The sequence below is a fragment of the Athene cunicularia genome (assembly GCF_003259725.1).
Source record: "Athene cunicularia isolate RWA chromosome 3 unlocalized genomic scaffold, athCun1 chr3_part1, whole genome shotgun sequence".
Classification (NCBI taxonomy): Eukaryota; Metazoa; Chordata; class Aves; order Strigiformes; family Strigidae; genus Athene; species Athene cunicularia.
In genome coordinates this window covers 68,079,165-68,151,253 of record NW_020799097.1, presented here as the reverse complement: position 1 = coordinate 68,151,253, position 72,089 = coordinate 68,079,165, and the positions used below count along the sequence as shown (strand labels likewise).

The 72,089-nt window shown below is 38.8% G+C and overlaps 1 protein-coding gene across 1 annotated transcript; it reads right to left on the bottom strand.

Moving 5' to 3' along the window:
- Window positions 1–12,024: 12,024 nt before the first annotated feature.
- On the bottom strand, window positions 12,025–52,403 carry NOX3 (NADPH oxidase 3). Its single transcript, XM_026845479.1, has 13 exons — window positions 52,353–52,403; window positions 51,591–51,686; window positions 51,283–51,393; window positions 49,382–49,466; window positions 40,177–40,322; window positions 36,220–36,401; window positions 33,298–33,427; window positions 30,081–30,173; window positions 28,702–28,955; window positions 24,938–25,100; window positions 17,543–17,689; window positions 14,275–14,399; window positions 12,025–12,151 (listed from the first exon to the last, which is right to left on the bottom strand). The coding sequence occupies exons 1-13, from the start codon at window positions 52,395–52,397 to the stop codon at window positions 12,025–12,027; spliced, it is 1,704 nt and encodes a 567-aa protein (XP_026701280.1). The 5' UTR covers window positions 52,398–52,403.
- Window positions 52,404–72,089: the final 19,686 nt, after the last annotated feature.

Sequence of the window (72,089 nt, the reverse complement as noted above, 5' to 3'; positions counted from 1 at the left end):
CTTTAATGTACCTTTAAGCAGGGCAATAACAAAATACCATTAGTCTGGATTACTAAGGAGCAATAACAGAGGTGATAAAGAGTCAGGATGAAGACTTCATATCTGGTTCTCTTAGAATTTATTTTAAGCTGCTAATGGAAGATAGACATAAGAAATAAATAGGTCCACCTTTGCAATCTTAGAAAATTCTCTAAGTACAAGCAAGGTGGCAGAAATCAGAAAGCAAACAAATGCAGTGCAGCCTCAAATGGTCATAAAGGGGACAAGTGCGTCCCAGGAAACCAAAGCAGAATGTTATTTATTTACCAAGCTTTATTATTTGTTATTTTATATTCTTCGCGTGAAATATTTAAAGAGGAGCTTTAATACGCTTGAAAATTTTCTGACTTGTCCTACATGAAAATGAAATCTTGGCTTTCCTATCAGCATATTTTGCTGTGCTATGTGGCATTTTCCTGTGCTCTTTACTCAGAGTAGGATCAGGCTTGAGTCCAGCATCAAAATCTGTACTCACATATTTGGATAATACTGATTAGTAGAAAACTCCAAATCTTGTTTCTTTTCTGATACATCTTGTTGGTGTTGATGTTGTTTTAAAACCTCTTATTTTATTGTGGAAATCACTCATTGTATGTGAGATAACCTACTTTTCATGTAAATACTTTATATCATACACATAATACTAAGAGTGAGCAAGCATGTATCATGCTGGTCCTAAGAATCAAAATACTTGCCTTTCAGACCATGCTGCCTAATAACAATATTAACCATTGCCACTAAAAAGAATATAATTCAATTCAATTTTATGTTCATTCAGAAAGCTCATAGATATTTTTAAGGGCCATGTCAAATATGTGTAATACAGTTTATGGGAGAGGAAGATTGCTGTAGCAGTTCAAGCAATAGTTCTGGTCCTAAAATGCTGTGGTTTAATCCTTGTTCTGCTATTCCTTTGAGAGCTTGAGGCAAACCACTTAGCATTTCTATGTCTCAGTTCCCATCTAAAACTGGAAGTAATAAATTTTCTACCTGTCAAGGATATTATGAGAAAACATACATTCAGAGAAGTTTGAACCCCAAAGGGACCACTATACCTTTACCCTTGATGCTTAAGTAGCAGCAGCCAATAATTTGAACCCAGTTACTGAGTTGCACCAATAACTTCCACTTAACTAGGCCTAATGTGTCTGGCTAGTGTGGACCTGGACAGGCTGGAGTGATGGGCTGAGGCCAACTGCATGAGCTTCAATAAGGCCAAATGCCGGGGGCTGTCCTTGGGCCACAACAACCCCCAGCAGTGCTACAGGCTTGGGGAGGAGTGGCTGGAGAGCTGCCAGTCAGAGAGGGACCTGGGGGGGTTGACTGATAGCTGGCTGAACAGGAGCCAGCAGTGTGCCCAGGTGGCCAAGAAGGCCAATGGCATCCTGGCTTGTGTCAACAATAGTGTGGCCAGCAGGGACAGGGAAGGGATCTTACCCCTGTACTTGGCGCTGGTGAGGCTGCACCTCGATTCCTGTGTTCAGTTTGGGCCCCTCACTACAAAAAGGACATTGAATGACTCGAGCATGTTCAGAGAAGGGCTACAAAGCTGGTCAAGGGTCTGGAACACATGTCCTATGAGGAGTGGCTGAGGGAATTGGGATTGTTTAGTCTGGAGAAGAGGAGGCTGAGGGGAGACCTCATCGCCCTCTACAGCTCCCTGAAAGGAAGCTGCAGAGAGCTGGGTTTGAGCCTCTTTAGCCTAGTAGAAAGTGACAGGACAAGAGGGAATGGCCTCAAGTTGCGCCAAGGAAAGTTCAGACTAGATATTAGGAAGCATTTCTTTACAGAATGGGTTGTTAGGCTTTGGAATGGGCTGCCCAGGGAGGTGGTGGAGTCCCCATCCCTGGGGGTGTTCAAGAGCAGAGTCTATTTAGAGCTTAAGGACATGCTGTAGGTGGGAACTGTGATAGGCGAATGGTTTGACTAGATGATCTCCAGGGTCCTTTCCAACCTAGATGATTCTGTGATTCTGTGATCTTCCAGAGTAGCACCCAGGCTTGACTGGATAACAGCAAGAGATACAGGTTTTACCATTTTAAATGGGGCTTTCTAGTAGCTAATCACCTCCTCTGTTAAAAGTGAGAGCCTTATTTCCTATTTGAAATGGTTCTTGTTATACTTTAATATGCTAGATTAAAGAGCCTGCTAGTGCCTAGATTTTCTCCACATGAAGGTACTTGTATGCTATTATAGAGTCATCTCTTAATCTAATTTTTGATATGCTAAGCTGATTGAGCCCTTTAATTGCAAGGTATTTTGTGAAGTCCTTGAATACGTTTGTGGCTCTTTCCTCTACTCTGATTTCTTAACATCCTAAGATGTGCAACAGAACAATTTTCAATATACCAGTATTAGTCTCATCCCTCCCATGTACAAAGGAGCAGTTATCTCTTTTGCTGCATTATTTTACTGAGTGTGTGTGATGAGATGTTTGTCTAGTAAAGCCTCAATTTCTTCTTCATCCTCACTAATTTCCAAGGTCCATCAGTATGCTTCTGAGTCTGGCATGCCTCCCATGCTGAGATGTGCAGCTTCTCAGTTGCCTGTGTACAGAGAGTTTTTGTCTGAGTGGCTGCCTAGTGATATTGCCCACTTGTTAAAGCTTTTGAAGTATTCAGTTATTTTTTGGTGATATGGGCTATATGAGTTTAGAATAAGATTATCTCCCTTAAATCTTGGTTGAGATTGGTTGGCAAATTAAGCAATATTTTCTGAGGGTAGAATGGCAGAAAAGGAAACCAGTAGACAGACACACACATAATTCCATAAGTCTTTTTTTCTTTAGGGAACCACATTACAGCCAGTTATGCCAAATGCAAATCTAAGAATTGAGATTATTCTTACCTGGCTCCCAGGAAAAGAGGACAACAAGTTTCATACCCCTGTATAAGACAAGATTTATGGAGAGCAAAGGCAAGATGATTCCCAGTTTCTTCACCATCTGTGAGAAAAGTATTTTCTAATTTAGGAAGAACTTCCCTGTGGAGGCATTTGATGTCTCACTTGACCAGAGCTCTCAAGATATGGACTGAGCCTTGAGCATGTGTCTGACCCTCTTGAAACAAAACCCCATCTTATATGCTCTCAACTAATCATAAGCACCAATGCTGTGCTGAACTGGACTCTGGTGTAGTAACATCAATAATATATATTATATATATGGATATAATTGTATCTGTCCCTAAAAAGGTGTCTCTCCACTTACAGACTTCATTATTGATGGCATGTATAGCAATAAGACAATCAGCATGTTGTAAAGAGCTATTTCACGATAAGTCAGACAATTTGAAGTGAATTAAATTTTTCCTTTAAAGTTCAGTGTTCAATATTTGCAATATATCATTCTGCACTGACATGGACTAACTGAGCCAAATGCTACTGTCCTCATTTTGGAAAAACTCCAGTTAATTTTGTTGCCTGGACTCCAAAGATCTGGTTCTGCAGAATGCAGTTTCTTTTGGTTTCACTAAAAGCTCTTTCAGCTCAGCACCTCCCAGCATCAGACTATTTTAAAAGTGTTTTCAAGCTCCTTGTCTTAGAAGGCAAAGGCAGGGAGTGGGAGAATGAAGAACTTCTCACTGGAAGAGAAGATCATGCTGAAGACCATCTAAGAAACATGAAGGTGCACGAGTCCATGGGCACTGATAAGATTCATCTGCAGGTCTTGAACCAACTGATGGATGAAGTGGCTAAGCCACTATCCATCATATTTGAGAAGTCATGGCAGTCATGGAAAGTTCCTGCTGACTGGAAAAGGGGAAACATAGACCCCATTTTTAAAAGGGAAATAAAGGAAGACCCGAGGAGCTACATGCCAGTCAGTCTCACCTCTGTGCCCATCAAGATCATGGAATGGCTCTTTCTGAATACTGTACTATGGCACATGAAAAATAAGGAGGTGATTGGTGACAGCCAACATTCCTTCACTAAGGGCAGATCGTGCCTGACAAATTTGGTGGCCTTCTCTGATGGAGTTACAGCATTGGTGAATAAGGGAAGAGCAACTGACATCATCTACCTGGACTTATGCAAAGTATTTGACACTGTCCTGCACAACATCCTTGTCTCTAAATTGGAGAGACGTGGATTTGATGGATGGACCACTCTGTGGATAAAGAATTGGCTGTATGGTCGCACTCAAAGAGTTGAATGGCTCAGTGTCCAAGTGGAGAGCAGTCACCAGTGGCACTCCTCAGGAAACAGTTTTGGGACTGGTGCTGTTTAACATCTTTGTTAGTGGGCTGCATCAAGAGAAGTATGACAAGCAGATGAAGTGATTCTCTCTCTCTGTTCCACTCCCATGAAACCCCACCTGTGTTCAGCTCTGGAGCCCCCAACATAAGAAGGACATAGACCCGCTGTATTGGGTCCAGAGAAGTTCCAGGAAGATGGAGCACCTCCCCTATGAGGACAGGCTGAGAGATTTGGGGCTGTTCAGCCTGGAGAAGAAGGCTCTGGGGAGACCTTATGGCGACCCTCCAGTACTTAAAGGGGGCTACAGGAAAGATAGGGAGGGACTTTATCAGGGAGTGTAGGGATAGAACCAGGGGTAATATTTTAAAATGAAAGAGGGTAGATTTATATTAAATATACGCAAGAAATTCTTTACTGAGGGTGGTGAGGCACTGGAACAGGTTGCCCAGAGAAGCTGTGGCTGCCCCCTCCCTGGCAGTGTTCCAGGCCAGGCTGGACAGGGATTTGGTCTAGCGGGAGGTGTCCCTGCCCATGGCAGGGGGGTTGGAACTAGATGATCTTTAAGGTCCTTTCCAACCCAAACTGTTCTATGATTCTGTGATACTTTATGAATGCACAGTGTTATGGAAGGATGATGTACTTGCTATAATAGACATAGGGTGGCCAGTGTTTGCAATTATGCTTGATGTCTTTTAGTATAGATACATCTTTGTAATGGTGACCACAGCTTCCATTAGATAATAAAATAGTTTATGTACATACCTGTCAGAGAAATTGTACTTGGGCATGTTTGTATTACACAAGGTCCATTTCAGTCAAATCTAGCTGTTCTCCACATGATTTATATTTGAGGTAAGTTCTGTGTTGTCCAGTATCACAGTGTACATTTGTTTGTTTCATCTTCAGACCTTTGATATTACATTCAAAGTTGTCCAACTGTGTCTCTTAACTATCTTCCTCTTGCCAGCATGGCAAGGAATCTAAAAAAGAGGGATCTAAAAAACAGCTAACTGCATTGGTATGCATTCTGCATAACTCTCTGAATTTACTTAGCAGAACACAAACTCAGAAAATTGCATGGATATTTTACTAATATTGATGAGCAAATGGTGGGCATTCTTAAATCTAAACATTTTTATCTAAATGTAATGTAATTGTATAGTAATGTATAATTAATGAATGTGATGTGTTGCAGGTTGATTAGGTCCCTGTGACGTTTTGAATTAAAAGTTTGTCTTTCGTTTTTTTTAACCTTGATCAGTTCCTGGAAACATGAGAATAAATACATTGTACTTGTTACAATGAAGGAATAGTGGACATCAGCTTCTGTGAGATCTAAAACAGATAGGTTTCTGCAAATTTCCTGTGCGCATTCAAGCCACAACTACTATGTGTTAATTTGGGTATGTGCATGCTTCCTTATCTTTTCTGACAAAGTCACACTTAGTTCAGGTTTTTTGACAGTAATGATTTCTGTGAGGGTTTTACAGCCTTGAACAGCAGCAGGAGGAAAGATACTGCTTTTGTGCATAGAACCCCTGTCTCAAGCAAAGGCACAGGTCTTTGTGTGGGACAGGAGACAACATTCAAGGCAGTGATGCTGGGAAATGATCAGCAGTAGGCTGGAAACCAGGACTTCTGTCTCAGAGGGCAGTGTTGTATCTGCCCTCTCTCCTGCTTATTTGTGTGTATCCGTGGAATAAAATGTTCAGATCTGCATATTCATCATTTGGCCAAAATAAAAAAAAGATAAAAGCTCTCCCCAAACCCACGTATTTTGCTGAATAGAAGCTGTAAGACCACTGAAACCAGGCCTTTTATTGAAGTGCATAAGTGCAATCTTATCTGTATACCTTAAGGCAAGCGTGACTGTAAATTGTCTTTCATATTCAGAATTACTGTACCAAAGAAACAGTCTGTAGACAAGAATCAAGACAATCCAGTAGTTTAATAGCTGAATAATACAGATCAGCCTTCAGGACCCAACCTTGAGCCTGACATCAGTCTTCTGTGCATGAGCTTCAAAGAAACCATATTTAGTCCTCTAGGACAGTAAAAAGATTGTTTGAAGTTAGAAAAGCACATGTGTAAGTATTGGCAGGCTCAGGGCTTTTATCCTCAATGAATACAAATGTCTTACCATGTTAGAAGTCATTATTGTTTAGAAATAATAGTTGCAAATATTTGAAGCAGATAGCCTTTGAAATATGCTGGTTTGAGTGGTTCATTATACTATACAACTTTTGTTTGTTTCTATGTATTCTGAAACGATATTAATGTATCTTTTAAGCCTTTTCATCCTTTCTTGCTTTTGAAAGTGGAAAAAGAGTGTTTCCATGTCAACTAACACATTTGTTCACATATATTAAGACCATTGTGTAATTGTGATATTTTTCACTGTAAGATGTGATTTGTTGAAGGTCAAGAAGACTTCTGTTAAATAGACTTAACTGGTTAGAGTTTTAAAATGCAAATCATCTGTCCACTCTCATTTGAACATGTTCAGTAACATGTAAGTAGAACAGCTTCAGTGAAATGGACACCTGATTTTATTCCACAGTAAGGCAGAACTTGTGAGACCATTAAGTGATCCCATATGAGGAGCTGGAGTTTCTGCTGCAGTGTACATAACCTGACTGAGATGCAAAAGCCTGAGCTCAGCTGGTTTCCAGCACTAGGAAGGTTTAGGCCAGCCATTCCTTAGAAGAATGTCCTCCACCCTGTACGAGGTCACAGAGGTGAGTTCATGCCTAGTATTTGTTTGCCTGAGAAGTGTCAGGAGAAGAGAAGAAGGCATAGGGACAATTCGCCTCTGCCATATGCAGTATTGCACCTCCCAGTCCATCACCTGCTATGCTGCTTTCACCATCATGGGTTTGCATTCCTCATTACTTGACTGACTATGCATGTTTCATTTAAGCTTTTATATTCACAGGGCAAGCTAGGTGGAAGCACTGTCACATTTTGCTTTTCCTTTTCTCTGTTCCTGAAAAAATTTAGGTGATTTTCCCTAATAAAAAATAAAAAATAAAAAAAAAAATCACTGAAACTGTTGACCTGTTGAGATTATAAACCTACCATGTAATTTAGTTTATTACTTTTCCAGAGTGGCTGAGCTGCCTTTAAGGCAGTTGTTATAAAATCTCCTGCTAATCAGAAGTACTCAAACCTATGAAAAGTTTGTTACTTTTTTTCAGTTAACAGTATTTCCTCTTAACCATTTAATTATATCTAAGAGCAGGAAAGAAGCAGGAGAGTCCTTATAATGATGATGATATGGTACAGTCACTGTATGATGGACTTTCTGTTAAGAATGGCAGTTTCTGTTTAATCTTTCTGTGTAAACTAAGGAGCAAATCTACTTAAATAATTTCTGCTACATACATAACTTGGTGGGGAGGAAACCCAGAACGTATAAACCCATGTATTTCAATTTACACTTACTAGTGAATAAACTTAAATTATCATAACACAACTTCAATCATTATAATGCCACTCTTTTTATTGTAAGAGCCAAAGTAATTAATCAGTATATTTACGATCCTTGTCTATGATTAGTTTGCTGTCGTAGGATATGGTGAGTCTGTACTGTTATGACTATATTTTATTTAATAATATTTTCCTACATCGTGCTGAACACTTCCTGCTGAAGAAGCTGAATGGACAAATCCATGAAGATATCTTTCATTATCCCTGACAGTGAATGATGTTTCCATATATAAACATAATAATAGAGTCATTACATATGCACTCACATTATCATAGCTGCTGTGTGCTCAGTGTTATTCAAAACAAGGCAGGAAGCCAAATCTTCCTAGTTCCCATTTTGATTTAAATTGTATTTGTAATAAAGGGATTTTCATTCAACTTTTTTTTTTTTTTTTTTTTTTTTTTATTATTATTATTTTTCTTTTATTCTAGGTCACTCATTCCTGTTACAAGTGAAATTCTCCTCTGGTGGTGATAACAGCAGTGCTACTCAATGAACTATAACAAGGGCTCTAAATGCATCTCCTGTAGCATACCACAGTGATTTGCAAAAGTGGGAATAAATCAAAGCAGTGAAGAGATGCCATGTTGAGCCAGAAGCTAAATGTTACATCTTGTTGCATGAGGCTAGAGGGAGAACAGATCCTGTTTTTCTGGCAGCACAATATCTTTGTGCTTGTTACCTCCGATCCAACCCCATTAAAACAATCATTCAGAATCTGCAGGAAATTGTCACCTCTTTCTTTCATGCAATGGCAGCTGGTATTGGTGCCTACACACATTTCTCATTTCCTTCAAGATTTTCAACACACATAAAAAAAGAAGCTTAATTTATATTAAAAATGTGTCAGCTTACCCTGAGGCTCAGCACGGGCACCAGGGAAAAAAATAAAAGATAAATGCCTCTAGGTGAACTGGCAGAGGCTCTAATTCTCTACTCACTCTACTGCTACACAGTATGCACCACATTAATCATTTCGCATAGGCAGACATTTAAAAAAACTTCAGCAATTTTAAAACAAAGATGCATTGCCCTAAACTTAATAATAATACAACTGTATCTTGTAGATCAATCTCAGTTCACACATACTATCCCCTAATAAAAGAGGTATGAAATAATATTGGAGTCTTCTGTGACATAGTTTTTATTATTCTGTTTCTTTTGTCTATACAGTTATGTCCCTTCTACTAGGTATTTTTGTGTGTATGTATAAGTATACATATATAATGTTGTAATTTGTCTTATTCGAGTGCTGACATATACAGGATGTTTTCTGCCCCCCCCTTTTTATTGCATGGCTGGGTCAATGCGTTATGTGATCCTAGTGAACTCTTTTATGCCTCAGTCCATCTCGAATATAGTTTTTCTTTAACTTTCTGTGCTAGGAATAGGGAAATATTCTCCTCAATTTTCTACTTTAAGTGAATGTTACAACATTCCCATATTTTTTATTTAGTTTCCCCCTCATTCTGGAATTATCCTGTGCTCTATGTTCTCAAAAGTGCTAAAGTCACAAAGCTAAGTACAAATAATACTTGAAGGTGAAAGACAACATGAGGTCTAGGAATCAGGTCTGGCAATGATATATACTCAGCCATCAAAGATGAGAAGTACGAAGTGGTGAGAGAAGGACTGCTTTAGGAGATAGTACCTATAGCCATGGCAGCTCTAGTGCCAGTGAGCTACAAGCAGATGAGTAAAGATTTGGGTCACATGAAGGCCACTGTTTCATTGCTTTGATATACAAGGTGCTTCAAGTCTGGCTGACCTAACCAGCTGGAGATATTCCTCTCTTGGAGAAAGCAATAGTGGTTGTACAGGTGGCATGCATAGCTTTAACTTAGTCCCAGCATTTTAGAAGATGTGGCTCCAGAGAACATTCTATGGGCCATGGATGGGTTGTTTGAAAGACAGTTGTTGGACCACAGCGTTTCCAGTGGCTTTGTAGCTGTCCTCAGTTGTGTTTCAGGACTCTCAGCAGCTGCCTCAGAAGGTTTGCAGAGGTGTAAAGATGACTTACTGTGTTGTACCTCCCTCTCAGTGATATATGAGTATATCAGAGAACAGATAACTAGTCTGAGTAACATAGTCTGTGACCTATAAGGAAAGGCTGGATCAGTTACAAGGCAGATTTAAAAAACAAGAAATGCAGCTATGAATTAGAATTTGTTAAAAATGCTAAGCAGGAATATATGTATGGGTGGACTTTACACCCATACACCATTCTTGAGGCTGTCAGCTTGGCACAAAACGATGGGCAAACATGGTTCCTTACACATCATCAGAGATTAATGAACAATCAACCCAACAAAAGGCTTTTCAGTATGATGGGGAACTTGGTGGTCATGGATCTTGCAAGTCAACAACAGGTTTTGCATCTGGTTTTGACAACAGGGATCTGGATTTTACAGCCATGAGACCCGCTCTGACAATCAAGGGCTATTAGGAAGAGATGGGGTGGGGCAAAGTCTGGCCAGCATGGCAAGGGCTTTAAATTAGGAAAGATGGGGAGGGAGTGGATGACCAACAATCGAGTGAGGAAGTGGTGGACGGGGGGACAAGCAAAGTGTGCAGGATGATGTTAACAGGAGAGATGTCACAATCAATAAAATAGAGCAGAACGGGTCCCAACCCAAGGATATCCACACAATCAAGTGCCTACAGGACAGCTCTAATGCCTTTTCTGGAAAACCTACATGAGTGAATGCCTCTCTGAAGTGCCTGTACACTAACACAGGTGTCATGGAGAGGACACAGGAGGAATTCCATTCTTGGAAGGATCCCATGCAATATGGTCCTAGAGAGAAGAGGGGTCCAGGAGAACTGGATGAATATTCAAGAATCGCATCCTCCAAGTTAAAAAATTATCCCTCTTGCTGTGGAGTAAGTCAAGACAAGGCAGTAGGAGGCCTGCATGGATGAACAAATCCCTCCTGACAAAATTTAGGCACAAATGGAGGTTTAAAAGAGGTGGAAGAAAGGACAGGTAACAAGGGAGGAATATAGAGATGTTTGAGTGTGCAGGAATGGGGTTAGGTTAGCCAAAGCCCATTCGTAGTTGAACCTGGTGAGAGAAGTGAAGGGCAAGAAGAAGGGCTGCTACGCATGCATGAATAGCAAAAGGAAGACTAGGAAAATAGTGGTCTGCTGCTGAATGGGATGGGGGACCTGGTGCCCAAGGCCATGGAGAAGGTAGAGGTACTCAGGGCCTTTTTCACCTCAGTCTTTGCAGGTAAGACTGACCTTCAGAGATCCCAGGCTGCTGAGGCAAGTGGGAAAATCTGAAGCAATTCAGACTTACCCTCAGTGAAGGAGGATTGAGTTAGGGAACTTTTAAACAAGTCCATGGGAACTGATGGGATGCACCTACAAGTGCTGAGGGAGCTGGCCATTCTGCATTATATTTGAATAGTCATGGTGATGAGAGGAGGTTCCTGAGGACTGGAAGAATGTAAATGTCACTCCTGTCTTCATGGAATCAGCTCTGAGCAAGGGGTTTGGAGTAGATGACCTCCAGGAGCGCATTCCTACCTCAGTCACTCTGTCATATATCTGTGATTCTGTATCTTATTCTTCAGTGCCCATGAAGCTGTGTGACATTTAAAACATTATCTGAAACTTTTTTCCACAGTTTCAGTTGCTTGTCTCAGGAGATCCATTTGCTGAGTGCAAAATTTTCTGGAGTCTCCTTAACATATTAAACCTCAGAACATACTAAATTATGCAAGCACAGCCACCATCACTGTGGAAATGGCAGATTTCAGTGGTGCATAGAAAAGGAATTTGTTGGACGATGTGTGTGTATATAAACAGTATTGCTATGGCACAAAAGGTGATGTGGATCTATTTGCAGTGGGAGGCTATAAGAAGTGCAAAATCAGAACACCAGGAAGGAAAATGCTTTGAATGTCTGGGCACAATTTAAACAGGAAGAATGTGAGTATAGCCTGCAGTAGTAGTTTGATCATACACAACAGTGAGATACAGTTCTAAATGTCCATTTTACTCATGAATTTTTATTCAAAGGTTGTGCTTGTTTTCACACAGATGTAGAAGGATTCGCAGCATCATTAAGTAAGCAATGGAGAATCATCACTTCGGTTGTCTGAAGGAAAGGCTAGGGATGGGGTCCAAATATTTAGTTGGTATGGGATGGCATTTTTCTTCTGCAGTCAATGCACCTACTTCAATTTACTCCTCCTAATATCTGTCCTGAATGCTGCAGAATGAGTAGAGGACAGGAGAAAGAGAAGAAAAAATACACTATTTGGTAATACCAATTATATACTTAAGAAGTCTTAGAAACTTTCTTTGTTATAGTGAAATTGAACTCCTCTTGGATCAACTGATGAATATGAGTTGCATGTCTTTTGAAGGGTCTTAGAGAGAGTCTTGGGTCCACAGAAGAATACTCCAATACTGTTGCTGTAATTACAATAACAACAAAAACATAAGAGTCGCGGATAAACTGTACCTTTTGGCTGTCTCCAGATTTGCATCTTTTGACATGACTTTTTGAGAAATACATTTGAAAACATCTGTGTTACTGTCACAAAGTATTAAAGTATAATTATTTTATTATTTTAATGTTTATTATATCTTACTGCATTATTTATTTGAATTGCTGTATTAGAGGTCACAAACTACTTTAAATGGTAGTTCTTTGGGTTTGATCTTCATAGCTTTTTTTAATCAGAGAAGCAAACACATTGCTTGTGCTGAAAATTTTTAATTATTTTTCTCCATCTGAGTTGATTTTTTTTTTTTTTCCTAAAAAAGACCAAAAATTCTCAGTTATTTCTGAGTTTTCTTCTTTTCTGCCTATGGACAATATTTAAATGGCTGATTTAAGAACAACATTTTTAAATAGGTAGTACTTATAAAATAAGAACATGGCCAATTTTGTTCGTAAGTGCACAAGTCTTAAAAGGGTTTAAAGGGTTTGCTTCTAAGTACATGGCACATATTGCTTTAAAACATATATGTACACACAGATAAACACACGTGCTGTGCTACTGAGGAAAGCTCAATCTACATAAATGCAATGCAAGTGACAGGTGACAGCATGAGTTTCAAAAAGTTTGCTTCTGCAAAGGATGGACTGTAGATATGATTTTGGTGCCCAAGCCACAGTCCCCAGAAGCAGTGCCCATATTGCTCTGGTGCTCTATTGCACTAGGTTTAACATGCATCAGTATATTCCTGTTAATCCACTAAAAGGCACTGTTGCAGCTAAGGGAAACTCTGTGGACCTAGGTGCAGGGACCCAAAATGTAGTCAGTGCATAAAAGCCTATTGTTACATCACACAATAGAAATGCTTCAGTTTCTTTGCCTCTTGAACTTTCTGTAACTCAGAGCAAGAATATGTTGGGTTTTTTGGTTTTTTTTTTTTTTTTCTCTCATAAGAAATCCTTAATTCATTCAAGGTTTTTTTTTAAAAGGTTCAACATTAACCATAACCATGGGCATCTAGGTTCAGAAGCAATACAGCTTTTTCTGTCACTTTAGCTGCCCTTTTAAGGAACTAGCACAAGATCCAGTACAGAAAGTTAATGCCCATCTGCCTCACTGAGCATCATATTTTTTCTCAGTTGTACTCAAGAAAAGTAACAAAAAGTTATGCTTTACCTATAACTTTAAAAGCTCTGTTTATGCAGTAGAATCCCTATAAAAGGCTTTTCAAAAATTGTATTTTCTACTCTTGGCCTTTTTTCTATTTTTAATCTTTCATATTTCCTGATTGTATTTATTTTGACCTCCATCAAGTGGTTTCTCTATTACTGTTATTTTTGCAATTTTATGGTATTCTTGTAGCTTACTGTATTCTCTTTGATCTCCTCCCTTTCAGCTTTTTCTTGGGTCTTTTTCATCTTTTAATAAAAAGTTTTCATCTTTTTCTTTTTGTATCTCTGTCTCCCAAGTGCAAGCCTTTATTTTGCATTAGCAGGTAAATGTTTGGAAATCATAAAGAGTCACAAAGATTCTGGAATTTTCTACTACTGAACACAAAATATTTCAAATTCTTGCTTCAAAGGCTTTCAGGAACAAAGAAGCTTTTCTCAGACCACTAGCGAATCCAGCAAGTTCAAATGAACTGTCTTTGCCAGCAGAGATGAACTAATAACAGAACAGCATAGTCTTGCAAGAGTAGCCAAATATGTTAAGGGAACAAGCATATCCTTGACATCATAAGAAAAAAATCACAGTTTATCTCTTTAATAACCATCTTCAAGGGAAATTAATGCTACTTTGTCCTTTGTGCAGAACAGTAATTGGATTGTGTGTTTCAATTATATCTGGACAAAGGCCAGGATATTGAAATACTTCTAAATATTAGATTTTCTTGTTCAAAAATTAGATTTTATTGGCATTCTCTTTCCGAGATTTCTTCATTAAAAGCTTCATTAAGCATAAATCTTCTTTCCACACAGAAAAAAAACCTAAATTATTTTAAAAGGGTCATTTAGAAAGGTTTGCCTCCTCTTCTGCCTCTGTTTATGGTGAGAGAAGAGTTACCTAACAAGGTTAGAAGCCAACCTGCCTTACCTAGGATGTTTTTTGGCTAGTTGCTTGAACTCATTGTCCCAGTTTGGCCTTCCATAGCAGGTCTTCTGTCTCAAACCGGTAATTACATCCATCTTGTCATCATAATGTAGGGCTATGTGAGTAGCCTAAAGGCAAATTTATAAGATAATAAATTTAGAGTACACAACATACACTCCAAGTAGGAGGAGAAAGCTGCTTTGCTGTGAAACACGGAACTATTAATGAGGGACGGGAAACTGTAATTATCAAATGGGAGGAGAGGAGAGGAGAGGAGAGGAATATTACTAGAATTGTAATTTGGCACTTCCAAAAATGCCCAGTACCTCAGATAAGTTCAGTTTCTTCAGATGTAATGTTTGAAAATGGTTGGGAATAAATAACAGTCTTTACTGGCCTGGGCTTAAGTGCCTCAGTCACTTTTACAGGCAGGTCTTGGATTCCTAAACCTCTCTGCAGCCATTAAATATCTCACCCTACACTTCCTTCTTGCAGATCCTGAAGTGACAGTCACCATTTTAAGACTGCATTGGAGTTTAGGAAGGGGAGCAAAGTGTACTGTAACAGAGTTTGACAATAAATATTAGCAATTACATGCACCTTAAGCAAGTCCAGAGCATTCTACTGCTGATGGAAAAGACAGCGGATGTACCAGCTCAGCAGGGGTAAAACTGAGTGTTTTGACTCTTCTGCTCAGGTGGAGGCAGGTGCAGAAAGTGGATCAGCGCAGGTGAAGCACTGAACTAAGTGAGCTGCACAGCTCTCAGTGCCAAGAAAACAAATCCTGATTTCCTGATTTTCGTGGGCATTTACTGTCTCTCAGCTCCTATACTACACCCATTACCATGCTGAGTACTTCCCAGATGCATTTAAAAACAAAACCACCATCTCTCTTAATTGTGCTGTTATTGTGTAGGAGTAATATGCTTGTTTTCACTACAGACTATCATCGTTACTATCACTGTCAAGAAATTACCAGAGGAAAGCTAAGTTTAAAAATGGGCTTTGCATTTAGTTCAAGCCCTAGCATGAACTAGGCATCATTATCATCTCTTGCAGAAGGGGTCGCTGAAAATTAGATCCATTTTCTGGAATATTGTATATTTCTAGTGATAATGAGTCTTCCATGTTGCTTAACAACTCAGTTATTCTGGTCAATCACAGTTGTCACAAGAGGTCATGTTTCTTAAGGGTTCTTCTTGTTACTTTGGGGCCAATGTTGTGGAAGACTTGAAATAGTCTAAGAAAGAATAAGGTGTTTGGTAGGACTGGGAGGTGGAGAGCTGCAGGATTTTTTAATTGTTTATAGAAAAAATGTGCTACTGAGCAGATGGGTAATTTCTGTTAACATTAAGTGGAACGTTTCAAGGATTTTTGGTGTTAGCCCTTGCTATAGCTCACAGCATTAAGTTGCCTGGAATGTCAGGGGCATTGCAACAAGCAATTGGCTGAAACATGATTTCTTGTCCAAGCAGAGGCAGACATATGCCATATCTGACCATTTGTTGCCAATATGGAATCTACAAAGAGTTTGAAGCATTGAACAAACATTATGTCTGAGGAGTAAACACCTGCCAGTAGTGGAGGGTGCACAAAAAGGTGTAAATTGCTCATCCTACTTGGATTCATCTTCACCCAACTACTGGTCATCTGTATGGTCAGACAGGGAGAGAATGGGGAGAATGTAGGTTTTGCTAAAAGGGAGAAGTAAAGCATCATCCAAATATTACTGGTGCTGAAGCTCAGATTTTGAGGAATAATGAACTGGAATTTGCTAAAGATAAGTAAGACCTATAAGATGAGGGAGCTTTGTGGATGTTTGAAGAAAGTGGAGTTGTGACCTAGAACAGTTCACTGGGCTTGGTCAGAGTAGAAGCAGCCACTGAAGGGCACTCCTCTTCCCCCACAGCCCTTTAGAGGTGGGATGCTGGGGGAGTCTGCGAACAAGAGCAGTACCAGTGTAAGCAGGGAGGCAGCACAGCTTCAGGGATGCTCCTAAATCAACTAACCAGCAACACAGGATAACAAGGCAGTGCTGACAGGAGGCTGGGATGATGGGACTTGAAGAGAAGAAGGAAGCACTTCAGAAAAGTGCAGGACATACAAGTGAAGAGAGTCAGACATCCCAGCAAGAGTATTTGTCTCCCTGCCTGATTTCTGGCCTGATGTTTGCCCAAGAGGGAAGTGGGATGATGACAGCTGAGAGATGAGGGCAACTTTGTCTTTTGTTAGGTTTCTCAACAGCTTCTTTCAAAGCAGGTTTTAGGTAATACCCTGTGATACTGCTAATGCAGAGTGGTAGTTTCTATGACTCCCTTTTACTTCACAATAGGAGTGGATTTTTCTGAACACAACTTTATGCACGTACCTCATTACTTGACAGAAGCCCTAAGGAAAGCAGAAAGAAACAATTTTTTTTTTTAATTTTTTTTTTTTTTTTGTGGCAGCAGAGGCAGGAAAGGAAAAGCTCTATGAAATCTATTTTTTTAATCTCTACTAGACAGTCCTTCATTCTACACAGACAGCAGGAAATAAAATAGTAGAGCAAAGACTTTCCTCTGAGAGCTTTTCTGGCAGGTGCCTAAGTCTGATCACAGTGTGATCTGAGTGATCTATTAAGAAAAAAAAAAAAAAGAGAGAAAAAATAAACTAATTTGGGTATAGGTAAAGACTAAAGAATTTGAATAAAATCCACCCAGTGTAAGGAGTGCCTCAAGGTGGGATGATCCAAAGAATTATGAGATGGCAAATTTAAGGTCAATCACAGAAAATGCCTTTTCAAACAACATGAATCAGACCATAGAATTTGTTGCCAAAATGTTCTGAGTGCAGCAGGTTTCAAAAGTGCACTGGACATATATGTGAACAACAGAAATGATAGTAAATAATAAGAGTAAACAAACCCAACACTTTTTATACAACTCTCCATGTTTCAGTACAAAAATGCCAGAATCTATTTAAAGACAATTCCAAAGACATGGACAAAATGTCCCTTCACAAGTTCCTGAAAGGCTCTCTGCACTTTTCTGTGAGACATCTGGTAATCAGCGCTGCCCAAGACAAGATATAGGACTGGAAGGATCACTGGCTTGATTTCTCCATTTCTGTTTTCCTAAATGTGAGATGGAAACAGACGGCTTGGTGTCTTTATATTTACAGCTCTTTGTCTCTCTGCTTCATCCATCATTTATTCAGCTGTTCCTGTTCCATATGTTACCATACTGGAAAAGCAAGGTACATTAACTCAGACTCGTAACAGTTTAATTATTACCTGACTTTCATCCCAGCCAGTAAGAAATATATGATAACTTAGAAAATCATTTTTCCCCTTTTCAGCCATTTTTGTTTCCAAGTGGAACAGAAGATCAGCAAACCACTCAAATGCTGATGGGTCTCGACAAATCCAGTAAAAATAAACCTGTCAGATAAAAGTAAAGAGATTTAACAAGAAGCAAACCATCAATAAAACTTCCTAATGATTGGTTCAACTCATTAACCGCATAGTGTGTGACTCTTCTCCACTGTAACTTTAAACATAATTACACATTTGATGATGTAGTTTCTATCTTTTAAAAATTTCATTTTCATCTTAAAGATTCAGTGAAGATAGGCAATGTACAAGTTTCCCATAGCTCCCTGCCAGTGCATCTCAGCTTTGACTTATAATACCTAGCCCTGCATTTCATGCAAATAACTTGATTATTCCTTGAAATTTTCGATTTATTTTCAGTTATGTTTAAAATGGGATTTTGATTTCATTCAACAATAAAGCAAGGGATTCCTGTTTCTCAAGACTTTATGCCATAGGTTAACAGCTGATCTGGTTGAAAGATACAAGTATGTTCTTCAAGTCAGATACCCTGTATAAAACAGGCTACAGAATGCCTCTACTTCTTTTTTAATGTATTTCTTGTTTAAATTGGAGCATATAATTTCTAGAGAAACATGAAACTAATTTTAAAGTTGCCAAAGGGGCAAAATGAACCACTATCCCATCATGGGTTTTCTATTGGTTGAAAACCTTCTCTCTATGAAAATTTTGCAGTTTTTCTCATCCAGATTTCTCTAGCTTCATCATCCACATGCTGGATCTTGTTTTAGTTTTCCATCAGATTAAAGAGCCTGTTATTAAAGTTTTGTTCCTTGGGTAGAATCAGAGGCTGGGATCAAGTCATCCTATAATCCTCTATATGGTAAATGGAACATTCCTGGGATCTGTCACTGAGAAGCTAATTTTCCATCCTGTAATCATTCCTATGGCTTATTTCTGTCTATTCCTTCTTTACTGCTGTCAGTCACAAACAGAACAGAGAGTCTGTTTTTAAAAAAAGGAAAAAAAAAAGCTAATTTATTAGGATCTTGGCAAAGGGTAATGCTTGCATAGGGAATAAAATCTTTCAAACAAGATGGTTAGTCACTGTCCATATGATGTTGAGAGTTTCTATTTCAAGAATCCTTGCTGTGGCATCTTTAGCTGGATCAGGCGAGACTCTCCAAACCCCTTTTTCTGCTCAGTTCTTAAAGCCAGTTGGTTCAGGGACCATTGTGACCACCCCAGCATGTGCATGATCTATTGTGATCTATTGTCTTAACTACATACAAAGCATCTTCTAGCTAATTAACTATGTATCAAAGAGTGTCCTGTGTGACCACTTCTGCACGAACAGTTTCTGCTGACTATTTGCAAATGTCTTATCCGTGTACAGATTAATCATTTTTGCAGCAGGAACTTCCTGTGGAGTCTCAGAACTGGTGAGATTGCCCTCTCAGGATCTTAAGCAACACACTGAGACATACAGTTGTCCTAGGCTGAGCAGGAGCTACCTTAGGGAGTCTTCAGGACAGTCAGAATTTCCCACGTGGAAATCTCCTCCACCAGTGCTGTGCTGTGAAGAGGATTGGGAGTACAGCGCATCCCCTGGTTTCAGCTCAGTCCCCTGTCTCGACCCAGGCCAGCTGTGTAGATGACTAGACTGGGAGTTCCTGCACCACCCAGAGGTTGAATGTCTGACATTCGCTGGGTGTCTGCCCAAGCAATACCCTGATGCCCAGCTGAACCACAATTATAAGCCAAATCTGATTGCAATTCTGATAACTTGAATTCTGTAGCACTTGCCACACAATCCGTCATTTCTTTTGAACAGAGGTCACTAGACCTCGAATGAGCATCTGTGGGCAATGTAATTTTGAGTGTAATTATTTTTATAGTGCCTCCAAAGAAATAAATCACAAGCATGGAGGAAGCCTAAAAATACACAATTTCAGATGAAAAAGGAATGGCATGGTGTACAATGTATAAGCTTATAACAAAAAGATGGTCAGAAATTGTTTTATTGTGACTGTGATTATTATTTTGTTGCAAAATCCCCTAATTTCCTCGAATCCATCTGTCTTTGTGCTCACCAGCCCCTCTGTCTTTTATTATACCTCAGTATCAAAGGTAATCTGGAAGATGTCTCCTCAAGGCAATTGTGGGAGCTCTGATGATTTGGAAATTGTAGCCCTTTTCCATAGCGTCAATGAAATATGGGTGCATATTAAACACTTCTGAAGTGAAAAATCAGAGGAGGAAACAGAATTCTGTAAAGAGATTTCCTGAAGATTTAATATAGTATGTTGCCAGACTTCTGGTAAGGTGGTGGGAGAAAAATATGGTAACACCATATTTCACTGGAGATTTGGTGAAAGAGACTACCAGTAATTTCAGATATTTCCTAGATCTGAGTGTACTGTAAGGGACCATCTGTGGTTTCTGTAAGAAATATAAATGAAGTATGATCCCAGGAAACAGAGATAAAGCATTCAGGGTTAAGCAGGGTATTTTTACAGTCCAGGAATAGGACTGTCTGCAGAACTTTAGTACCAACCATTTTGGCTGTTTGCTTTTTCCCCTTCTGTTTCAACGTTTTGCTTTAAATATAACCTCATTTCTTTACAGGGGGGTTGCTGCTGATTTACACTGGCATAAGTTATGAGGAAAAAGCGAGCCCATTGACTTTATAGCATTTAATTTTTTGACCAACAGAAGCACTATTTTAAATCACAAAAACTCGATACGATTTAAATTCTTAACCTTTATGTATTTTTTTTGTGTCTGAATTCTGAGATGCCCACTTGTTCCACATCCTCAGCGTCTCAAAAATGAACCCGCTGAGTGCTGTCAGTCTGTATCACGTCATGTCTGTTGATTTGTAGTGAGAAATTTCTTCCCCCAGCCTCTACTTGATCTTATTTCTCAGGTCTTTTCAGTAGTTCATTTCATGGATATGTATATTTAGTACACGTGTGTGGAGAGGAGGAATGTGTTTCTAGAATAATGAATTGTTCATGGGGTAGCAACTGGGAGCATGTGGGCAGCTTATTTAGGGAAGTAAGAAGAAAAGCCAGACCATGAGTTGAGATGATGTGGTCGCTGAAATGAGGGACTGGTTTCCAGAATATCAGGCTATAGAACTTGAAGGAGTGCTTTTAGCTGATTTCAGACCCGGCTGTCACAGTAACACAGTCCAACCAAATTGGGTCAAGTTGCCTCTGGCACAGTCCTCTTGAGAAAGGATGTAGCTTTCTGAAGCTGCAGACATTCCTGAAACTCATTGCTGATGTGGTTCTGCTGAAGCGATACCCATTGCACTGTCTCTAGTTTTCACATGTTAGAGGTGGAAAGCATTTGGTAATGAAGAAAGATGGCCATTATAAGAAGTATTTTTGGCTGTGATTATAATCTTGGAAAGAAAGGAGGTAGTGAAGAAGGATGGCCTACAGGTAAAAGGTCTCCATTTCTCTTAGATCAAAGAGGACTTCTAATATAATATGTTAAAATAAATTGTGTTTACAAAGAAGTCTTTCTTTCTTTACACTGACTGCCCATAGCATAGCACAACATATTACATGTATAATTAAAATACAATAAATGTACAATAAAATTAATCCTTATAAAAACTGTACAATAAAGCCAGCATCAGTGCATTTATATAATTAAACAATTATTCTGAATCCTATTTTTATTTCTTGTAAGCCTCATACTATTAACTGACAGCAATTATTTAGGACTCTTAAAAATCTGGTTTAGATTTATGTTTCATTAGTCTCCACCCACCCTACCCCCATCAACTACATTCATCAGCTTGATGGCTTGCCCAAGTAAACTGTCTTAAATTTTCCAAGTGCTCTTTTTGCAAATTGAGTTAGATGCAGTATTGCTATTAATCAGATCTGTAATGCAGGGTTTTGAGTAGTCGCTTGTTTCTGTAATACTCTGCTCCCTTGCAATGCATGCGTATTTATCATTGTTTCCTACATCCTGAATTTTGTACAACAGACAAGAGCATACTCTGATACTTCCTTTCTCTAAGAAAGAACCTACTTCATAAATGAGTTTCCATCATGTGGAAAGTCATTAATAATTATCTGTGATGACTATCCGTCTGTTTCTCCCTCCTCCCTGAAGACAGAGGTGGAGCTGCAATCTCTGGGCAAAGCCAGTTTGTCACCAAAGGGGTGTTAAAGATGGTGAAGCAGGGGATGCCCAGGGAGGCACCTTCATCCCTGACTCTTCTTGCTCCTTCTTAGACATGACTAGTCTCTGAAAAACCCTTGTACACCTGCAGCTGGACATGTCTCTGCAAAACCCCAGTCCTTCCTGCTCCTGAGTGTACCACATCACCCATGGGCTGTAGAGTACCAAAAAAGATCAGAGATCTTCCCCAGCCTAACTAATTGATCCAGTGGGCTGCTACAGGTAAGGCACAGCAATGCCTGCAGCCCAGGGTATGCAGGGCACAGGGGTTTGGCAGCCTGCATCAGGCACTGACTTAGAGCTAGGGTGGCAGCAAGCAGCCTTTCATATAAATGCAGGACAAGGCTCGAATTAATACCCCCAAATTTGAATCAGGAGTCCTAAACTGTTCTCAGTCAGAGTTCAGAAAGGTGGTTACGTTTGACAGCAACAACAGCCCAGGTTTTTAGGTCTTTGGAAGAAGATATTTTGTGGAGAAGGATGTGGGCTGGGGTAGAGCTTGAAGCAGAAGGTTACTTCAGGCAGGGACGGTCAGTCTCAAAGCAATGGAAGAAGCTGTTTTTGTCTTCCTCACAGTATGTAGCTGAACTTACTGCCACAGCTGCTCTGGTTGTTTAAGGTCTATATGGGTTCAAAAAGCAATTAGACAAATTCATGGAAGAAAAATCTACTAAGGGATATTAAACACAGAGATGCAGCTCTTGTATCAAGACATTACTGAACTGCAGGTTGCTCAAAGGCAAGAAAGTGTCCATGCTTATCACTGTTCGATTTTCTGGTCTGTATACTTTTCCCTAGACATTCATGAAAAGCCACTGTTGGAGACAGGATATTGGGCTAGATGGATCTTCAGTGACACTCAGTAGGACCTTTCTTATGTCCTTATGTAGGGTAGAAGAGGAAGTGGATATTTGCTGATATTAGCATCTGATGGATCAGTACAATTTTATCAATTTCAGCAGCAATTGATCTGAAAAATGAGACCACTAATGTGAAAAAAAAGATCATTTTATGCATAACTAAAGCCAGTAGAAACTTTCCAGCCCTGACTAGTAGTAGTGCCCTTCCTCATCACAAAAAATGATAGGGAAATGAAGGCTCTAAGGCTATTTAATTGTGAAGAATCAATTAGATAAATGTGTACTCCTTTTGATTTGCTGGGTTTTTTAAATTATACAGCTGCAGACATTATGGAAGCTATGAGTATTTATATCTCAACCGTATGTGGGCAACACTAAGAAATATTAGTTCAATAAGCGTAATGATAGCTGTACTCAAATCAAAATGAAGTTGTTAAAAAAAGAAAAACCTCTTATTTATTTCCTTAATAGACATTTCTATGGTACTCATCATGGCAGAAAGAGAGTGCTGAATACTTTGAGGAAGATTAAATTATTTGTAATTATACCACAAGTGGAAGCTTTTAACCAATGGAATAAAATTGTGGAGCTACCCTGAGATTAATCGTTCTCACTAAGATGACTGCTAAATTTTTTAAGTAATGCTGTGAACTTCCCCAGGACCTTTCATCCAGGCTTTCAAAATATTTTACAAGCACCGATGAAGTCTAGCCTCATAACACCTGTGAAAAATAAGCATCACTGTTCCCACTGCACCAATAAGGAAGCCAAGATATAGAGAAAGGACATATAGAAATCATGATACTTTTGTATTTTTGCAGGAATTCAGAAAAACTGAGTTTATAGCAAAAAAACATGGCAGAATGAACCGTGCATTTATCTTTGCAGGCAACTTACCCAATATTCTTCCTAAGCTATAGGTGAACACCCTGAGTATACTGTACTCTGAGTGCATAGTTAAATTCTTTTATTTTCCCCTTAAGATAATAATAGCAATGACAATAATAAATTTGCCTGTATACGTATAGAATATACATAATGTACATATGTAATGTGTATATACATATATAACTCTCCTTCCAGTGAATAAGATCTTTCTGGTACAGTCATAGTGTTTGCAAATACACTTCTTTTCACATCTAGCACATATTTTCGTTTTTATTTTCTTCCCTTCTCAGTGCTTTTTCTGCCTCAAAGATCCCCCCTGGCATTTTGAACCTGTCCTCAACTCCTCAGTTACTAAAATCCCAGATGCTTTTTCGTGGCAGATTGTCATTAAGATGCCAGTTTTAACTCTTTCATTTAAAAAGATCAGCCCCTTGGTTCTGCAATCAGCTCCATATGTACTGACCTTCTCAGAGATCTGTCCACTCCAATGCAGTTTCAGCATTTGTCCCTAAATGAACAGTTCCTGATTCAGCTTTTACATTGGAAAATGATCTAAAAGAAGCTGTTAGGTCCACAAACTACCATTTGCCATGGTGGATAGGGAAGAGAATGTTTAAAGCTGATTTTTTTCTCTATTACCTTTTTATCCCTCACTCGACTTCATCCGTTATGTCTTCTTCACCTATCCTCCTCTAGTGCTGCCTCACATATCCTCAGCAGAAGATGTATAACAGGTTAGCAAATCAAGAGTATGTTAACTTAATTGGTGCCATCCATGCCTTACAGACCCCAACATATTTTTTCAACAAAATAGTTAAAGTGGTTTGAGGCAGTAACATGCATCTTAATACATGCATCTCATGCAGAGCTTAAATGCCTTTTTTTATTCCTTCTATGCTGGATAATATCCTGACTTTGCAAGGTGAGAAAAGCATCTAATGGTTGCTGAATGCAGCATTCTGGACCAGGACACTAAGTCAAAGGGCCCTTACAAAACCTGCAGCTGTACAAGGAGAAAGTGCTGCCCTTCACTTCTGTCTAAGATGACCTTGCAGGATTTATTTTTGGTAGGAAAGAGGACAAATTCCTCTTCTAGATCTCTAACTACCTGTCTAGCTAAGAAAGACAGTCCACGTTTATCTCCATTTGCTATTGAAAATCTAATTCTTCACCTTTTGCTAAAACCACTGCAGCTAGGGCTACCTTCTTCCTCAGGGAGTAACAATGAATTCAGGACACCCTGCCCCACAACAGCTCCTGAGGCAGCTAGAAAGTGAGTGACTGCTTCTGAGAGCGAGTTAAAGCACTCATGTGAGTCTCTAGCTCTGAATTGCTTCTCTCAGCTGGCAAAATAGGCTCATTTGTAGAACTATTTGATGGAGCAATAAACTTTCCCACCTACCTTCTGCAGCACCAGTACTGAATTAGGGTCGCAGTATTTGTACCAAATGGATTTTAAAACAGAGGCAAATGGCGTCACGCCGATTCCTGCTGCAATGCACACACTCACTTGGTAGTGGAAGACGTCTGTGGTTGCAGATCCGTATGGTCCATCCACAGACAATCTACAGCAGCAAGACATTTAGTCAATGGTCAGCAACATATAAAATGACAGAAAGGTTAAAATATGTTGGGCTACATATTTTCAAAACTCAACTTCTGTTAAAATAAAAGAGAGAAGACATGTCTAAGCTCGCACACAAATTATCCCTACAAACACATTTAATTTTCAGTGGGTGACATTTAATAGCAAAGCAACTGTTTTTTTTCTGAAGTGAGAGAACAAGAGTACCCATGTGGGTTTGGGGCCTGGCCATCTATTTAAGCATGCAATTGCAATTTTCTGGCTTTCTGAAATGTGATTAGTCATATAATTGCATGTCCAAATTTAGCTGGGGAATTTGCATATTTGATTACAAATTACTGAAAAGCATCCTGTTTTAGAGCTTTATTTTCTGTATTGTATATATCAAAGTAAAGAGGAACAGATTATATTAATAATTTTGAAAAGTTCTCTATATGTGTTAGTGATAAAAGAGAAAGCAAGAGAGAGGGCATCGTATGCAAGTAAACTACTATTTTCTCAGCTCTTTCTGAAAAACCAATATTTCAGAAATATATTTTTGGCAATAATACTGTACTTAGTATCTGACATAAAGGCAAAATGTGTAAGGAGAAACGCTTGTTTATGTTGCTACCTCCCATAATCAATATTGCTGATGCTAAGGCATTCATTTTGGTCAAAATTAGAGATGAAAAAAATTATTAAATAATCAGGTTAATTCCTCTAGCGACATGGAATGTAAATACATACAGTACTTTGGAGTGCTCTGTCCAGTCTGTCTTTAAATAATGCAAATGCTCTGGAAGACGGCTTCACTAACACCAAATCTTCAGAAAAAAAAATAATTTTTTTACTTCTTTAAGTTTTTCTGTTGTTTTGTGCTCTTTATTGAACAAATAATTGTTGAAATTCAGCTTAAAAACTACAGAACAATACGCAGATGTAGGAAGAATTAAATGTTTTAATAGGAATCGAAAGGGGGATCACCAAGCAATGGTGCACACAAATATAGGGACATAATGTGCCTGAAAACCTATTGTTGCTTTATTAAAGTGTACCTGAAGTCCTAACAAATATTTTCCCTTTCATTTGTACTTGTCACTTGTCACATATTTCAATATTCCAAATGTTCTGCAAGTGTGATAGCAAATGAAACGGCTAGTCAAGGATAACTTTTGGAAATCTGGCTTCAGGTATAAACAAAATAATCTTTTTTAAAATATGTGTTGTTATTTAGATTACTGTCCAAGCCTGTACTCTTTGAGCACTCGAAATTTCCTCTAAAATACAGTTAATTTATAGTATGTATGTAAAGTTCCTAAGAACTGCTTTCAGGTCAGCTTTCTATGTAGTTCAATGTGGGCTTGGGAGCAATTCTCATTACTGTTAGTAGATTGAGAAAAAAATGATCTGGAAGGAATTTCAAGAGATTCTTTAATCTGTCTCTGTGCTGCAAGACAGGATCAATTATTTCTGAACCATTCCTTGCAGAGATTTGTCTTGTCAGTCTGCTCCTAAATCCTCAGTTGACAGAGATCCCATCATTGGTTTGGATGCCTTGCTCAGCCGTAGCTAGAGAGCTTAGCCAAATACAGAGACTCAGAGAAGTAGGGAGGAGAAAGTGGAGAAAGAGAAACTGAGATATACAACCCATTCATTCGATCTAGAGAGAGTGGAGGAAGATAGGAAGATAGTAAACAGAGTGACAAAAAATATTACATTGCATTTGCCAAGGGAGGAGTAGAAAATAGGGCTATAGACTGTTTCTAGCTGTGATTTGGATTCTCCATATTCTTTGTGTCCATCTACACAATTTCATTAGAAAGAAACATTATACTTTGGGCAAAGACAGGGCAAATATTTAGTTCTTGAAAACTAACATTAATGGATTCTTGTATTATTTTTAGAATTTAAACATTTGCTGTTAAGCATGACTGTGTAGTACTCCTGACTGTAAAAGAAGTTATATTTTGGGACAATGTGCTAAAATAGCAATTAAGTGAGCTAAAATCCCAAAGAGGCATAATATCGAACTTGATTATTTTCACAGGAATAGTCTATTCTGTGGTCTTATCTCTCAAATTGGCCGGAAATCACAACTAATTGTCTTTGTTACCTGTATATATGTACGTACATTTTATTTTAGTCTTCTTTTATTAATTACAATAGACATATTTTATTTTTAGAACCTTACCTTATTATTGTTACTACATGTCTTCTGCTCAGTTTCTGCTATATGTTATTTTTTAATATAGTCACCAATTTGGTGTTTATCTAGATATTGAAACCTGTGAAAAAGACTTGTTTCTGCTTTGTTGCTAGCTTAACTATTGAAATATTCTTTTTAATATATTGCATGAAAGCAACTGAATGATGGCATTAGGCACCCTAACAAGATTAAAAAGAAAAGTCTTTATATATAACAGTGTTGTTAATTTCAACTCTGCATTGTGGCCAGCAACGTTTGATAACATTTTTCTCTTTCTCATTCTTTACACTGGCTGTCAATCACTTTTTGACAATTTTTGCTCCAGTTCTGCTGAAATGACACACTTCTCATTTCAGTTGCCTTTAGCAAAGGCGAGGTTTTCAGTTCTAATTCTTATTAACTGATACAATGCAAGGACTGGACCAGACTTTCTTCTGTGTCCCCACCTTCTAGTATGCCTCTGGAGCTCAGTGGTATCTTTTTAGAGAAATGTTCCATTAATTTAATGTCCAGTTTCCATTAAATTATATAAATGTGGTGAAACAAAGACATTTTACTGTTCAATTTTACCAGAACACCCTCATCAAAAGCAGTTTTCCAGTGGGAAAATAGTCCCTTTGGTCCCAGGTCCTACACACTCCACCAGAATTGAAATGATCCTGTGCTGGGCTCTTCTTTGATGTAAAACTCCAATACGCCATGGTTTGAATGCATTATGTATAGAGCCAGATGCTTCACTGATGTAAGTCAGGATGGCTTCATCAACTTCAGCAGAGCCCTGCTGACTTGCAACAACAAAGCATCAAACTTTCGCTTGGATTAAGATGCCACAGATACAGAATTTGAACACCAATAGCCCTGATAATGTTGAGCAGGGTTTGGAAATTGCAGACAAGAGTTGAGGGACACTGCTGTAAAAAAGTAAGGTTCAGTCAGAACTTTCTGGGACCACAAAATATCTAAGTAACTGAAAGGGGAAAGCTGAAATTTTGGATGGCAGATGATGGGTGCCATCAGAACATAAGCATATAGGCACAGAGCTAGCAGATAGCTTCCAGTGTCATTTTAATTCAGTTCTTAAGCACCTGTCTGTAAAAATGGGTATCTTTAGGTGTAGATATAGATGTTAGGGATTTAGATGATAGCGACAGAGATATTGATATGGACTTTAAATCTTGGTTTAGTCATCATGTCTTCTTGGTAGCTGTTGGCCTAAGTTCATGACTGTGTTTATTTGTGGTTCTTTTAGTATAATGACATATTTATGAATCCAGAACTACAATCTAATACTGTATCATAAAGAACACACAAAAAATGAATTAAAGTTAAAATGTTAACATTTATTTTAAAATGTAGAATTAACATTTTAAAATGTATGTTTTGTTGCTCAGACCTTGGTAATGTCCACAGTTCCTTGAAAGCTTTTTCCTCTGCTCCAAAGGCCTTGAAAAGGGCTGCAGTCCAATCCCCGACGACTCGTATGTGAACACTGAAGAAGTCCTCCTCAGGAGCCGAGGTGAGGGTGAAAGGGTGCCACTCCAGCTGTGAGACAGAGGGACACTGTAGAAAGATATATTGACCAGGTCCCATTTTAAAGCCATGTTTCTTCATGTGAAGCTCAAGGACTCCAGAGGAATGTGTCACCACCTAAACAATAATAAAAAGACCTACTTTATTTTCCTCAGAAGATTAACTGTGTGTTTCCATTACATTACAGGTGATTTTGCAATCGTTTCTAGTTGAGTTCAACCACAACTTAATGCAAATTGGGATGCACAGTAATTTTTATATGTTTTGTAGATTGCGATTTAAACTGCATGTTGCAGTGCTGTTGCTGCCCAATAGCTTGAGAGCACATACAGTGTGTATTGAGGGGCAGCTTGCTTTGTGAGTGTGAGGCAGAGAAAAGGCTGTAACAATTCAATAATTTGTCAACTTTCTATCCTAGTAGACCCTATGCACAAGTATTCCTTAATAGCCTGGAATAATTTCCCAGATTTACTCTCATGTAACACAATTAACATGTGTGGGATTATTGTTGGCTTGGCAAGAAGAAAAAAGCCCACTGAGCTCAAGTCAACTCAAGTCTAAAAACTTTTGTTAAGAGGTAATCTCAGTCAAGCAGCCAGTTTTAGATGTCACACGTAGTATACTGAGATTCTCAGATCACAACCACTCTGTGAAATCAGTAGCAAGACTGATCCGACATACTTTTCCCCTCACACAAATCTGTTCTGATTGCCAGCTTGATACATGTGGACATGGCTTCTTCAATAGCAGCATTCCCCATTCATTCTGTTGTGACTTAAATAGGCCCTTAGCACACAGAGATATTTACAACCAGGATAATGAGGCTTCGACTATTTATGCTGATAAAATAACCCTTAATCTCATAGGAAGCCTCCAGATTTGAAAATAAAAACTGTGTCCTACTGCAGTTGAGGGTGTCTCTGGCATTTACTGGAGTGGAACATGGTTTCTGTTCATTAAAAAGCAAGACCCTCTGTGCATTATGGTGGTGTAAAGTCTGGTACTTGATTAATGAAATTTGGTCCCATATGGAATATTCTTATGGACTTGCTATTAGAATGGATGCAAAACCAAAAAAAAAAAAAAAAATCAACACTTGGCTGAAACCATGGTAATGATGGAAGAGCTGCTGAAGCTAGAAGTGAAAAATAAGGTCATAATGTAGAGAGGTTACCAATAAAAAATAAGAAAGTCATTGACATAATGGCTTTTTTACACAGACATGCAAGCTATGTTACATACCTTAGTAATGACCACCTCCTGTCGAAATCTCCAAAATCTAACAATTCTTTCACAGATGTACAAAACCATAGGACATAAAACCCACTTCCAAGCCTGTAGAAAGTTGCATATTAAGAAATAACATTTATCTGAATGTCTACAAAAGTGTTTTGCATTTCTGGTTTAAATCAGCAAGTAGCCTAAAATTAAATTATTTGATTTCTCTTCTGTGATTTTTGGTTCGCCTTTTTCATGAGAGTATTTCTGTTGCTACTGTAGCAGTTCTGGCTTTCTTGTGGAAGAGACATATGGGACTCCTCCACAGACACACTCCAAAAGCAGTGCTAATATCTATCTGTATTCTGGCCAAGAAGAGTCCTTTAAAATCTTTTCCTACTAAAAGGCAAAATGATTACTCTATTTAGGTGTTACATATAGATGTCATCGGACCTGAAGATATATAGATGTATGCATTTATACAATATTACCTATAGCCTTACTATTTTTTTCTCTTCAAAGTCTAAAATATTTCAGAAGGGTCAGACAAGAACAGCTTTTATTGTCAGCTGTGAGTTTTCTGATGCTGCCTGAGAAAACATTGTCCCAAATATTCAATTAGAGCAACAGGATACATTTCCATTTAATTCATTAGTCAGCTCTGTATCAATAAATGTGCTTTTTTGATCTAGGATGCTAAGTTGGTCATACTTTAAGTATTGCAAATGATTGCTGTGGTTGTACTTGCTAATCGTATGTACTGATCACTATACAATCAAAGATACTTGGCTATTCAAGTATACTAGCTGATGATTTTACTGTGTTGCACTGATAGCTAAGATAATTAGATTTAATTGAATCTTCACGGTTTTTTTTGGGTTTATTTTTTTGTTTTGTTTTTTTTTTTTTCCCTAGAAGAGACCCTGTTTTATTTTCAGTTTTGTTAATTACACAGCTCATTGTAGCAAATGGAAGACTCTACAATCATCTGGCTTTTAAAATCTCCAAAGAGGAACTTTACTTGCTGAAACATTGACTTTGCTCCACAAGCTGGGTAACAGGGGTTATAAAGTATCTTTTATGAGAACCAAGCCATAAAATTCTGTGGCTTCCTTAGAAAGTGCTAAGAGGATGGAGTGGCAATTTCCCAAGGTTAAGTCTTGAAAATTAAATTAAAAAAATGCATGATTTAATAATGGGAAGAAACCAGCATAAGCCAGAAGATTCTCAGTTAAAGCAGAAACTCAACATATCTGTTGTCCCTAAATACTACAGGTGTCTCTGCACAGTGGGTAATTTCACATCTTGAATATATTTGCATATATCAAGCCACAATAATGATGAGACCTGTTTTTCCTCCCTTCCATTTGTGCTACCTGTAAATAAAAGCACGTGACGGGAATGTTCAAGTTGCAGGCTACTCTGTGCAAGAGCTCAGCTAAGGTTTCAAATGTGCCATCGCTCCAGTGAAATGGAGCGTTCGATCCAATATATGTTTTGGCTGGGTTGGAACAACAGGCCATCCACCAGGAGGGATGGGCTGCTAGGCAGCACAGCTCCTGGTCAGCTAATCAAGGCATCAGTATTCTTGCCCGAGTGGTGTTTCCTCCTGTAATGAGAATGAACTGAGATGGGGCAGCGATGGCTCAGGAGAGGCTGTGAGGATAAAAGTCTGAATGCCTCGGGTGCAACAGAGGTGCTTCATTGTCCTCAGTAGGAGCCAGATTGGGCTCCTACCTGCTGAAATATGGAGCAGTGAAGCACATGTGGCATGACAGAGAGGGGCTCTGCCCTGGTAGCCTCCCATGAGAGCTGTGGCCAGCAGGGCATGCATTCCAGTGTCACCCCACACAGTCCCAGCTGTGCACAAGACTGTCCCCTCCCTGCTCAAGCCCATCTGTGCCTGCCCTGCCAGCACTGCACAAGCCTTGCCATGGCTTTTTAGCCTCTGAATGAATTTGTGCTATCTATCTGCAGTGTCTAGCAGGTATCACACCATAGCACATTACCCATCCAGCAAAGCACTGTTCTTAGAGATGATCTATATGCCATATGGTATTATCACAATTCATTTAAAGTAATATGACTTTGCAAGTATGGCCTTGGGTATGCAGGAAAGTGTGGCAAAATAGGTTTAACACAGAAAAGTAGAAGTTCTCTCCAGTTAGCTTTATGATAATGAATGTCAAGACATGCTGTTGGAAGCAAGCTTGTGTCTGTATTCATGGTGCGTAGCCATGTATTGATTTTTATGGCGACATTGTAGCTGAAATTTTTAGAGAGGCATTCATTTTCTCATTAATATGCGGGTTGGATAGTGGCTAACAATAGTTTAGTTTAAGAAAAATCTATGTCAGCCATTAAAAGAGCTGCAAGACACTGAATGCTAATTTTTCTCCTCTACTTTAGGATTTCCTTTGGTATGTTTTCTCTTTTTGGAAGAAACAACAAAAACTTGCATATGAGCAAGCTAAATCTTGAGCTGTAAATGTTAAATGATTTTGTTTGGATGCTAGACATCTGACATACTGTACAAATCTGCTACTTAATTACCCCCTGTGGATTTGCAATCTTGTTGCAGCAAAACCACCCTTCCGTGGGACATTTTTCCTGCCTTTTGCCTTTCCCTTTCATAATTCATTGTTTCAAATTCTTTCCTTTTTCCCTAACTTAAGACATCAAGGCTGGACAATATGAAGCATGTACCCCAAAGCAAGGACATAATTTTATCTCCAACTTATTCTCCCCTGGTATTTAGATTATCCATATTAAAGTACTATTAGTTAAAATAATAACATTAATTTGCATCCCTAGCTTTATTGTTCCATTGTATTTTCTGTATCTCTACCCGTGTAAGGTTTCCACTTGGAGGCTGTGATACTGAATAATTAAAAATAAATGTACAACAACAGATTTAAATAGAGTACAATTCTGAAATCCATACCCTTCAAAGGGAGCGTTGCCTAACTAAAGGATATTCCAGAAATAAAAATTATTATTAACTACACCAATTTTTATACATCACGCTTCATCTGTACCTGTCTATACTGACTATAGATGGGATCAGGATCACTATCTTAATGCACAGGGAGAGGTCATGGAAAAGAAATGTGGAAGTACTCTCTAAACCTGACACTAAGTGCCGGTCACTAGCATACTCTCCAGCCCCCTGCTCCCCAAGTTATTGGGCCTCCCAAGGAAGGACATGAAATTAAAAACAGAAGACAAACATCACTCTTACCACAGGTTTGTTGCCAGAAAACTGTGGCAAAGGGCACTGAGTGGCGTTCTCCCATTCCAAGTAGTGATCTTTACAGTAAGTGACATTGTGAAGCAGCAGGCTCTGAGGCGTCTGACCTCGGACAAGCTGACTTAAAACAAAAATGTTCATCAGTGATGTGATTCTTTGCCAGGTTTCTGTGCATCTGTAGGTTTTTCATTAGTAGTTGAATGCAGATTCAGTGATAACTGAAAATTCAAGAACTGGCCATTTCCGCCCTGTTCGTCTCTCTTCAAATTACCTTTCCTTTAGCTTTGCCAAGACTTTTTGACCAAATGCAAGAAGTGTATTATAGTGCTGATATATATTGATGCAGCTGAAGTGTGGAGAGTCCTTGTGTATAAACTGTACATTGTGCTGTTTGTGACAAAATTAGAATGATTTCTAAGTTCTTTGGAGCAGACATTTTGACCTCCTCTGTATATGAGCATCTGGTATTGTTTAGTAAAATAATAAAATTTAATAGTGACAGACCTTCTCTTTCTTTTGCTGCTTTCTAAATGCATTTTTAAAAGCTGCAAATAAAGTTGGAGGACTGTAATTAGATGTATACTCTCTAAACATATTAAATTCTAGCTTCTTTACTTCTGAGAATATTAATGATGTGAATTTTCCCAAACATATCAATCCTGACTGTTCAGTTTAAATGGGTTTCAGCTGGTGTTGATTATGGGTAGTGAAGGAAGATTTTAATGGGGAAACCCTATTTGTTTCATATTGTTTCTCTGAATTTTCCCTCCCATACTTACTCTGTTTCTACAATGTTAGCCTGTGCTGCCCACTAGTCTAAGAGATGAGGAGATAAGAAGTGCTGCCTTTTTCTACATGGCAGTGTCAGTGGCTGTCACCAGTTCAGACAGAAAGGCAGAAAAGGAGGTAAGCTCGAGTGAGTTTTGTTCAGTCATCTGGGAAGGAGAAAGAGTTGGGAAGTGGATTAAACCTTGGGTTTTGACTCCTTTTCATAAATGGGGTAGTGGTAGGGATGTGCTGGGGCAACAGGGTGCTGCTCTGTTGGGATTGTGTTATGCAGTCCAGGGATTGGTATGAACCAATCCTACAAGAGGAGGACCATGAGATTTACCCCAAAACTGCACTCCTTATCTGAATTAACATGTGAATGTAGATGTACCACTGTAGATTCATATTAACACTGTCACTAAGAAATGAGAAAAGGAAATGAGGGAAAGCACACAATGGATAAGAAGTAGAAGATGTCAGTGGATCTGGAAATGGAAGATGGAAATATTTTCAGCACTAGGCATCTTCTTGCTGTCACTCTGCATAGACAGGGGATTTATCAGCCCCTGAGCTTCTTAGGGAGGCTCCCTTGACTCTGCTGTCACTTGGTGTAAGAACCAGAGCCCTGTACCAAGAAGATGGACCTTCCTCTTGTGCTGAGGAACAGGGAGACTATCAGCAACTTGGCAGTCATCCCTCTCTGTAAAAGCCACCTGTCTGGACTAGTAATAAACTTGAGTTTATGTTTAAACATCAGGAGAGCAAGCCACCCCACAAGAAGACCTGGATAGGCTGGAGTGGGCTAACAAGAACCTTATGAAGTTCAATAAGGAGAGTTGTAAGGTCTTGCACCTGGGTAAACATAATCCAGGAGTGCAGCATAGACTGGGATCTACCTGGCTGGAGAGTAGCTCTGTGGAAAGGGACCTGGGGGTCCTGGTGGACAACAAGCTCAGTATGGGTGAACAGTGCGTTGTTGTGGCACAGCAAGCCAACAGGATACTGGGTTGCATCAACAAGGGCATCACCAGCAGAGATGAAGTCATCATCCCAGTCTACTTGGTGCTTGTCAGGCAGGACATGGAATACTGTGTTCAGATTTGCTCTCCTCTATACAAAAAAAAGATGTGGACAGGCTGGAGAGGGTCCAGGGGAGGGCCACAAAGGTGATCAAAGGACTGGGAAGCCTGCCATATGAGGAAAGGCTGAGAGAATTGGATTTGTTCAGCCTTGAGAAGAGAAGGCTTATGGGAGATCTTATCACCATGTTCCACTATTTAAAGGGTGGATACAAAGAAGATGGAGACTCCCTTTTTACAAGGAGTCATAGGGAAAAGATGAGGGGTAATGGGTACAAGTTACTCCTGGGGACATTCTGACTGGATGCAAGAGACAAATTTTTCGCCATGAGAACAATCAGCCACTGGAAAGTGGTGGTTTCCCCAACATTGGACGCTTTTAAGATTCAGCTGGACAGGGTGCTCGGTCATCTTGTTTAGACGATGCTTTTGCCATGAAGGGTTGGACCATATGATCCTTGAGGTCCCTTCCAACTGGGTGTTCTATGATTGAGTTGTTTGTTACTGTAGTCATTTAAACCTGGTTTGTAATATAGCACCTACTGCTGCTGCACAGTATTTCTCTATGGTAAGGAAATTTGGGGTTCTTTTCCCCACAGACAAAAAAGGTCAAAACCACTTTACATTTATGGATGCAGAGAATGGGCACAAAGATACCCACCGTAGGGTATCTGACATGCTGAAAGCTTGTCAGACTTGTACAAACTCTCTTGCAAAATGCCTTACAAGAGCTGTGAGTGTAAGGTCTATTCCTTATTAATTTGTACCTCAAAAGGTTTGATTCCTAATCTGTAATGCCCCCAGTTCCCAGGAATGAAAGTTCAGACTGATGGATTGATAAGGTGCACATTGTAAGATGTTAGAAGGGTGAATGAAAGAACTACAACACACTTTTAGTCCTCAGAAAAGTGGTGTGTTTTAATTTCAAAATGTTTTCATTTTGCAATCTGTCTCCAAGCAAAGATCTCAGCAGTTTGTTAATAGAAAAGCACAGGATTATAGATTTGAATCATGTTTAATCTCAAACTGTGTATGTATACCCCATATAGTTTATGCAGACACTTACCCCATACCATGGATTATTAAACCAATGAAGAAAACCACAAAGAGGTGATGGGTATACCAGAACACCTCATAGCATGATCTTCTGATGAGCTCAGTGGATGAAGTAATGATCAGAATTAAAGCCACAGTTATCACAACTCCAGTTATTCCAGCTATGGTGGTTAGTACCTCTCCTGTTGTGTTCTAAAATAAGAATACATCATTAGTACTAATGCTAGTAGCTATTGCTGTTATATATATTTTTTATTATTACTACTTCTGTTACTGTTGTTACTGTTGCTTCTATTACATATGAAACCAAAATTAAGATGCATTTTCAGTTTAGGAACAAAACCAGAACAAGACATGGAGTCAAGGCAAAGCTCCATTTTACCACAGAAAAGCATGGAAAAACATCCCTCTGCTCTAATTCCACTCAGGCTTATCCCAGACAGATGTGTAAATGTTTGCCGCCACTTAGTTTTTTTCAGGAATTGAAAGGAGGAAATTAGACAGTCTCATTAGTACTTTTATCTATTTTGCTTATGTAAAAGTGTCTCAGAAAAAAAGGAAAATGAATAGAGAAATGAGAAATCTAGAGATGTGATAAGTAAAACAGCACTAGAAACCAGCTTATTCATGTGAGGGTGATAAAGTGAGGTGCTAAGACACCTGCAACCATAAAGGTGTGGGGCTTGTTTGTGCTTATTTTACTTCAAAGTTTGTGGGTTTTTAGCAAGCCTGAAATGGTGTATAAAAAAGGCATGCTCTCTTTTACCTAAACAGCATAGCTCATTTACCTGCTCAGAATCACAGAATTGTCTAGGTTGGAACAGATCTTGAACATGATCCAGTCCAACCATTAACCTAACACTGACAGTTCCCAACTACACCAGATCCCTCAGCGCTAAGTCAACCCAACTCCTGAACACCTCCAGGGATGGGGACTTCACCACCTCCCTGGGCAGCCCATTCCAAAGCCTAACAACCCCTTCTGGAAAGAAATGCTTCCTAATATCTGGTCTAAAAGTCTAAACCTTCCCTGGCACAACTTGAGGCCATTCCCTCTTGTCCTATTGCTTAATATTTGGTTAAAGAGACTCATCCCCAGCTCTCTGCAGCCTCCTTTCAGGGAGCTGTAGAGGGCGATGAGGTCTCCCCTCAGCCTCCTCTTCTCCAGACTAAACAACCCCAGTTCCATCAGCCGCTCCTCCTACGACCTGTGCTCCAGACCCTGCACCAGCTTCGTTGCCCTTCTCAGGACACGCTCGAGTCATTCAATGTCCTTTTTGTAGTGAGGGGCCCAAAACTGAACACAGCAATCGAGGGGCGGCCTCACCAGTGCCGAGTCCAGGGGTAAGATCCCTTCCCTGTCCCTGCTGGCCACGCTATTGCTGACACAAGCCAGGATGCCATTGGCCTTCTTGGCTACCTGGGCACACTGCTGGCTCCTGTTCAGCCAGCTGTCAATCACACCCCCAGGTCCCTCTCTGACTGGCAGCTCTCCAGCCACTCCTCCCCAAGCCTGTAGCCCTGCTGGCTCCTCACATTTACCTGGAGATACTTTGGATAATACTTGTGTTTATTTTTTAAAAGACATATTTGGATTTACTTTTTTAATGCTTTTTAGTTATGGTACATTAATATGCTGGGCTAGATCATGTTGTTCTTGTTCATGACTCACAGACATCAGCATAGGTCTGTTACATGTCTAAGCCCACAAAAATATACAGAAGTGTGAACGAAGATGTATTTTGAACACAAAAGTCAGATGCTGATCACAGTTATAAAGTGCAAATCATGAAGAACAGCAGTAAAAATCTCACATGCAAGATGAAACTAAAGCTAAATATGCCAACAGAGGATAAATGAAGTCTCCATTTGGCCTGCGAGGCATATATATCTGTTTTCCTGGTGCTGATGTACAGGAATGAAGGAGTTCAGCATGCCTTCTGGATCCTGAGTTGATTCTACAGCTTAATACACTAGGAGGAAAAAAGCCCTATATTCTACTTGTAATGTGCACTCATTTGATATGGAAATCCTAGAAGTGGTAAAATTCCACAATGCCATTTTTACAGTCATTTTTTACAGTAAAATCATTCTTTTAAATGTTCACACTTGACAGCACACAGTACATTTTCAAATTGGTGCCTCTGAAGAGTGTGTTCAGATCCTATTACATATTAACAGGATTGATCTAGGTGATATTTTGAACATTTCCACTACAGTGGCTAGTTTGAATGTTGAGATGAAACAAGGAAAAATGTCAAAGACACTTAGTACATTGCTACTACAAGGGTAGGTTAAAACTGAAAAGAAAGCCTGAATTGTTGCGCTCAGAACTTTCTGAAGTTAGATGCAATCTTTTATTTGCTTTCCTTAATAATTTATTAATTCTGAGTGTAGCTACTGAGACACAAGTGAGTGATAAAAGACATACAAATATTAGAGGTTAGAGTAAAATCTAGGCTGTGAATTGAAAGGTAATTGTAGGGCATATTACTGTGAGAAATCTGGAAAAGATCTCAAAAAATGCTAGCTTTCCTCCTCAAGGGTATTTAGGATCTTAATGCTAATTAGAGGCCTACCTCACAATTATATCACCATGGGCTTAGTGAAGAAACAAATGTATACTGGTAGGTTCCTGTTCAGACCCATGAGCTTTTTTCTGTTCCTGGGGAACACCTCACATGCATGTGGTGAGAGTGGGCACCAGGTGTACTGAAAGATTCTGCAGCTGGGTCCTTGGCTCACTGTCCTGTTTAAATAAACCTGACTGCTTTGTCAACATCAGCATGAAGACTTTTATATTCATATCACTGAGACCATTAATTTTCATGATCTCTTCAAATTTGAGAACTGTTTACTTGTTTCTTTTGAAAGATGCAAAAATCACACTGTCTATACTGGAAAGGAACTGAGAAAAAGCAGGACAAAATGTCTTCTAACTGAAAAGTACTATCAAATCCTACTGATGGCTGTCCAGCCATTGTCTCACTTTGTTTCTTGTTTCAGTAGAGCACGCCACTAACTGAAAGAGCCCCACTCCATGGTGTTCAGTTAGTCTTTAGTGCATGCTGGCTATGTGGAAATTTTCTAAAGAGCAGAAACAATATGTGTGGGAATCTCACCAGGACCATTTCAACCCTGCAGTATATAACAATGTACATAAGCAAACATATAACAGAAATGTGATATATAGTATAATGGCATAAGGAAAAAGCTGATTAACTTTAGCATGTTTTACATGCACACCTTGCAGAAAGGCTCTGTTTATGTTATCAGTATATAAGGAAGAACTTACAGTGCTGTTGTGAGAAGTGGGAAGGAGACAGTCACTTTTTTCCCCGAAGGAAGCAGAAACTTTTATTTGCAGAGCTGAGGTGCCCGTAGTCCTACTTGGCCCTGAAGAGCACACAGCAACACTAGCTTCCCCATGCACAGTCTCCTATATGCAGCAAAAGCCTCCAGGTGCTTTTGCATGTGCTCTTCCCTGGGCAGCCACACTCAACATGTTAACAAGGCAGAATTGACCCCCAGATTGGGAAGATAATGCACAACCATGGGGAGAGACGAACAGCAACTGTGAAAGAAATATTGTTATGTGCTGTTGCTGGTTTCTTTTTTTTTTTTTTCTTTCTGGAAAGAAATTGTGTTTGTTCCATGTACTGATAGTTTAGTTTAGGGTTTTTTTTTAATTCTTTGCAGGTTTATTTCATTGCCTACTATTCACAACACTCCTTATTCCCCCTCCCATCTGTCTCCTGACAAACTAATTAAAATACTGTAGACATTTCTTTGAGCTTAGTAACCTGAAAATTGCAGCTCTGAGTAAGTGTTTTCAGCTGAAATTGAGGTTAACCTTTGGCAGCACCTTCTCGCTCTGGTTAAAAGGCTTTGAAATACAGTTTTACCGACAATAGAATCCACAGAGGAAAAGTTTTTAGATGAGGAAAACCAAGAAGTGACAGCTTACAGTTTCATAGGTCCTGATTGGGTTCAAGTAGCTTTCATTTGGGCTCTTGCCAAGGCCAGAAAGTTTATTCTGTAACTCTCCGGCTTCCTTTGACTGGCTGGTATGATACCGCTCGATGTTGATCAAGTGGGCAACAATATGGATGGCTGCATGAGAGAGAGAGTAGTGTGAAATTACAGACCCACTTGTATGTGTCCACAGTGCCAGGAGGAACTTCATTAAGCACACTATGAACTATTTGAAAAGGCTTGGGCATGATCTGAAGTGTTTTGAAAGGGTTAAGCTGACAATGAAAGGAAAATTTTATCAAATATATGTCTACAGGAGGAGAGGAACAGTTCCAAGGTCACCTCCCATGTTTACAGTCAAGTGCCCTGCAGTCTTCAGTGTCATCAAAGAAGGATGTCTTGAGAAATGATGTAAAGGTGTTTGCCTCTGATTTTAAACTGTTCCAAATGAGGTAAACTAATTAAAATCCCTATTTTTTAAATTAACATACTAGGATGTGCCATGGTCTAATATTGTTACACAGGACACTAACTTGTCTATTTTAGGCATAGACCAGTTTGCAACTTGCACCAGGGATATTTAAGAGGTGCATCCAAAATCTGTCCCCTATTAACAAGTAACTATAGCAGTACTTTATGCAGGTGGAGCCTGGAGAAACCACAGGAACTATGATTTTAAGGGCGAAGTCTGAATCACAGTGTTAGATCTGATTTGCCCTGAGCATCATATATCACCTCTACTTCTGGCCTGCTCCAAAAAGTATATGGAATAGTCAGTTTAGAAAAATGCCTTAGAGTGAAGTAAGAACTCCCATATAATTCCTTTCCTTAGTGGAAAGATGGTAATTTCAAAAGGGGGAAAAAGACTTTGTTTATTATTGACTAACATAGAAAAAGCTGTAACCATGCTAGGTACAGAGTTTGTTTTCAGTATGAGAGATTCTTGAGTCTACTGCAGGAAAGTTGTAATTAATGAAAAATATTAAACACCAAAGAATGAAAAAATAACAATGGAAAAATATTATATGTTTACAGTAGACCTATTAGGATATGTAATTTCTAGGATTTATCATTAGCTTTCTGTTATCATCTCTCCTTCAGTGTTTATCTGTTCTTATTCCTGTCCATTTAAAAAACTTTTCTAAAAGGCAGTATTTGTAATAAAACAAATATGATCTGCTTCCCTGAACAATACTCTCTCAAAAGAAGATTTATTTCCTCTTTTTAATATTTTCTCTTTTCACTGTTTTCCTTTTTGTCTCTTTTCTCTCATCTCTTCTTTCTTCTTTCTTCTTTCTTCTTTCTTCTTTCTTCTTTCTTCTTTCTTCTTTCTTCTTTCTTTCTTCTTTCTTCTTTCTTTCTTCTTTCTTCTTTCTTCTTCTTTCTTCTTTCTTCCTTCTTCTTTCTTCTTTCTTCTTTCTTTTTCTTTCTGTCCTATTCTTTTTTTTTTTTTTTAATTTTTTAAATTGTAAATATTTGCACAAAAGTAATGTCTTACTGTGCTAGTCACTGTGTAATCATAGATGACAACACAGGATTAAATGCAAAAGGACTTTGGTTTGCTAAGTCTTCTGCATGCAGGAGTCCAGCTCCTCTGCAGTGCATGGGGAGAGCTGTGGGCATGGGAATATGAGTTAAGGTAGGATGCTGGCCATGGAAGTGCTTAAAGCAGCCAGTGCAAAAATGTAGAAGATTGCACTCTTCCACCCAACAGTAGGCTAGCCCATGTGTCCAGGCTGGAGGGAGATTATTTTCACTCTGTTCTCCTGAGGTGATCCTTTGAGAGCAGTAGATGTGCTGTGGTTGGTTGACTGTCAGGTTTCACTTCATTCAAAACATAATGTTAGCTTAGGGACTCCCCCCTGCCACTCCCTAACACCTGCTTCACCTCATTGCCCCATGCTTAGATACTCACTGGGAGATGAAAGACCTATTTTAAAATCTTTGTTACATTAAATTTAAAGTAGGGCTTTAAACCAAATCAAGTCTTAGTCACTGGGTTGACTGGTTATTCTCCTGTGGGCTGTCTTCTGATGAAACCCTTAATAAAAATAATCAAATATTTATTGACATAAGCATCCCAAGTGAATATTCTGAGCACCCAAACTGCAAAATCAAGCTCCCATTTTTTCTGAATCTTTGGCCCAATGAATAATAAATTATTTATACAAGCTGGAATAGCTTCAGCAGAATGGAGACTGAATCCAAATGGGTATGAGTGGCACAGAGATAAAATGAGCCTGGAAATTAGAAGACAGATTCAAGCCATCAAAGGAATGAGACTCTAAAATAACCTTTCAATAAATGGGATAATGGGATCAAGCAATCTAAGCAGCTTTCAGCTGAAGGTTGGTCATTTTATGAAATAGCATATATGACGTGACTGTGAGCATTAGAGGGTTTTGAACTCAGTGACCTGGCATGTCCTGCGTATGTTGTTATAGATTAGGTGCTGCATGTGAAACAACCTGGCCAGCGTCAGGTGAGAGATGTTCCCTGGAGCCTGTGTGTGAGAGGAAGCTCCGAGAACCTCGGCAGCACCCTGACACTGGAAGAAATGTTGCAGAAAACCACAAACAGCAAGTGAAATTGTGGATTCAGACTGTAAAAACCCAAAAGCCTGAGAGGCTCTGAGCTGCTGGGTTTAGGTGGCAGCTGTGTGGGGGCTGTGGCAATCTGTTCCCCAGTGTACAACTGATGTATAAGCAGTATATAAACACTGTTTATGTATTTAAGTGTAACAGCACTTTTAAGTGCTGAGTGGGAAGCAGGGGGAGCTGTTCCTACAAGGGGTTTCTTTCAGAACAGATGTTTTGGCCTGGTAAGGATGTTATCAGATCCAGCTGGAAGGGAACCAAGTAATTGCTTGACAAGGACCTGATTTCTCTAGCATCTGAAAGAGCTCACTTGGAGGACAGGAGTGTGGGGTAATGGACTGCTGTGTGCGGTAGGTTGTGGAGTTACATGCTGCATGTATTCTGGTACTGGATGGAGGGAAAGAGGAGAGAGATGGAAAGCCCTGGCAATGAATCTCTGAGTGGACTTCTACTGAGGAGTTATATCTTGGCATCTGCTATTGATTACTGCTGCAATAAGTAATGTTACTTGGGCCTCTTGTCCTCTATACCTGCAGAATGCTCTTTATAACTCCTAAATGTTATCCCTCATATCCCTCAGCGCTGTGTCAACCCGACTCTTAAACTTCTCCAGGGACGGAGACTCCACCACCTCACTGGGCAGCTCATTCCAATGCCTAACAACCCCTTCTGGAAAGAAATGCTTCATAATATCCAGTCTAAACCTTCCCTGGTGCAACTTGAGGCGACTCCCTCTTGTCCTATCGCTTATTACTTTGTTAAAAAGACTCATCCCCAGCTCTCTGCACCCTCCTTTCAGGGAGCTGTAGAGGGCGATGAGGTCTCCCCTCAGCCTCCTCTTCTCCGGACTAAACACCCCCAGTTCCCTCAGCCGCTCCCCGTACGACCTGTGCTCCAGACCCTGCACCAGCTCCGTTGCCCTTCTCTAGACACGCTCGAGTCATTCAATGTCCTTTTTGTAGTGAGGGGCCCAAAACTGAACACAGGAATCGAGGGGCGGCCTCACCAGTGCCGAGTCCAGGGGTAAGATCCCTTCCCTGTCCCTGCTGGCCACGCTATTGCTGACACAAGCCAGGATGCCATTGGCCTTCTTGGCTACCTGGGCACACTGCTGGCTCCTGTTCAGCCGGCTGTCAATCACACTCCCCCACACCTCTCTGACTGGCAGCTCTCCAGCCACTCCTCCCCAAGCCTGTAGCGCTGCTGGGGGTTGTTGTGGCCCAAGGGCAGCCCCCGGCATTTGGCCTTATTGAAACTCCTCCAGTTGGCCTCAGCCCATGGCTCCAGCCTGTCCAGGTCTCTCTGCAGAGCCTCCCTGCCCTCGAGCAGATCAACACTCCCACCCAACTGGGTGTCATCTGCAAACTGACTGAGGGTGCACTCGATCCCCTCGTCTAGATCATCAATAAAGATGTTAAACAGGAGTGGCCCCAACAGTGAGCCCTGGGGGACACCACTTGTGACCGGCTGCCAACCAGGTTTAACTCCGTTCACCACAACTCTTTGGGCCTGGCCATCCAGATAGTTTTTTACCCAGTGAAGTGTGTGCCCATCCAGCAAGCCTTACTTAACCTAGTAAGATTTTTCTACAGGCTATTAAAGGACATAATTTTGTTCATCTGTATATCTTTCTGCTTCACTGTGTTACTGTCAGTGGAAACACCGTCATACACTCTTCTTTGGGATTTACCACATCTTCCTTTTTGGGTGACATTCCCTGCAGTTTTCATTTAACAGGTAGAGGATATTGCAAGTGATGATGACTTCCAGAATAAAAAGTAGAGGTCTTTTTTGCAAGTTATTCTGTGGTAGCTGTTAAAGTACAGAGTATAATGATACAGTGGAAAATATTAACATTCAAACTAATGATGTACTGAATATGTTGGTTTACCTGAGTCTCCCATGATCTTAAATATTGCCTAGAGTGTTATTAGATGAATACTTCTGATGATTTTTTGCATTGTGCTAGGAAAAAATGATGCAATCTAAAAATGAATTATAGCTGGATGGTAAGAGTAATGCAAAGATCTAATTCCATTTTCAGTTTGGTTCATTTAATGTACAATAGTTGTAGCAGACTAAAAAGTCTGGCACTGGATACACTGCCATTAGCTAAAATATTTTATATCTCTAAAGTGCATTTTCTGAAAGTCCTTTGCATCTGCAGTGAGTAGAATTTACTAAGCAATTCCAAAATTGATATGTAGATTTGCGAAATCTGAGCTTACAACAGTTGGTTTTTTTCGCTGCACCACTTAGGTAAGTTAACCATGAGGGCAAAGTTTAAGGTACTACATCTCAGGATTTTCAGTTTTATTTTTTCCTTATTCTACAGGGCCAAACATAAAGTACAGAATAAATCATGCAATCTTTTAAACAAAGTCCTTTTTTATAACTGTGCATGAAGACTGAAGGATTTTGACTGTTGTTCTTAACCACATCTGGAATGTCTGAAGCGCTTAACATGCATTAATTTGTGTTTGACCCTGAGATGTTCTATCTAGTCCACCTCTGAGATCAAATAAAAGGTTTTATTGGAAGGAGGGAGGGAGGAAAAGGGTTGCTATTAGAGCATGGTGTTTACTGTATGTATTCTTAAATACAAGGAGATGTAATTAAATTATCTTGAAAGTCTGGTCAATTTAACTAGTTTTATTCAGCCAATTGTGCCTTCAGTGAAGCATGCACAACTCTCATTGAACTAAACAGAAATTGCTTGTGTTTATCTGAGGAAAAGATTTCACTCTCTTTTTCTGCATGCCTGTACAGGATAATAATCAAATTGGAGCTTGCTGCTAGCAGTTAAATGTTTTGGTTAACCAACCTATTATGATAAAATCAAAGGGTCAAATCCTGTCCTTTCTGCCCACAGTGAAGTGAACAGCAGCTAACCCAGGCACAGAGAAGTCTGTTCCTGACCAAGCCGAGGTTCTTTTGCCACGCACTGCCTTGTGTCTTTTCTGGTTACACAGAACCCTTAATTCATCTTCATGCTATCTTTGTGGAATAAAAAAGTGCAGGTTATGTACAAATTACAACAATAGTGACCACACACATACTTACATTTGATTTTTTTTTTTTTAGAATGGTTATAAACATCAAAGAAGAACATGACTTGGACCATTTTTTATGATAGCTGAAAGCTTATAATCTTTAATTTAATGTAGTTTCCTTCTTCATACTTACACTAAGTCTAGATTTAAACAATCTGACTGAAAAAAAAAAAGTACTTTAATGGAAATTTGGTTTTCTGTAATTTCTAAAAGTACAACACTGAGACATCAGCTAAACTTCTTTTGAAGATAAGCATGTTTCCCTGAAATCTTCATTGCTTACATAGAAATGTTATTCAGATCACCAAAGACCTTCACTTAGCCACCACACCAAAATGTAGTTGAAAATGGAAAGGTTTTCCAGTATTTTTAGCTATAGATATTTAAGTGCTTGACAGAAAACAAACGCACCTGGTATCACTATACTTCTGTCTGCATTCTTCATGTTTTTAAAGAAAGTCATACTGCTGGAATTTTTGAGGATCAGGAACCACCATTTCAAACAGCCTAACTACAAAGAACCTCACTGTCCTTCCCCTACTTTCCATTAATTGCTTAATTCAATAGTTCAATATCATGCAAAGACTGTTGAAACAATATATCTATATAATCTTTCTGTAAACATCAAAACAACACAAGAATTGGTTTGCTCTTCAAAATATGCACTGTATGCCAATGTAAAAAAAATCATTTCCCCCAACACTCCCCACTTTCCCCACAGAAAATGTATGAATGTATTTATGAGGATAAAAACAATACAGTTTTGTTTAAAACTTGTTTTTGATAAAAACAAACAATAAAAACAAAAGAGAGGAGTTGTACAAAATCTTGTTTACTATCTCTTGGTTTTATCTTTTTTTATCTTATCTTCTTATCTTTAGGTTTCAGACAACTGCCCCTCAACTGAAAAGTCTCTTTTGTATTAGAAAACATAGAATGATTTGCACTGATCAGACTGAGAGTGCATGAAACTATGATTTTATTTTAGCAGAGTTACAGGTCTATAAGGAAGATTTATTAGTGGGTGAATAACTCCCAGACAGCTCTTATCACAGACAGGCATGCAGAATGCAGGAAGCCAAACTAAGCAGAATTCCCTTTACTGAATTTTCAATGATGCCCTTGATTATAGATAGCATTGTTTACTCTCTCTCTTTCCTCCAACTTCCCTCTTCCACTAGTCTCTAATTATATCCCTTTATGACCTGACCAATTAAAGCCTGCTCTTGAATTTGTATTAGAGCTGATGAAAAATTAAAGGTACAGATGTACTTTTTCCAAGGCCATGCACACCTCAGCTGAGCTGGCTGCCTGTTAGAAGCCAGACAATACTAATGTTGCACTGACTATTTTTAGCACGCTATTAAATAAATATGCTGGAATAACACCACCTGGCAAGCTGAGATGAATACATCTTACTTTAATAATAAAGGAGTCTACAATTTTATATTGTGAGGCTAAGCTTACTGATCTGCAAATTGGTTTAACTTCTTGCTGTCACATTTAGGCTATTGATCATAGAGGGGAGAACATTCATTTAACTAAGAATTACTAAATTGCAATAGACTAATAGGAGTTGACTATGGTTTGTGTAGCAAAAGGCAATATAGGTAGCACTTGGATAAATAATGTGTCAGTTGAGAGGAAAACAGCATCTACACATCATTTTAACACTCTTAGATTTTATAAAAAGGGACTCAATATACTTGTGGTACCTCCTTACCCTGAAACATTGCTTTCCTGTCACAATATGTGCTGTAGATTTTACTTTTTTTTAAAATGAATTTGAAATGTAATTGCATGCAATGGAGTTTCTAACCATTCTTTAACCAAGTCTGACTCTACAGTGATGTAGAGTTTTTCTAGATATGATAGTTTTTTCTCACTTGTCTGTTAGGGAAGCATGAGTTCATAAGTTCTCGTGTTTTGTTCATTAGACTTCCCTTTATTTTGTTCTCTTCCCCAAATACCTCATCAACTATTTGTCCGTTTTATATTCTGGAGAAAACCCCAACCCAAATAACAACCCAACAACAAATCCACATTTTCTGCCTAGAGAATGACAGAATTAAATAATGGTGCTTTCTTTCATTTCCCACATTTCCCTGTGTCGTGTCTTTTTCCTTGGAATTACTGAAGGCATAAAGTAATCACTTTTCTGAAAGACTTGCACTTCCCAAACTGTCCACCTTAATGCACTAGCAAACATTTTTATATTAATGTAAAAACAAAAAACATAAAAGGTTTGACTGTGCAGTTTTGCTTTCTTTTTGGAGCATGACAAATTATACACCAAGCAGAAGTTGGTTAATTTACATTCCTGGGTTGATTTGTTAATTAAAGAAGCAATGTTGCATTCTGTAGGAATCTGCTTTGTGCTGAAACTGAACTCTGATAAATGAATGGACATGACAGATAAGTAAATCATCATAATACACTATAAGATGCACATTCTCATTTCCCAGTCTTCCCCTCTTAATTCTTATACAAAGAACAAATTTTAGCTATTGATTCCTGATGGCAATCAGGAATCAATATTCTTCATATTCTTGTCTCACTGCATGGGGACTTTAACAGCCTATACACACAAAAGCAGCTGCCTCGTGTAGGCTGAAAAAAATTTTGGGACCAGGATCCACCTGGACAGCCTGGAGGTAGAACTGTTACCCTGCAATGTCTTATGCTTGCAAATTACCCTGATTATTCCTGTGTCTCCTTCATGTTTTCTAAGAGAAATATCTGCTCCAGATACCTCTCCATCTCTATGTGCTTATGTCCTTCCTCATGTTACCTTTTGTTCTTCCTTCTTTGCACATCCCCGTTCCCCATGCTCTCTCCCGTTCCCCTCATGTCCTCTGAATTCCTATAAGCTTCAGTCTTCTCCAGATCCCTTAATGGCTTGGGGAACAGAAAGGTGCCATGTCCTCTTCCCAGTCATGTGAACAAACATCTGTAGGTCAGTAAGTCACTAAGACTGGCAGAACAGAGAACTTTTGATCTCAAGTTGCAGTTTTCCCCTCAAGGAGGCCATTAGCTCCCTCTACCCATCACCTATTATGAAAATATATATATTTAGGAATTTAATGTTTTTGAGACAGCTCCTTGTCTCAAATTCAGATTAAATTTATTACCTGGTTGAAGAATTGTTGAAGAATATGTAGTGGTGAACAGATGAGAAGTGTGACTCATGAGCACTACTTCTTTAGGAAACCAAACTGTAATGTCACCTCCACAAACATCTACTCTCAGGGATTTAATGAAAGTTATTTACATTAAATGTTAATAGCACACAAGCTGGTCACATTAACTAAATGGCAACTAATAGTTACTATCCAAGTTGGAAGTTTATTGACTTAAGAATCAAACTTTTCTCAAGCAAAAAAAGTTACAAATGGTTAACCAGATGGGACTGCTACGCCTATTTAAAGCTGCAGTCATCAAATGATGCACTAAAATAGCATGTCTCAGAGCTGATGGGGATTACAGCATTAGGCAGCATCACTGTGAAATTCAAAACATTTCAAAGGCAAAGAAAAAAAAAGCTTACTTGCATTTACAGCTATTCCATAGGCAACCATCTTGTGAAATGCGATGTTTTTGTCAAGCTGTCTCCTCAGTGCTCCTCCACAGCACTTGGTGAAAAAGCAGACCTTGTTTTATATCATTCCTATTACTATTTGCAGCTCACATTTTGGATAGGAGAAGAGAAGAGTTCAGTACATTTAAAAATGGAATGCTGAAGGAATTCAGTGGAAGTTTTGGGTTAGCCTTAACTTTGGGGCTCAGGCAACTTCAGCATAGTGACACTCCAGGATTTCTTAAGCTATTCACCCTATGCTGGGGGTCAAAACCAGGTTTGATAATACTCTACTTAATTTATCTGTGATTTGAGTGGTTTTTCTGAGCTGGTGATTAACTAGTTTACTGATATAAGGACGCCAGGCTGGGCTACCACTGCTTTGCAAGCTTAGGTTTAGCTGCATGAACACAGCTGAACTGCTGGCAAAGACAGCTGGCAACGGGAGCATTTCTGCTGCTTTCATGAAATGCACACCCCACGAGGGTGAGGCTGTCTAGACCTCAGGTGGTTGCATGCTGATGTGTTACTGAGCCGTCTTCCTATTATTGGAAATGCTTGGCGGTGGTGTGCTCATGACCAGCTGAGTGCCTCTGCGCAGAGCCAGCCTGGGGCCGGCGCGGGCGGCCATCAGCCAAAACTAACACGGTCTGCTGGAACCTAGACAGCCCTCGCGGACCTAATTCAGTCTCTGAATGGTGTTGCGGGTGTCTGGATTCCTCGCTTGACCTGGCACAGTGCCATGCCATGCCAAAGGTCCTGGCATTTATCCATGTTGTTTCCCAGCTAATAATTCTTCCAAAAATCTGGAGCACAGTGGGTGCAATGCCAAGACACAGCACCTCCTCAGAGAGTCACTGGGTCCAGTCCCACGCTGACCATGCTGGAGCCAGTCAAGCTGCTCTGTACCATGCTCCTGAAGAGCAGACTATTGTTCAGAAGAGCAAAACAGTTCCAGTTCTCTGAGTTCTTACTCAGCACCTAAGTGGGCATGCATATATTTTATGTTAATTCACAAACTGATTCAGAAATCCAATAAGACTTTTTTTAAATGCTCAGTTCCTGGACTCAGACAATGATAAACCAGTGTTGATTCCCAGCCTAAAGATTGCTTGAAATCTATATCTAACACTGAAGAAAAAAAAAAAAAAAAAGGCAGAACTGAAATTTAAGAACCAGCTTACAATAAAATAAATTAATGTTATGATTTCTAAATTCCTGTTGTTCTTGGAGGCATGAAGTAATCAGTGATTTTTTTACCCAAACATGTAGTATTGGAATTGCTCTCACTGTAATAATTCACTACAAGTTGAAGCTGTAGCTAGTAGAGCTAAAGCCTAAAGTGCTTCCTATGCATGATGCCAAGGTTAATGTAAAGGCCTCTGAGCAGATGACCACTCAGTTACAAAAACACATTTACAAGAAAGACTTGAACGGTAGCCACTCAGGCAGAAGGGTTTAAACATATTCCTTATTATCCTTATGACACTTTTATCTATCTGTACATTTCTCTCTCCAATTTTCACTTTGCAGCTACAGAGGATACACATGATGGATACGTATTTTCTCCATTTGGCCAAACTGCATTATTACATCCATTTTTTGCAGCTCCTCACTTTTCATTTCATGACACCATGTTATGCAGCAACTGCCAAAATCAGCATTGCATTTAGAGCACTGTGTTAAACAAGCCATTTTTTTCTCTTCAGTCATGAATACTGACAATTTGAATGGTAATAACTAGTCAATAGCGTACAGACTTTTCTGTCAAAAATTAAAATTCTTTGGAAAATGTTTGATATGGATAATACTGCTGAACTACAGAAATAAAAAAGAGTGGATAATATGGCTATTTGAGAAATGGTACTTACAATGCTTGCTCCTCTTAAGAATGAAGTAAGGTTTCTACTGACTGGTAACAGGATTAGCATGCAGTTAAAATTAAGGCACGTTGCAGAAGCCCTTGCCCAAGCCAGGGTTGACTGTACATATAACAGTATAAAGAAATTAAATTACAAGCTTGGTATAGAAATAGCAAAAGAAAGAAAATAACATTATACTCTTATATGGGAAAATCACTGTTGAAGCATCAAAAATATTATTATGAAGGATGTAAATAAAATCAGACTATGCATATATTCTTCTTGTGGAGCCCTTTAACAGTCAAACTCATACTTACTCCCAGCATAATCCGTGTATAAATGTAAGCATCTTCATCATCATACCAGTGGAAGGTATCAATAAACAAATAGAAATTCAGTCCCAGCCACACCAGCTGCAAAGCAGACAGGGTACAGATTAGTGACACAGTATTTTTTGATGCATATAAAACTGGTTATAGTTACGGTTTTAAAAGTATCGAAGAGATACTTCAAAATCAGTGTGCTATGCAGTTCTTGATCACAGATGATAGAAATCACAAATGTCTGCTGGAATGAGGCTATCTTTTAGCAAATGCAGGATTACAGTCCTATCCCCACATCCCCAGTAGAGGATATAGATGACATTTACTGTGTGATGGTAAACTTGATCTTAAACACAGGGCTTAGCCTTGTCTCTAAAAGGCAATAAAAGCTAAAATTAAAGAATTCCAGAAATGGAGGGAGTTAGGAGTTGAGGAAATTCCTTTCTCTGTCCTCCATTCTCAGTTCACCAAAGCCTCTGAAAAAAATTCAGTATATAATTTCAATTACAATTGCAACCCCCTGTTCCCTTTATCTGAGGACTAAAGTACACAGACTTAAAAATAATTAAAAATAAAACAGCAAGACTTTAAATTGTTTTTAAGACTAGTTATAAAAACGCTGCTGAATATTTTATAGCAAGTTTTACATTGAGCTTGGGAGTATTACTGTAAGCAAACCATAAAATGTCTTTTAAACAAGCTTAAAATATTTATATATATATCCAATTAGATTTTTTTAATGCTAAAAATACTCACTAATAACAGCACTGAGAGTTTTTCATTCAAAATCCAGCATCCCATCCTGAGTGTCTCTCCCTGTGCTAGCAGCAGCTGACTCTTGCCTTCCAGTGTAACCTGAGTTCTCTGTCCATTTCTCAGGCTTTTCTACTAACTCCTTTTGTCTTTAGATTTTAATAAGCACCTAGTGGGAGCAGGAGCTCTCTCTAGGAATTTTCTAATTAAGAACTGCCTGACAGGAACAGATCACCCAAGTGACATGTCTCATGACCTGTGTAAATAAAATGCTGGTCATTGTCCAGTCCTTTCTCCCTCCAAAGTTATTTCTCAGCAAATGAGAGATGCTGTCATTAAATTGTCCTCTTCTACTAGCATTTATTCAGGTGGGTTTTTTGCTTTGTCTTTGCAGTTTGAAGAGAGTTCATAATTTCTTCATCATTTGTCTTTTAATTTAGTAACAAATGGGAGCATCCCTTATGTGTATACAAGATGGGAGCATTGCTAAAACATCTTGGGAGTGACAAAGTCACTCAGTCACAAGTTGGGAACTGTCAGAATAAGGGGTGTCCTTCTAACATTCTTACGGATTTCTGGCAAATACAGATTATGGCAATGTTAAAATGAATGATAGTTTTTCATTCGGTTGGCTGCAGTCATAAAATAAGCAGTTACTTTCTCTTTCTTCTAGTCACATTGATTGGTGTATGGACACAAATCCTACTTCCTTCTCCTCCTGGCAGGAGAAGTAACAATTAATTTCTTCCTGGGCTTCTCTTTTAAGTCTCACAAACATTGGTTGCCTTCACCCACAACCCATGAGGTGAGGAGAGGATGCCTGTTTCAGAGGTCTGAGCACAGAGGGGTTAGGAAAAAACATGACCCTTACTTGTGCATGTGGCTTGTGCATGCTGGCAGGTGTTGTGGCTCTCCAATGTGCCTCCGACCCTGCTCCCACGTTTTGTCTGCAAAGTCATGTTGCTTTGGCAGGACTTAAGGTACTCGGGAGATATAAGCCTCTCCCAAATACAATCCACAACCACTGCCCAGGGCTAAAGCTTACCCACTTTTTTTCAAGATTTGTTTTTATTTATAAAACCATATGTTCCTGTTCCTCTGGGTTTGTCCTGAGGACTGTTCAACCTACTTCCTTCTCCTCAGAGGTTTATTCCTGTAAGGATCTAACAAGCTACCTGCAAAAAAGAGTCAGCAGGATTCAAAACTGTTCAACAGTTCAGTGTAACAGAGAATGCTGTTAGTCTGTTCAAGACTTTTCTTTAGTAGGTGGTTATATGAGCAGCCATCACCATGATTATATTCAACGTGAAGAACACATTTTCTGATTTGCCTTTACTAAGAGGCAAGAGTAATTTGTTGACTTTTCTGCATTTTTCCAGAGGGAAATCCCTTCCCCTTGGCCTCCCTTTGGGCAAGGGAGAGATTGCTTTGAAACATGGTCCACTCCACTGCATGAAGGTCCTCCTGGACGACCATGTCTCAGCTCCTCTTTTGTCCTGTCCTGGTGAGTACTCTGCACTTACTCTTGGCTCCCCTTGCCACAAGCTGTGCAAACTCTCTCTGTAGTAATCTCATTCCTTCCCCAGTAATACCATTTTCTTAAGGCCTTCCTGACTTGGCTGCGAAGGAGATCTTTCTGCGACAAAATAGCTTAAAATTTCTTAAAGTTGAAATACTAAGAAGCTCAGCTACTTTTTAAACCAGTGCTAATGACCGTTAATATAAGTTAGCAGAACCATGGAAATGTAGTTATGAATACTCTGAATACAAGCATTTATAGGGGATTTATTTTGACCTTTATTTTTCTTGGATGGTAAAATTAAGCATTTTTTATGAACAAACTTTATGACAAGCCATGTGCAGTAATTGGCCACTGTCCATTATGTGACTTGATATAGATTATTCCCACAACGACCCTCTTTAGTGTAGCTTTGGTAATGCAGGAGCTAACAAGATAGTGAGTATTGCTGTATTTTCCAGAGAGGTCAAAAGAAGAGGAAATAAGGAGAAGGGAAGAAGAATGTACAGAGGGTGAGGAGAAATACTGGTAAGGTCAGATGCCAATTTTAACTACTTAGAAAAAAAGGGGGGGGAAAAAACCCACTATCTGGATTAGCTGCACTTCAAAGGGAAATGCTACACTGCGATGTTCTGCTTTGAAGTTCAGCCGATCCAGACAGCAATTTTCTAAAATGAGTCAAAACTGGCATCTGAAATAGATTTTTTTTCAGAGTACAGCAGATTCATATGCTGGTTTAGGCTCCAAAATTTGTCTGGATCAGCAGCTGTACTTCAAAGCAGCACATCTCAGTACAGCATTTGACTTTGAAGTGCATGTGGTCCAGATGCCAGTCCTCTTAAAGGAGCCGATGAATCAACAGCACTTTCTTTTTTGTCTGTTGAAACAGCTATGTTTTTTCTCATATATAACGGTAATGTGTGTGGTCTCCAGTATGGTATCTATCAACAAAAACATAAAGCTAACACAAAAGCTCTTTATTGCTTCATTTTCTACACGGGAACTGGTCATCATCATTTTATTATACTGATTTGCAGTGATTCAGCCAATTTGTAGCACAAACTATTCAGACAATATTCAGGAAAGGACATTTTATTGATTAAAGAACTAATTGCATTCCATTTTGTTATTGTTTTATCATTATCTTGAGCTGCAACTGTCCTAAAAAAGATATAGAATAAGGATGAAAAGGGATTTGTTCTGGCAGTTGTGGAAAAAGCAGCGATGGGTATGATGAGTTCCTATGCAAGAGACAGGCAACTCTGTCATTAGCTTAAAAGGTCAGTTTTTGCATGGAAAGAGGTTTATGAGGTGCTGAATTCTTCCTTGTAAGTATCTCAACATTAATGTCAATGTTTATATCAATTACTGTCACAGATCTCAATCGCAGTTAGTTCTATTCTATTTGACAGCAACCTCTATCTGAGGTTGTTAGTAATTTTTTTAAAGTACTTTTAACAGTGCTTACCCTTTACAAGACAAATTAATTATCATCATGAGACTGTATACATATACCTACATATATTTCATTTTGCTAGGCTATCCTCATTTTACTATTAGGTATGCATGCCTTGTTTCTCAAAGGCAAAATCATTTCAATTGACTCTGAACTCTGCCCTAGCCCTTTTGTAGTTTTTATATGTGCTTGACTTTATGCCTGTTTGTAACCTGGATGAACTCAGTGAACTTCACTATGCTACAAGTAGAGATGGATGTAGGTAAACAAGTGATCCAGAGGATCAGGATGCTTTAATTTTGCAGACCATCTGACAGGCATTTAATTGCTGACTATATCAGAGTGTATAATTTGTATTAGACTGTACAAAATGGTGGCACTGCTGTGTTCTCTAATTTTTACATTATTTCTACGTAATTTTTCCTGATAATGTTTAAGAAGTGAGAGGCAGATTTGTCTCTGTTGACTGGGTGAAGAAGCTGCACAATATATTTGAGAATTCATTCAACTTTTGTGGAGAGAGAAGCTGCTGAAGCTGATTAGAGTGCAAGCCTTTTCCTTTTTCTTTTTTCTTTTTTTTTTTCTTTTTAATTTTAAAGACAATTCTGAAAGAACAAAGGCCAAGGTTCAGCTTTGGTTGTTCTTCAATGCTTTGATTCTATCTTTGTAAAAGAAGTTTATTGAATTTCTATAAACAGTGGCTGACTAGTAGCAGAAAAACAACTACATAATTTTTAGAGATTTTCTTATAGGTTTTTTTTTTTATTATTTTTAATTTAACTACCTCATTAATGTTAATGGATTTTTTTTTTTTTTTTTTATGAACTGTACTCACATTACGGATGGGGGAACTGTTTTGCAGTTTGGGAATATTTGAAAAATCCCTAAAGCTCTAAAAGAGTAATGTAATATCAGTCTTCGCAGTGCCAAAGATTCAAAAATTATCAGATTGTTTTAAATTTATAACATTAAAAAAAAAAAAAAAGAGTGTACAGTTTGAGGCAGAGTGCTGACTGGCTACTGAGACTTCAAGGGCATCTGTCTTCTCCCTTACAGCTTTTTTCAGTAACAATGTGTTTATTTTTTAATAAAATATTAAAAATTGTGGCCCCAGAATTGGGCTTGAACAGCAAAAAAACCATGCAGTTATCAAAACACTTGTGATGCAGCTGGCAGAATTAGCAATGATTTAGCAAGTATTGACTATGTCCACAAACCCCATCATTAGTCACAAGATGGAGAGACTGACTTATGTCTCTATCCAGAAAGGCAGAATAAAGTTTCAGAACCCCTTTAAAAAGAAGAAAAGTCTTTTGGCTGTAGGTCCAGCTGCTCTTGAACTCCACAAGCCAGTGCAATAAAACAGTTCCTTTCCCTGTGTTAGCAGACTGGCTGCTGGTGTTGGGGATATCTCAACTGACGGGCAGTGCCAGGATCTGGAATAACAGTGACGCCTACAGGAGTCAAGAAGAGTCGAAAGAACAGCAAAATGCAAAGGGTCTGGGATCAAAATCAGAAGTCATGTTGGAGGCTAAATGGGAGATTGTCACTGACCAATGTGAGAACAACTGTTGTTTCTGCCTGAAGCAGGGCTCAGTACCCTGTTTGCAGAGAGCAGCCCCAGTTCTGACTCTTTCCATGAGCCAGCAGAAAGGTTTATCAATGAGAAACCTAACAGCTCTAAGGTTGGGAGATAATCAGTTCCCAGCCAAATGATATTAATATTTGAATCCAGATCTTTTCTCTCTCAAGGGACTCCTTTATTACCATACTCACACTGTAATCAAAATATATTCAGGAGCAATTTCAGACATTCAAAAGCTATTTGTTTCAGTAAGTGCCAGAATCTCCCAGCTCTTGACTGTGCATCTACAGAAATAGAATATCCTACCTTCCTAATTATATGTGCAAAATGCTGGTTTTCCCCCATGAGCTATTTTCCAGCTTAATAAAACAAAACAACGCCTTAAAGCAGCTGGAATCTTGTACAAATAGATGTGTCCACAGGTTACCCAGATGAATTTTCCTTTTAGCTCTTTTGTAGGTAGCATGATGTAGAAAACAGGTTAAAGATGAGCTGAGAAATGAAAAGAACCAGGAGCAGAAGGAAAAGGGGTGACAGTAGCATCCATGATGTTTTCTCTATGTTGCCAGACCTGAAAAATCCCATAATAGATTAGATATTTTTCACCTGGCCCTGTGTCATATGTTCCTGATATAGCACAAGCAAGTTGTGCATCATCTGGCCTCCCTCCAGCTCTTCATCTCCTGTACCAGGTGCCACTACTAAGTCCATAGATCTGCAATCTGTGACACTTTTTTTCAGGACTGTGTGCACAGGATGCCCCTTATGGGAGTGGACTCTTCCAGGCTCGGTATAACTCATGTTAAGTGGGAAGCAAGGCCTGTGACCTGACAGGTGAGGTGTCAGAGGAGGAAGATGTCTCCCAGCTGGATTTTCATCTCCCCCAGAGCCAGGGCATCGCTGACACAATGAATAAAATATTGAGAGAGACTCAATAGGGGTATAAAAGTTGTTCATGTTCTGTATCAGCACACAACAAATTCCCTTGCGCTACTGCACATACATAACCGTCTCTGTGCTCTCCAGGTCTGACCAGATCAGGAACAGGTCCTGGTGACAAAGGACATGGCAGTCCTTTGTCACCTCAGTCTTTACTGGTAAGACTGACCTTCAGTTATTCCAGGACCCTGAGGCAAGCGTGAAAGTCTTGAGCAAGAAAGATGCACTGTTGGTGGAGGAGGATCAGGTTAGGGAACATGTAAACAAACTGGACATCTACAACTCCATGTGACCTGATGGGACACAGCCACAAGGGCTGACCTGGCTGGTGTCACTGAGAGGGCACTCTCAATCATCTTTGAAATGTCATAGCAATTGGGGAAGCCTCCTGAGGACTGGAAGGAAGCAAGTGTCCTCCTGTCTTCAAGAAGGGCAAGAAAGAGGATCTGGGGAACCTGAAGTGGTCAGCTTCAACTTAGTCCCTAGAAAGCTGATGGACTAAATATTTCTGGAAACCATCTCCAGACACTTGAAAGACAAGAAGGCGATTGGGAGCAGTCAGCATGACTTTACAAAGAGGAAATTTTGGTTAACTAATCAGATTACCTTCTATGATGAGATGATGGATTTGGTACTGAGTAGGTGGAAAAAATGAGCTGACAGGAATTCAATAAGCTCAGCAAGGTGAAATACCAAGTCCTGCACCTGGGGAGGAAAAATCCCAGCACCAGTACAAGCTGGGGACTGACTGCTGGAGAACAGCTCTACAGAGAAGACCTTAGGGGTTATGGTGGACAACATGCTAACCATGAGCCACCAATTCACCATCATGGCAAAGAAGGCTAACAGCCACCTGGGCTGCATTAGGAAAGTGTGTTGCCCTCAGGTCAAGGGAGATGATCCTTCCCCTTTGCTCAGTGCTGGTGAGACACATCTGGAGTTCTGGGTCCACTGCTGGGCTACCCAGTACACAAAAGAGATGTACTTACTGGAATGAGTCCAGTCAAGATCACAAATACAATTAAGGGACTGTAGCATCTTTCATGAGGTGACAAGCTGTGGGACTGTTCAGCTGGGAGAGCAGACTGAGGGGAATCTTATCAATGTATAAAAACCTGATGGGAGGGTCCAAAGAAGATCGAGACAGACTCTTTTCAGTGGTGCTCAGTGACAGGACCAGAGGCAGTGGCCACAAAATTAAACACAAGACGTTCCCTCTGAACATCAGAAAACACTTTCTTACTGTGAGAGTAACTGGCACAGGATGTCCAAAGAGGGTATGGAGCCCCCCTCCTTGGAGATATTCAGAAATCATCTGGACACAGCCCTGAGCAGCCTGATGTAGGTGACCCAGCTCCGAGCAGTGAGATTGGACTGGGCAATCTCCAGTGGTCCTTTCCAGCCTCAGACATTTTGCAATGTCTGTGATTTCCACTTAGTTTACTAGAACAAAGTGAATGAAGCATTCTGAAGTTTCTTAACCTAGACTTTTAGCATATTTAATTTAACTAAATTAATTTGTCTTTTGTTAAAATTTTCATGAAGAAGTTATTAGATCAGTCTGATTTTATTTCTGGCTCTTATTCAGAACTTTGTGATCCCATTAGCAGTCCATTTTTATGAGGATGAAATGTTTTGGAGTTCTGGATTGAACATTTTCAGTGGAATTTTTAATAGAAGTTTTGGTTGATGCAGTCTTAAATTCTTTCACTGGATACACCAAAAACAATGATAAGAAGGAAACATAGGTATTTAAGTGACTTCATATACCCTTAAAATGAGTAGCAATAACATGAATAAAGACTCATTAAATTAAGGACTTGTATATGGATATGTTTTTAAGACTGTGTGCTGCAAATCATTTTTCCAAAAAACACATCACCATGCAAATTCCTCATCTGAATAGCAGCAAAATGACCGGAGTTGATAAAATTTTATGTTATCTGAATGATTTTCAGCAAATGATTTATCTTCATTTAGACTATATTCCTTCTCAAATTCATTCTGAGATTATTATTAAATCCTATTCCATATTAAATTAAAAATTAAATACAGTTTGCCCATCATTGGAGCATTAGAAGGTCACTCCTATGTACTCCTTGGTGTCGGTAATCATAAGCACATGCAGGAAGAGCAGCAATATGTACAACCTTTCCAGATGGCTATTCACAACTGTGCACAAGAACAGAGGTCAAGAGCTAAGAGTTCACCTAGTAGACAGCATTTGCTAGCATGTTCAAAGTGGAAATTGTATTTTAAAGTAATTACAGGCCATCATTGTTAACACTGCAGTATAGCAATATATAAAAGCATAAGCTGTAAGTGTTCTGGACTCATTTCTTTGCCACTAAAATGTTATTTGCTTCCATTACCTTAAATTCAAATAAGCCGATGGCATTGTCTATAAAATACCCCTCTGTTGTGAGAAGAAGCCATGAAGAGGCATAAGTTGGGTGGGGGAGAATAAAGATCGAATACACCAAGAAGAGGTAAAGAAACAATGAATAAAGACAAAGTGGGAGGTTAACAAACGTCTAAACAGCATTTTCATAGTCTGAACAACAGTGCTCTTGTGAGTAAAGGTTTCCTAGTGATGCCTGATTCTATTTCTCCTGTCACCATTTTCTCACCGCATCTTTATCCCCCCCCTCCCCCCAACCACCCAACTTTTTCTAAAAGCCATGTAAGTTTTAGCAACTAAAAATAGTTAGTCCTATGTCAAACTTCTCCAACACCTCATGGCAATAGTGTTCATAGGTAAAAAGGCTTTTACTTAGTATTTGTGACACATTGATTTAACAAGTTGTGGACAAAACAATAAAGTTTTAGGACACCCAATCCATGCCAAAGGACCAAGTGGTTACACATGTTTAACACATATCATGACTGGGTCCTTGCAGTTGAAATTAAATTTTGAGTGACTTCTTTCCAATTAGACCCCGATTTCATTTGTTCTCACCTGTAGTGGAGTAATTTCAATCAATGGGGGTCTGAGGCTGAGCATGGAGTAGAAACCAGCAGACCAGCTCATGCTCTTTCCTCATCTCTCCTTAAGGCAAGGCACAGGGACTTCTTCCTCCTCTCCCCACCATATGCAGGATGGTCTAATGCCATGGTGCTTTCATGAGAAGGCAACACAAGCAGCACAAACAGTTCCCATGTCCTCCAGCCAGGCAACAACCAGCAATGTCCCTGCTGACCCAGTGCCACCATGGGCACCACCATGCTGCCCTGGTCCCGTGGCCTTACCCCAGCCATGCCTGCTCTCCACAGGCATCATCCCTCACCACGGCTCCGGAAAGTCAGATCTCACATCATTTTGCTCTAAATTTAGATTAACGTTGCAAATGTTGCAAGGCTTTGAGCTGCCTGAAATTTCTGTGGAGCTGTAAATTTACCTTATTGTAAGCGTGAACATAAAGGTAACATGGTGATTATAGTATTTAATGTATGCCTGTTTATATTGTAGTTACAACTTAAGTTAATGAATTCAATTTTGTTAAAGGTTTTCCCAGTATAGTGCTTTAAAACAGAAGAGATTAAAGTTGGTTTATATTCAAATATTGCTCATTTCAGATCTCGTAAAAGTTCTAACAACTGCCTATGGTCTGAGAATAAAGGAATTAAAAGACACTTAAAGGACTATCAGTAAAATGCTATTAATTTAAAAGTTGAACAACATTTTAAAAATTTAGTTTTTAGAAATAAAACCTTGAGGGAAGCCTATTTACAAATCATGCTAATTTTTAAATTGTTTTAACAGAAATTCAGTTTAAATGCTCTGTTTCATTTACTTCAATATTCAATTGATGGTATTTGTACTATATGTGTTTTATGATATATTTTTTATAATAATATAATTTTATTCTATATTAATGTATTTTTCATTCAAAAAAATACACTCAATTTTTTGGTAGCTCTTGCCATAATTACTGTACAAATAGTTCTATTTAGTCTTTATGTCAAACTCTGTAAGACAAAGATAAGTTATTATAAAAAGTAAAATCAGAAGGGGAGATTAAGTGACTTGCCAAAGAGTCACAGCAACTGTTAACAGGTTATGTCTCATAAGCAGTTCACAAGAATTACAATCTTTTCTGTTGTTTTGAAAAAAGCTGAAATGTTCTTCATATATGAGAACATTAAAACTGCACTGTTAGTTGTTATTATAGAGGAGAAAATTATAATGTGTTCTCACTAGACCCAAATGTTTTTACTGTGATTTGATAGATTACTTGAGAGAATGACAGCAAGAAAAAAGAAGAAATATGACAGGAGATTTATTGCTGAATTGAATATTTGTCTTCTAAAGTCTTTTTCCCCCACATATTATTAATATTTGCTAAATGGGAAACTTCTGCCATACCTTCTGCGACCTGACATTGCGGCTGATGCTGGCTTTGGTGACTGGAACCTGTCCTGGGGGCAGGGTCTGCTGTGTAAGGAGCAGCTCTGTCCCCTGCCCAGTCTGGGGACGATGCACCAGCCACACTTGCATGCTGGTTCATCTTGCAGCCTTAGCCATTTCAAAAAAATAGACTCTGAATGCCGATCTATATATTTAAGAATACAATTGTATGCACAGGATGAAACTTTTGTTTCCTGGCAAACAGTGACTTCAGAAAGGTTCATCATTTTGAGCAGAAAACTGTCTCATTCTGAATTCCTGTTACAGTGAGTTGACTGAGCGAGACAATGGCTATGTGGCTGTGGGAGTCCATGGTAGGAGTAGGAGTATAACATGCTTTATATCATTGGTAAAATCAATACAAGAAAATGCATCCAGAGCTGGTAGTCAAAAATAATGTAGAAAAAATGCTAATGATAGAGAAGATGGCCACAAAGATCAGGGTGGAAGATAATGCTATCCTTTTAAAAACTTCTGCACAGTCAGCCTCAAATAGTTTTCACCCCTTGCCCAGGAACAGTGTTCATGAATCCCAGCTTTACATTGACAAATAGATAAACAACATCCTTGACCTTGTTGTTGTGGTGACAGCCTTGAAAATACAAATCAAGTGTAAACTGATCTAGTGATGCTTTTCAGACCTTAAAGACATGATTGCTGAGGAACGTGAAGTGTCCTACACATATGAATGAACTATTAACTCAAACCTACAAATGACAGCATATGGTACACTGAAAGCTGAAATGACATGGACAGTATGAAGTAAATGTAGTATCAAACATACTGTATAAATCAGGCTGTGCACAACAGTATGCACTGTTGTATTTAATCAAATAAAATAATCCTTAAAAATAAATATTTTCTGCCATAAAATTTTCACTGCAGTTCCACAAAATGTAAGGAGCTTGTCTCAGATCATGCTTCCAAGACAGATAAATCAGGGCTGCGGTAAGTGAGCGAATCTTCCATCAAAGCTGGCCTAACTTTAGCAACATCATAAAGAGTGACAAGCTGTAGACTGAGCCTGTCTGGGGTATTTATTAAAATGTGTAATTTATCCCTGAATTTAGGTGCTGCACTAGACGGGTGTAGATTGAATAAGATGGGGCAGAAGTGCCTAAAAGAGAAAAGCAATGATGAGGGTAGCTAATTAAAGTTCTAAGGGAACAGATTTTGACTTACACTATCCCATAATTTGCTTTTCCTTTAATGACTTCCCTCTGTCTCCTATACATGTAAATTACACTGTCTGAACATCCACTGAATGCCAATTTGTGTAATTTTTTTCTACTTCTATTCTCTTTCATCCAATTTCTTATCTTCAAAGCCATTAGAAAATTTGTTGATATTCCTTTTTACATCACTGAATACTATTTGGTCCAATATTTATTGGTCAAAATTATGATATTAAATTTGACAATATTCATTTACACTAGTAGTTTATACTCAAAACACATTAAACTAACATTTTTTATTTACGGAATTTTCAATTTTTATTTTTCTCTTTGAAAAGAAAAAATATCAAGAATTACATTAAAATAGTCAAACCCAGCTGCTTATATTTTATATAATTACAGTCGTCTAACTGTCCTAAGTAATTTTGGAGCATCATTAAAACTGTTTCCTCATGCAATTTTGAATAGAAAACATTTCACAACCATCTGAATTTTTCATTGAATAGAAAATTCTTTTTCTGAGTAACAATGCTCTTCATGTCCATAGAATAACTGATCATTCGATTCTGACAAATGTGACACGTGTCACTAAAATTGTGTGGCATCTACAGTCAAATGACCGATAAAGGTTCCATAATTGTGACTATATGTTTGCAAATTACTTTTGGATTTTTTCAAGAAGTTTATGAATACTTTGATATTTTTCTTTTTATGTGAAGAGTGCATCCAAGAAGTCAAGATAGGAGGTTACTTGTGCCCAGTGTTGATTAATTTCCTATTGATCTTGAACTGGTTTTAGGATTTCTGCCTATTCTTTTTTTTTTTTTTTTTTTTTTTTTAAAATTTATTATTTTCCAAGTATTTATTAGATTCAATGTGAGTATTTCTTAGCTGAATACATACTGAAACTATTACAAAAATAATGTGTTTTATTATTAGTGGAGATGGACTAAGGGTGAACTGTTTTGTACCTTACCTACTCTTTGCCCAAAGGACAGTGAAGGATGTGAATCTGACATCACTCTGAACTGATCAATGATCAGCCTACAACAATGATTTAAGGAACCTGTCTATACAGTTGAAGAGTTAAGGCTGATATTAAGAAGTTTTCAACATATTAACTTGAACATAAAGCCAGATTTTTGGGGAATTAAGATTGGAAAAATGCAGCTCACCCTGTACTTCTGGACGACAGCCTAAGGGCTATTTGTCTGCATAGGTCCTCTATGAGCCAAAATGTCATTGTGAGAGGATAAACTCAAGGTATATTAATTTTTTTTAGCTTCCTACATACCTGGCACCTACCTGCTGAAGGAGGATGGGGGATGGAGTCAGACTGCAGGGAAAGCAGTCTGCAGTGGTACAGGAAAGGTTCATATGTAAAGGAGGGGCGCTTGCAATTTCAGTTCTTAATGCAATTTTTTTGACACCTGCTCTTTGGACAGAGAGGATAGCCTTAGATTCAATATTGCCTTGTATTTGGACAAGATAATACTCAGCTGAGAGGCTTAACGTTGTGGAAATGAATACCCCTATCTGCATATCCACCATGAGCTGGAAGTGCTCCATCAAGCCTTAGGCAAAGCAGGGTACATCTCAATGGCTTCTGGCAAAGGAAGAAGGTGTGTTTGCATCTAATCTAAAAAAAAGGTGCCTCAAAGGGACTGGATTGAAAAACAGGAATAAACAAACATACAAGGCTAAATTGAGAAGTCTAAAATAGCCTGAGTTGCACTGTTTTCTGTAAGTTTGTTCCTGAATGACTTGGCAGTTTTATCTTTCTGAGTAAAAGGAAATTATGCAAGCAAATGTAATCCGTTATGGCAATCTAGGGTGCACCTGTATCTACCTCTACCTTTGTTTCACTATTCGCTGCATGTTTATAGTGCGTATTCTAGAGAGCTGAAGGTTTAAGGAATAATGGGAAAGGACAAGTCTTTCGATGGGAGAGAGATAAAAACAACTTAGGTGATAGGAACAAGACAAGGCAAAGTGTCTGTTGAGAGGAAACTCGAGGGGAGATCCTAACCAGCACAGCAGCATCCCTCGAGTGAGCAGGGGCAGTAAAATATGGACAGTGTTTGGGCTCTGATGTAGCTCTTGAGGCTTACAATATTTGGGTGATGGAGTATCTGCTCTCCCTCACAGTAACCTGGTGACTAGATGACAAGGAGTGCTAAGCCAGATGCTCTCACAGAGGCGTGTTTTCAACATAATAGCTAAAATTGCGCACATATTTAATTAATGGGCACTGTTTCCAAGGTTGACAGTGAGTGCACCCTTTAATCTTTACTTCTATGCCTTTCATAAATATATTGTGAAAACCTTACCATAGATGGGTTTTTTTTTCAGATTAAGGATGGCATTTGCAACTTACTTTTTAAAACTACTGTCTTCTCATGGGAAATTCTGAAAACATTTTATATAGAAATAATTCTGTTTCTAGAGCATATATGTTTTTTTATCACTTTTCCCTATTGATTACTAGAGATATTTGCATAAAAATATGCACGTAGGAATTTATTGGCTGCTGCTGCTTTTTCCTGACTTGCAATCAAAATCCCTGTGGAACAAATGTACTCCTAAGCAACAGAAATTTTCATATGAGTATTTCTTTTTAAATAAAAACAAGCCAAGAAAAAAACTGCCTGAAAATATTACTGACTACTTTTGGAAAATAGTTTTTACTAATGGCTTCCACAAAGCTCTTAATACAATAAACCTGCTTTTAAAGCTCTCTCCTAATTTAGTTACAACCAGTATACTTTAATGCAGAAAAATTGATAGCCTGTCCCACATTAGTATTGTTGTGGTCTGTTCTGGAAGTCTTGCCCTACTTGCCAGGATGCTTTTGAAATAAAATTGTTGTCCTACATGTAAAGCTGGTTCAAAGAGCCATTTTGCAAAAAGTGCCCATGATGGGTGGAAAAATGGAGCTATGTTTTATGAATATTTTCCCATGATATATCTTTAGTACTGTCATGTAATCTGTAAGGAAAGTCACTAAGTTCATGTACAATCGTTTTCTTGTCTGAGTGGCCCCAGGTCTTTCTGGTTATTTTACTTTTGTTTCTTTAATGATGGCTAGTACAATAGGAGGCTCCTAACTAGCCAATGTATTTTCAAATCCTTTATCCTTGCCCCCTGTTACAAGTGTTGTTTGGTTCTTTTCTTACCCTAAATGGCATGATTCTTATTCGTGGCCCTAGACACACAAGGGGAAAAAGAAAAATCCAGAAAACATTCCATCTTGATGATATCTAAGACTTTATAAAGCTGGCTAGACAATACATTCCTTCCTTCTTCATGTAACCTGCCTGACTTTGCACTGGCAAGGATTCTGCTTGCTGACACATCCAGTGATGACAGTTTAAAGGACTGTTCCTTCTCCTCTCCACCGAACCTCCCATGTGTTTTCTCTGCCAGCCCACCCTCAAGGCTGCTTGAGGGGCAGCCCGCAGGCACAATTAGAGGACAAAGTGTAAACATCATCTTCTGACAGTATGTGTGATGGGGGAATTAATACTGGTTTGGCACAACTTCTCCAGTGAACTTTCATTGATTAGAAATGAAAGCTGAATCAATATAGCACTCCCTAACTACCACAGACACGGTGAAGTTTTGGTCTTAGCAGAAATTTCAGGTGTCTTTGGGAAATTCTAAAGACTAGAGCACACCACAAATAACATATCCTAAGAAAGGTCGTTTTACAAAAAAAAAAAAAAAAAAAAAAAAAAAAAAAAAAACCCAACCACAACAAAAAAGCAAAAGGAATGATAATGACCAGTAAGCCCACTTTGAGTTTATTTCTAGGCTCCAAATCTGAAGAGCAATTGGAAATCATTTAGCTACATAATGTCAGGTGGCATCCTGAACAACTTATCAGAGTGATACAGATAGAGAACGCTAGCATTTTTCTCTTTAAAATTTTTACTTAACAAACCCCCTTTTATGTCATTTACTGGTTTGTGGTCTATTATGTTAATAAGTTATTCATTTATTTCTTTTAGAGTATGAAATTTATTTATTTGACTTGGATACTAACAGATTAATCGAAACATTTCTTGTAAAGATTGAGAATGTATGACACCATAAATTCAACAGGCTTAAGGTAGTGTTGCATAACCAGAGGCTTATCCTCTGGTTATCTCTGAAAGGAGTCTCCAAAAAAGAGAGGAAAGCAGCCATGTTGTCCTAGTAAGGGACAGTTGCTCTGGAATTGTCTTTGCCAACAGAACCTGCACCAGAACCATTTCTTGTGTTTGCTCTAGAGTGGTGACATTCATATCCAGCTCATCTCTGCTTTGGAAAGACTAATCATGACATTACCCTACTTTGAGCTCTTTGATGTGCAGGGTAAAAAGTAAAGAAAGTGAAGAGGAAAGAAAATCTGTCCAAACTCCATTCCAAAGCACAGACCAAGGGAGGGGTGACGATTCATCCTCCCCAGCTGTACTGTAGGTGATGCAACCAAACTGCGTCAGCTCCTTAAACTGATAAAAAAGCCTGCTGCACCACTAATTCCCCCTCCCCACCCCCCCAAATGTCTCTGTCTCTGAGGGAGATGATAGCCCTGGATACTTCTCAGTGTGCACCCCAGCTGATAACAGCAACCAGGGCTGAAATTATTTCCTTGCAAGGAAGCACCTGTACGCTGAAAGATGGAAAGCTATCAAAGTTGTTCTCTAATTAGTATGCTGATATAACTTTAAAAAAGTTGCTTTAAGACTATTAAATGAACTTTTCTATTTTATTGAAAAATATTACAGAACTCATAACACATGAGAACAATACAGGAACTCTTATTTTCAATGAATTCTAATAGGAATGTTGATTCTTTTAGTTTCACTTACTATCAAACTATCCAGAAGGTTTCTATATGATTATTAATTATGCCTAAAACAAAGTGTAATTACATTTTATAGGTAATTATAGGTAATATATATAGGTAATATATATATATATATATATATATATATATATATATGGGTAATATAGGTAAGATATAGGGATAAGAAAATCTTAATTTGGTCAGTTTCTCAAAGTGGAGAATATATAATCTTTTATTCAAGTGAGTAATAATGGGCATCTCTGTATCTCATTCTTTAGTTTAAGGCTAGGTGACAGTATCTATAGGTAATACATGAGCTCATATTTTTATCAGAACAGAACCTCAGTATGGTATGTTTGGTGAAGTAGCAAATGAAATAATCCAATTTTCCAAGATTCTACAAAGTGAAAGCAGAATATGTAGTCATTGATATGATACAAATATCTGGTACTCCTGGGGTGGTTTTTGTAATGTATGGCAGCTAAAACAAATAAAACCTGCAATATTAGAATGTTGCAAGACATCTTATGGAATTTGTTGGTACTCCTCACAACAGTCCACTACATCTGTGGAAGTAAGATGTCCACAAGAAATCTCTTCTCCCAGATTTTTTTTTTTCACAGCTCTGGAGTCAGTCATACACTAGATGCAGGCCTCACTGCCCGAGTTTAATCATCTAAAGCAATCTTTAATCTTTATAAGTGTCTAATATAAATTCTAAAGTTTGGAAATACAAAGATGGTTCTTCCTCTTCCTGAGATTAGTACGTAATTATCTGATGGCTAAAATCATATGGTAAAGAACACACTTGTTGTTTTTGCCACTATACATGTAACTGAGAGGTTTTTGCTTAGTGAAATCATCTGACTCTGTAATCACTGAAGGATCTCTCGGTCTTTGTACACTGTGATAAAGAGCATATAGTAAATTCTCTAATAAATTAACAGTACAGAAGGTGCAAAGTCAGACTACAAATACACATTACTCACTTGGCTGATTTCTGGTACCATTTGTACATTTTAGCACCCCACTTTCCAGTCAAAATACTTTTTCTAGCTTGGGTGCTGAATTACTCAAAACTTATTTCATTATGATAGCAACAAACTTGGGGACTTTTGAAATAAAAGAACAGAAGGATACCTTTTAGTTCACAATTTAACTTCATTATGAAGTGGTTAGGGATAGAGATTTGTAGTTAATGATGGTCCAAATACACAAATTAAATTACTAGTTTAAAACTGCATGTCTAGTAAATGAGTTTTCACATAGAGAAAATGTACTTACTTGAAGCTGGGATTAAGAAGTTGTTTCTAGCAGTATAAAAGATCATCAACTTGTCTCACAACCTTTCAACAATTCAGTTGTGCAGTTGTGGGCCTTCAGGACACCCTCTTGATTGCATTGACATGTGTAATATTATATCACTATCACCAAGATTTATATACCTAGCTAGTAGTTCTGCTAGCTGCTCAGTGTAAACATTGAATTTAAAAGCATGCCCGTACACATAGTGATTGAAATTCTGTTAACTTTATCATTGACTTAGGCAGAGCAAAGTTATCACCCAGTGGTTTTCAACTTGCCGTAAAGGTATCTGGACTTTAAGAGAAAATAGAGTTATATAAAGCTAGTGGAAAAATTACACACAGACCAGCAACTATTTCAATATCCATTACAAAAAAAAAGCAATAAATAAAAGGCAAAATGTAAGAAGCAACACTGTTAAGCCTCTTAATTGCTGAACTGTAAATTCTTTCTAGAAAATAGGTAACCTTAATAAGATTAATAGGTACTTGAGAGCATCTCTTGAAATCTGATAGTTAAGTAATTCAATTGCATTCTGTTTCACAGAATAAATCTGGTGAGTAAGGCTATGCCTGTGTTCTTTCTGCTTCATACTGCATCACATGTTACGCTTTGGCTCTGGCATTTCTGGTATCCCAAAAGGTAATATATCTTTAGATTAAATGGTGTTCTCCTGAGATAAAAAGAAAAATATGAGTTAAGAAACCCAAAGCAATAAAACATACACATCTAGCTATAACACTGCCTTTAATGCGGCATGAAGACTTGGACTGTAGCACTACTGAGCTTATTCCTGAATACTTTTACATTTTGTATGCTTTTTAAAAAAAAAAAAAAAATATTATGGTACTATTAATCTGTATAATCATCTAACTAGATGTAAATCAGTTAGGATAATATTCAAATATTTAGTTCAAAATGCATTCTATGTGTGCTATTTGACTAAATGTTCATACTTGCTATCTTGATGTCAGCTTACCTGAACTGAGCACTAGAAACTTGATAGAATTTGTCCAGACAGGCTTTTTTTCCCCTGCAGTGTGTAGAAGTGTGATAATTACAAGTGCTTTCTAGTAGCAGAAGTCCTTTGAGAAGTCCTTTGAGAGGGGGATAGTGCTCTGTCTGGGAAATAGCTAGGTTGTGTGGTGCTTGAGAAATGCTCCAGGAGCTGACTGTGGTCTGGAAGGGTTTGGAGATACTAAAATGAGGTTCAGAGAGGTCTTCCATCTTGTGGAGGGAAAAAGAGGAGGGAGAGGAAATTAGGATGTTGCTGGCAGTGTTCACCAGTGTGAGAAGGAAATATTTTCAGACTTGGGCTTTGCTGTAAGGTATGTGGGGGGTTGGACTAGATGACCTTTAAAGGTCCCTTCCAACCCAAACTATTCTATGATTCTACAAAACTGGGCTCCTTAGCCTTACATTATGAATCAGATACCATGATATATTTGAGATCTAGAAATATGTTTTATGTAGGAGCCTCCAAGTTCTTTTCTCTCATGAAAGTGAACCCATCAGAAAGGAAAACCACAAACTGATGGAAGAAGAGAAGTATCTCCTTTGCTTTCCATCAGCCTCACTGCCTTTACCTGTTCACTCTAAGTGACATCAGTGCTTTTCAGAAAATATTAACAATGCCAGACTCTGTTGTCCTCAACATGATGTAAGGAAAGGAGTACAAACATACAACACTTTGCAGACAGACTCATTGACTGGTAAAATAGTTTCTCAGAATTTACTGAGAACCACTACAGGTTCCTTGAAAGGTGCAAATTAGGAGAATAACTCTGCCATGCTTGGGCTTCCTCTGAGTTGTAGTGTATGGTCTGTGATGGAGGCAGCAGTCTGTTACAACATGGCCAAAGGAGAAGGAATCCAGGGTGTGTATCACTGTTGTTGGAAGATGCACACTTCCACTAACTGGAAAGTTAACATTTGCTATGCTAAGCTGCCCCGAGGAATAAGTCTATGTGAAGTTGAATTAAATGGTTAATTTTACTCATAATATATCTGCTATAAACTTTAAGTCTATTTGTTTAAAGGGCAACTGATTACAGCAGCACATCTCTGGCTTGTACCACATGCTTCAAATTAAGAGTAAGATCAGTGCCAAATATAATGAGAAGTGATTTTGGATTTCTGTATCAGTGATATCTAGAAAAAAGGAGACTGTGGTATATGCAGTTTAACTTTGGTGGCAAAGAGCACTTTTGTGAATAAGCCTGAGACCTCTTGCTGCCTGAAAACCAAATTTGCCTTTAGGGCTCCATCTTTACACATGCAGTCATTTAGAAATAAACATTCCACCTCTCAATTGTCTTGAGAATAAAAGATCAAGAACAGAAGCTGTAAGCAGAGGGTTTCAGAAGAGAAAAATTATTTAATTTGCTTCTTCCACTTCAAAAGTAGGTCCTCTCAGCCATCAGGTTATGACTGAGAATCTTGCAGAGATTTATGGAGAGCTTTGTTCTGGCTTCTTACTTACTTTTTCCAAGCACTTCTGGACAGGAATTACAATAGATGAG

What these genes read in the sequence shown, in the direction of transcription:
- NOX3 (XM_026845479.1), bottom strand. Translation starts at nt 52,397, where the DNA reads ATGGGATGCTGGATTTTGAATGAAAAACTCTCAGTGCTGTTATTA. An exon ending in CAGTACTGGTGCTGCAGAAG is followed by an intron (nt 17,690 to 24,937) that starts GTAGGTGGGAAA and finishes TTTATCTGACAG; the next exon opens with GTTTATTTTTACTGGATTTG. An exon ending in CTAGCCAAAAAACATCCTAG is followed by an intron (nt 12,152 to 14,274) that starts GTAAGGCAGGTT and finishes TTGTAATTACAG; the next exon opens with CAACAGTATTGGAGTATTCT.